Source organism: Ostrea edulis, chromosome 5 (assembly GCF_947568905.1).
Source record: "Ostrea edulis chromosome 5, xbOstEdul1.1, whole genome shotgun sequence".
Classification (NCBI taxonomy): Eukaryota; Metazoa; Mollusca; class Bivalvia; order Ostreida; family Ostreidae; genus Ostrea; species Ostrea edulis.
In genome coordinates, this window is record NC_079168.1 from 51,294,145 (window position 1) to 51,366,233 (window position 72,089).

A 72,089-nucleotide genomic window follows, 5' to 3' on the forward strand; every position below is an offset into this window, starting at 1 on the left:
ATTCGGAAATAATTCCATAAAATAGGTAAAAATATCATATGAGAGTCCAATCCTCAAAACTAGGAATAATGGGTGGATTTCGGTAATATATCAAATGAAAAAAAGGCATTAGGCAAGGTTTTTCTGTTTCAACATTGTTGTTCTTAATTATGGCACTGAGGTATTCTTAACAGGGGCGGATCCAGGAATCGCTGTTAGGGGGCGAATTTTTACGAGGCAGAGGGTCTGGGGCCTTGAGGTCTCCAGTAGGTCCACGGCGAAGCCCTGGCGGTGGCCCATGGGGCGAAGCCCCCGGAAGCTCCTGGATTTTACAGATTTTATGGGGCTTGAAATATGTCTCCTATGTAGACATTTTTACTATTTTCTGCCATTTTTAATAAGGTGAAATTAATAAAATGACGCAAATTTTAAGGTTTCTTGGAAAAAACGTGTAAGTTCTCCCAATAAAAGTAATTCAATAAATCAACAGATTTTGACATTTATTTCTTCTTTTATCGTTTACATTTTTTTTAAACAAGAGACCACGATGTACCTTAATTTTGAAAATTTGAGGGGGCGAGCTGACTGTGTCCCCTTTAATCCGACGCTGTTCTAGCATTAAAAACAAAACAATGAAAAGATACAAAAGTTTTGTTTTAGGCTCACATGGAAAACGGAATTAAAACACTGCGTCCTGCAGACGAATCAAAAATTCCTCTTGCGGACAAAGAGTCTTTGGGGAAAAAAATTGAATAATTTTAATAAAATTTCAAAACTGATTCTTTGATATTGATAAAACTGTTGGAATTTTATTCGCACCATTGAGAGACAAATATCAACCTCTGTATGAATAAGAATGACAAAAGAAGCAATGAAGTATATCTAAGACATGATACAGAAAACTGATGTAAAATTAATTGGAAGAATTATCTAGAACTTCAACTCATGGAAATAAAAAAATCTTACTTTAGTTGGCAAATGAGACTTAACCAGTGCTCTCTTTAATACTTTTTAATAACGCCAAACATCTATGTTTGGTAGAGAGCAGATAAATTTGGACGTAATAAAAACAACAGAAACTATTGGTAAATTTACCATCATAAGTACATTAGCAATATCAGAATTACTGTATAAACCAATGAAGTATATAAAGTTATTTTTCATTTTCGTGTGGTTCAAAATTAACTAAACATATGAAAAGAAAAATTTTAGGCCCTAATTGGAAATTTGAAGATGGCGGTATAGGAGATGTAGACTTCAGGCTATAAAGGCCATGTAGATTTTGTAATAAATCTTCTTGAAACGCCTTTATGATCAGACGAATTTCTATCTCAACCAATATGATAAAGCACTTTTAATGTTTCGAAAAAAGATTTGACTGCCAAAGAAACACAACTGCACATGGTGCGATATACCTATGTAGTTACTGGTTCAATTCTTATTTCATTGGTCCAAACATATTATACAAAATTTTATTACTTAAACTATTTACAACGGCGCATATTCAACGGTAAAAACTACATTTTAGAGTTGAGGGCAATCGAGGAACCCCTGATTGTTTACATGATTTTGTTATTTAACCACAAAACTCTGTACTAGCTATTTAAGAGTTTGACAAAAGCGCGAAATGGCATTTGGAATTCAAAGATAGATACCAACACCCCCCCCCCCCAAAAACCACAGGCTCCACGATTTTTTGGGGAAATTGTATGGATTATGCATCTTATCAGTTTTGTTTTCCACACTAAAAGGGGCGGGTGGATCAAAGGCAGTGTGGGCCCAGACGTTATGTTAGTTACATATACACCATCCAGGAATGTTCGTTCTTGAAAAAACCCCAGAGAGAGAGAGCCGGAGAGAGAGAGAGAGAGGGGGGGGTACCTGGTATTCAGTTACGCAGCTCAGCCAGTCCACGGAATGTCATCCCTGTCAACATCCGTCAGTCCAAATCACCTATAAGTACATGTAGTGCTTTTACAACAACAACAACAACAATAATAATAATAACAATAATAATAATAATAATAACAATGCAGTTAAAACATTTTTCATACATTGTCATTTTCGCCAATATAATTCAATTCTATTTATTTGTCAATTTTTATATATGAAATTAATCTATCTTTTTGTTTGGTTTAATCAATCAGTTAAAAAATACATTTTTCATTCTTTGGTATTTAGTAATTACTTGTTCTTTCTTCATTTATAAAACTATATTTTATCTTTTTGTTTTGTTTTTAGTCTAAAAATTATATTGTTTGTACGGTGATGTTTATTTTGGACACGCAAAAAAAATTACCAGACAAAAATCATTATGTCAAGCGATCGACTTATTACCTCGAGCGGTCGATATAATTACTACGATGGCATGTGCATTTACAATTTGATGGACTGATTAACAGCCCGAAGACTTCACAAATTATTTTATATGTGGACTGATAATTTGTGATGCCTCCCAGCTAAACAGTCTATTCAATAGATTTATTAACCAGAAAAACCTGAAAGTATAAGTTTGGGGCACTTCCTATCCTATCATCTTACGAATATATTGTATAGTGTTTGCAAAAATTTCAATTTATTAGTGTCTCATACAAGCTTCCATACAAAGAATGGGAAGTAATTCGTAGAAAATTCGAGAAGACATGGCTGACATAAACAAGAAGAAGGTATGAATTCAGAAATGTGCGAATCTTGTCATGAATGTTTTGATTACCGGGAAGATATGTCTAACGGTCAAAGAATGTACACCATTAGGATTTATTGTTTGGAAGAACGTGTGAAAGTTTTCGCACCGGCCTCAAAAATATCGCACGTGTCTTTTCACCGATCCCGAAGTTATTTTGGATTTATAATTCGTTCAACGATGTTAATCAATTAATTTATCAATTGCAATATAGATGCATTGTTTAATTTGTCCGACTAGACCTTCAATCAGGGACAGGAATTTGCTTGGGATTTTCATTTTCGGAATTCAAAGAGAGAGAGAGAAAGGGGGGGGGGGGTTAATCTCAGGGAGATTCGTCGAGGCTGGTTTGGACTGACGCCTCCAAAGAGGCGTCAGTTCAAATATCTAATCTCGAAGAATCTCGCTGAGATTATGTGGGATGTAACTTATTATGTACCTTTTGACTCCTAACTGTTTTAGTGTTGAATCTGTTATCAATGAACTTTTATTTTCTCGTTGAACTTTGTTTTCAATTTACAATATGCCCCTCTGGCCCTGGAAATTTTTAGGCAGAAGCCCTCAAATGTCTAGGAAATGAGGCTTTAAATCAGGAAAAGTTTGAGGAGGCTATAGGACATTACTCTGAAGCAATCAAAGTGGATATTGATAATCATGTGCTGTACAGTAACCGATCAGCAGCACTCACCAAGGCAGGGAAATACCTAGAGGCAATTGGGGATGCAGATAAAGCTATTCATCTAAAGCCAGATTGGTCCAAGGTATGTTCTGTTCATCCAATTTGCAACGTTTTAAGGCAGAAAGGGGAATTAGCATTAAGGATATACGCTACGTTTCTGACATTTTTCAAAAGTTATTTTCCCATCTCCTTGATATAAAGAGTTCTTGTATGATTACCAAATCTTTTATATTGGCCTGGGTAGCTCAGTGATCAGATCACCAGACTTGTAATGTAAGGGTCCCAGGTTTGATACTCAATTGTTCCAAAGATTTTTCTGTCCATCTTTACTAATAGGTCCTCCGTACCCCTTGCTTGTCGTAAGAGGCGACTAAATGGGGCGGTCCTTCGGATGAGACCGCTAAAACCGTGGTCCCGTGTCACAGCAGGTGTGTCACGATAAAGATCCTTCCCTGCTCAATGGCCATAAGCGCCGAGCATAGGCCTAAATTTTGCAGCCCTTCACCGGCAGTGGTGACATCTCCATATGAGTGAAATATTCTCGAGAGGAACGTTAAACAATATTCAATCAATCAATACTAATGCCCATTTATACAATTTTATAAATTTTTACTTGCAACAGCCAAGAGCTATCAAAATATGCTAACTCCAAAACAGACATGGTAATACACCCCAATATTTTTTGTAGAAACAAGATAGAATGCAAGTGAATTGTACATGAAATTTCCCACAAAAATTATATATTATTGAGAAACATCACATATGTCCTTATGTTGTGTCTGAAGTGGCTTGGGTTTAGGGCCTGCCCTTATGCCTCCAGTGGAGGTTATGGGGCAAAGACCACTGGTTGAATTTCTTGTTCAAGTGAAAATAACACAGCTAGGCAGGACTTGCACAACTGTATAAAACAAATGTAAATGTAATGTATTAATGACCAAACATTATAGATATTAACTGATATGATAATAATTTTACACCAAAGATAATAAATTTCTGAAACAGTTGTATATTTTGAATAGATAAATCTATAGAAGTATTAGAAATTTGTTGTCATAATTTCAAACAGTTTTCTGATCATCAATCGTAGATAAATTGATATTTAAACCCCAATGTTATTTTTAGAGCTTTGAAATACTACATATATCCTATATAATTTTTGGACAAGAATCTCTAGTACATAAGACACATACAACATAGCTCTGGATTTATCTCCCCTATATCCATTATTGGAGAGTTCTTTTTGAAAAATTCTTGTAAATTTTCTTGTACTGTTGTTTCAATTTTAGCAAGTACAATCCTGAAATCGTTCCAGCAGTAACTCGAAACTCTACTAATGTAATATTATGTATGAAAAATTTAACTAGGTGCATTATGTTGAGAATTTGTAATTTCTATGCATGGAAAATGTAGAAATAGTGTAAATATAAGTAATTTTGGAATACTTAGGGATGATAAGTTGAATATGGTATGGGGTAATTCTTTCAGACATTACCACATGCTCTAATTAATATTCATGGCTTATTTTTGGGATATTGCTACCATGTTCGAGGAGTGCTCAGACAGTAACAACTTTGTTTTCTAGGGATACTCCAGAAAAGGTGTGGCCTTGTGTAATCTGAGTCGATACGAGGAGGCATTCGAGGTATATTCTGATGGTTTAAAAGTGGATCCCAATAATGAAGCCCTCAAGGAAGGATTTCAAAAGACCAAAGGTTTTTTATCAGGTAAAGCAGTTGATTGTATACTGTAAATCAATTATGTTTCGTTAGACTTTGTTTCTGCAAGGTAGTATCGGGAGATTTATCTGATGCATAAGTTTCAAAAACACTATGTTTTATGTCTGTATTGAAGAGAAAAAAAACAATCATAAGATATCCATGAGCAACTTTGTTTCTCTATGTTTGATTAAAGTTCTCATTAAAAATTTTATGAAGTAATTTACAATAAGCTCTGTCCACTGGGTAAGCGTAGTCCAAGGTTTGAATATTTTTAGCTCAGTTGAGCTGAAGTAATCTATTCTGATCATAATTTGTCCATTGCTTGTCATTATCAGAGTCAGCAACTTTTCACATTAGAACCTCTCAATAACTATTGGTTCAATTTCAACCAAACCTTGCACAAAGTATGCCTGACTGAAGAGGATTCATTTTTGTTGAAATGAAGGGCCATGTATCTTTTCAAGGGGAGATAATATGGAAATGGTAAAAAAAAAAAAAATAGGGTGGGGTGTTTTAAAAAAAGAACCATTGAACAATACCAAAACGACAAGAAAGCTTCCATATATTATGGGGTCATTAGATGTCATAGGAGCTTAATTTTTGTAGGTACTCCTGTCCCATGAATTTTGAACCACAATGAAATAAACTATTTACAATGATTTCTCAATGTACAGAAACCTTTGTTCATGAAATCATCAGGGCCGTAAATTAACCTTCAATTTGGAGGAGGCAGGAAATTAGGCGGGGGTCTGGGGGCCGTCCAGTCCCCCAGACGCTGAGCACATTTTGTGCACACTGAACACGTTTCGTGCAAAATCCTTGATTCTAGGGCCTTCTAAGATGTTACTTGACTAACTCATTCTAAAAGAAAGAGTTGGAATGCTTTTTAAGGGAGGTATCATGTTCTTAGTTATTGGAAACAACATAAATTCTAATGAACTTTAAATTTTAATTTTTTTTGGCTCAAAAGTTGGAGGAGGCAGCTGCCTCCTCCGCCTCCATGTAATTTACGGCCCTGATCATATTTGTAATAAAATGTAAATTCTTACCAATCCAAGAAAATTGGCCCCTTCAAATTTAAATGATTCCACAGTATTAAAATATATATATAAAGTGTTGTAGTTGTAAGACATGGAAGTCTTACTTTGACATGTTCAATGAATCAACACAATCTGTGATGTGCAATGTTGGTGTTATGGTATTTAGGAGTCAATCATATCAAGTTCCAACATGATTTTGCAATAAAAATCTGAATTTGACAACTAAAGCACATCACAAAATGCTACACAAAACAACAGCATTGACATCACAATGCCAGTCCAACCAATGTGTCGAAGGGAACATACCTACATGGCTGTTCCAGCTTGTGGACTGACAAACATGGGGAGTTCTAGGAAATGAGATATAACAATGATACTTTTGAAAAATATGTGCACATAAAAATGGAATGTAAATATGAGTGTTAGAAGTTTATTTTTTGTATTATTGTGCTGATATGCAGTGGTTTGAAGAAAATTTTCTTTGTGGATTATTCAATGTCTGCACACAGGACAATTGATGTAAAAGACAAAAAAAAAAAACACCAAAAAACGAGAAACATGCTTAGATATTTGTTATATGAAGTGTATTAGTAAGTGTTTTTCACTCTAGGTCCTGGGAATAGCCAACCTATACCTAGTCCATTTGCAGTCCCTGATATGATGCAGAAGTTACAAGCAAATCCAAAAACTAGAGAATTTTTGAAACAGCCAGATTATTGTGCTATGATTGAAAAGCTAAAGGGAAACCCAAATGACTTGAAGTAAGTTAAGAGGTTATTTAAGAAATGAATTTCACTTCTGAAAATACATGAGGGCATTCACTGCAACGCTATACGCCATCATACTAAATGAGGCATGTTAGTGCTTCAATAGAAGTATGCTGGCATGAAAGTGTTACTGTTCATACCCTCATGTACAGTAAAATATCTCTATCTCGAAGTCCGAGGGACCTTGAAAAAACTTTGAGATATCCGAGGGTTCGAGATATCCAAAATCGATCTTGGATATTTTTTTTGAAGGAGGATATTTGATGCATAATATGGGATTTGCATTATAAACAACAACCCCGTTGCCGTTTCTTATAGTTTAATACAAGATGATAAATCAATATTGTGGAATTTCAAAGACAAACATTTTGTTTTTTTAAATATATATAAACATCCACTGGAATTCACAATGTGTTTCAAAATTGAGATGATCGTGCCTGTATGCTTACTTTAAGTTTACTGATGTCCAGGCTGGACTGGGATGTAATTATTGCTTTGTAATGAAAGAACCTATCACGTAAGAAAAAAAAAAAGACGGATTTAAAAAAAAAACTTTTAAATGTTTATTAAATAAATTTTCGTGTTTTCTCTGTACTAGTTTTAATGATGAAGCGTGTATTATATGCATTATCGTTATTAAGAGCATTACCTTCAAGCGTACTTCGACGATTTTGTGCGTTTATCTAACCCCCATGTTAATGATAGAGCGTGTGTCATTCAAAACACCATCCCTGGAATCGGGTGTGTTAGTTCATAATTGGCGGTGAACTTTAGCCGTACTGTTGGAAGGCTTCACTAATCACCCAAGCTGTTGAACCATTTATTGCGACCTGGGTCATTAATTATAATTGATGTAGCCGTGGGTGTGAATGTGTGACTTAACGACGCTAGGTATGGTAAGCAGAGCGGAAAATCGACTGCACTTCGAGATAAACCAGGTGAATTTAGGGTATGGGACCTTGAAAATACTTCGACATAAGCGGAGTATTCGAGATTACCGTGTTCGAAATATCAGAAGTTTTTTTAATCATTTATATAGGGGAAACGGCCGGGACTAGCGGTCGATTTTGACTCAAGCGGGGTATTCGAGATAAATCATATTCGAAATACAGATATTTTACTGTATTTTCAAAAATGAAATTGATTTTTTTATATTTACATTTTACTTCCATTTCTATTGGAATATTCCCTGCTGTTAAGATAGTCATGCTATATTTATCAAGATTCATAATTCAACATTGAATTTAGGGATTCATTACGGTTTTGTCAGAATTTTGTACAACACAATACCGAATCCTGGCATCTTGGGACAATGTAAAAACCAGGTCTATTTCATTTAAGTTTGTTAAGATTAATATCCCATCATAAGAAGCGGTGTAACATGATAAACCATGAACGTAAAAACGAGGTTCCAATGTAATTTTATTCGTAGAAGTTGCAGTTATTGAATTGTAGAGAAATGTGAGGAAAATAAGAATGAAACTGATGTCTCTCGTGAATGATGTTGTAGAACACACTGAATGAATACCTATACCACTGAACTGCTCAAGAGTGTAATGGAATACCATAACACTGATATTTCCTGATGATATTATCAAATAATTGATCTTTGTGCATATAAAGGATTGCAGGAAACATAAATGGGACTTTAAAAAAAGGTCAAAGAGAGTAAGATATGTTATTTGAATGATTTATAATTGTTTTTATTTCTTTGTGTAGAGACATGGCAGATCCCAGAATTATTACTACTCTAGGCGTACTCTTGGGTTTTGATATCAGAACACCATCAGCCTTCACGGAGGAATCAAACTCCCATGACATGGACACGGACACACAGCAGCCTCAAACTTTTCCAGGATTTCAAAATGCCTCATTTCCTAGCCCCAATCCCCCAGAAAATTCAACTTCTGAAAGTACAAAGAATGTTAATTCTGAGGTGATGTTACGGGACTGAAGGATCTATGTGTATCATTATGCAAGAGTTAAATGAAGAAAAAATAGCTGTTGTCCATGCACTTCACCTTTCCATTAAATACCATAAAGAACAGGCCGTGGCACTGAAACACTGACACCATTAAAACTTGGCACATTTTTCAACATAAATGTAATAGTGCAATAATAAATTCAACAGCATGTTTTTTGATTTGTTGAACATAAAATTGTAGACAACAACATGTTCAAATCATATTTATGGTGTACACAGATTAATGCGACTAGGCTAGCATGACAAATATTATTACTGTACTGTTAAATACATGTACCTTTACAGTATTTGGGGGAATTTTTTTTTTGTTATACAGAAGAGGGGGTGGAAGAGTTTAACAGTAATTAGTTGTCTGTCAATGAGTGAAAAATACTTGATGGGAGGTAAAACTCCAAACAATCATTTACAATAATTCAAGGGAAAGTGAATGATTTGTGGTAATTAAATAACTGACAGGGAAAAAATAGTGATTTTAGGTACTTTAATGATTCACAGGGAAAAAATAGTGATTTTAGGTACTTTAATGATTCACAGAGAAAAGAGAAAATTTCATTTGTTTCATTTTTAGGCGCTGGAAGAAAAAGAAAAGGGTAATGCAGCCTACAAGAAGAAAGAGTTTGATTCGGCTCTGTCCCATTACTCTGCAGCCGTTGAACTTGACCCTACAAACATTACATTCCGCAATAACAGATCAGGTCAGTACGGAGTAGTATGCAGCAATATTTATGGCCCTACATCAAAGATTTATTTACCGTATACACTCGCCTATAAGTCAGATTTTTGGGAGTTAAGAATTGGTCCAAAACTCCATATCTGACTTGAAGGCGAGTCCTAAGAAGATTAGCATTTTTCTGGACAGCATAATGCATAGTATTTTTGAACTTCGTACTCCGACGATTATCATGATTAACGTTGACTGGACATATTATATTATTCATGTATTCTAAGATTATATGCATAAAGGACAAGTATTTACATATTTTAATGCATTTCACAAAATATTATTTGAAACAGAGGTGAAAACATTAGAGCATTGATTTGAAATTGTCAGCTGATTCTTGAAAAAAGTTAAACTGACTTAAAAGCAGGTCAATGGCAAATCACTCCAAAATAGCCTACAAAATATACAGCCGACTTATAGGTGAACCGACCTATAGGCGAGTATACATGGTATTCCTTCTGTTGCACTTTGTCTGCAACTCTAACTTGATCATACAAGTTAGAGTCCTCATCTTGATGAAATGAAAGGCCAATGTAAAAATTATATAAAATGACAAAAGTTCAAGACTATATTGGTATAGACTATATTCAGAACATGGTATGGCATGGTATGTATAAGTAAAGCCAGATTTAGATGAAAATTGAAAAAAGTATTGATAATTCTAAACTTGCAGAGAATGTTTTAATTGAAATTATCAAATACCATTGTGAGTTTCATCATCACTTTCTTGCAGCGGTATATTTTGAACAAGAAAACTTTGATAAATGCATAGAAGAATGTGAAAAGGCTGTGGAAGTTGGACGTGAAAATCGAGCAGACTACACACTAATAGCAAAGTAAGATTTCTTTTCTTTTTTTTTTGCATGAAAGAGGTAATTTTTTATGATCATAGATGGTAGTGGAAAAATGTTGAAGAGTCATATCAATACAATATCGCATTCCTTACTAGGCCGAAATAAAGAGGCACTACAGCTCATTTTCCACATTTTAATGAAGTGTTTTTTAAAACACATATTGATAAAATGATAAAAATCATATCAATACTGACTATTTTGAACAATTTGGATGCATCAATTTGCACTCAACTGTACTTTGAAGATCGTCGAGTATCCAAAGATTTCTTCATGCTGACTCGGACTTTTGAATGCTTATATGCATCATGTGATTTTGAATGACAGCAAAGGTGTTGTGTAGAAAATTATTTAAATACCCCCTCAAGGGGGTCTACATTCACCATTCAAGTATGAGATTATTCCCTGCCCCTTATAATAAGTAATTATAAATGATTATTTCAACAGAAACCCTTCCATGTTCCTGTTGACCAATGTTTTTACAAATAACATGTGTCCTGTTCAGATAAACATAACACTTGCTTTTAAAGCAATGTCTTCGCTGCTAGTCCCAATGGCAGATTTAGAGGGGGCCAGGACCCCCTCCCTTTTTTCGCCACAAATTGTGAGTAAAACTCTGGATTTTGCACCCAAAATGGCTGATCGCTTTGGTTATTGATTTAACTTTCACATCGCCCTTTCAGAAATCCTAGATCCGCCACTGAGTCTTACATGCTTTTCTCCTAGCTCTTTATTTCCAATGGTCATACTGATCCCAAAGTAAATTTTAGTTCACATATGAGTTTTATATCATTCTATTTTTACCTCTTTTCTCACAGAATCTGTCAAAATTCTGGATCTATCCACTACACTTTCTCTCTCTTGATGACATACTGCTCTGTTTACTGTCTATGTGCATGCATCTAAAGACTGAAAGGAGGAGACTCTATATTTTTTGTACAGGCCATCAAAAGTATTAATTTTTACGTTAAAATGAGAATTTTTAACTTTAGATAAGTGTTCATATATTCAACTATGCAACAAATATTGAAAAAGTGCGGGGGAAATTGTCATTTCATGATTTTTGCGCAAAACAAGCTGTAGTGTCTCTTTAAGATACCTGTTGCAATCGATCTGCATCCGTCGTTGTCAGTCGTAATTGAACATTTTTAACTTCTTGATAGCTACCCTTCCAATTCTTTTCAAATTTGGTATGAAGCATCTTTGGGACAAGGAGTACATAAATAGGAAATTTCAGGACTCCTGCACCCCTAGTTGGGGCAAGAACTCCCAAATAATTACCAATTTTCAAAATTCTTCTCAAGAACCACACATCTATATAAAAAAAATTAAATGCAAAGTCAAGTAAAACAGGAAATATCTACCAGAATTGTAAATTTCATGATCCCCAGGGTTGAGGTTCTGACTCCAGGGCAGAGCCAAACGTAGTATATAGTGTTTATGTGTAAAATAATTAGATACCATCTCCTTTTATGCTATTAATACATGATTGAAGCTAAATAGATACCATATTTAGAAGGAGCATGTAGCCTTTTGTTAAAATTGTAAATTTCATTATCCCAGGGGTAGGGGTATTGGCTCCAGGGTGGGGCTGAAATGGTTATAGTGATTAAATGCCATACAATTCTTTTCAAATTTTGTATGATATATTTTTGGGACAAGGGGGACATAAATTGTATATTTCGGGACTCCTGAAACTTTGGAGTCTTAGAGATAGAACAAAAACTGCCAAAAATTGACAAATTTTCAAAAATCTTTTCTAAAACCACACACTTTGTAAGAAAAACTAAATGCATAGTCATGTCAAGCAAGAAGGCCTCTACCAAAATTGTATCTTCACATCTTGTTTTATACTGCAGCTGAATATTAGAATTTAGCTTTAACAGAAATGCAGAACAGGAATATTATTATAGATTTCATAGCATTTGGGGCTAGTGATACTTTTAACTAATGTTCAGGTGACTGATAAGGCCTGTGGGCCTCTTGTTCATTTTCCCCTTTAAACTGCCCCAATTAAAAACATTTCATGTCTCTTTCTTTCAAGAATTTTTTTTTTACCAAAGTACAGAGCAATACCAATATTCAATGTTTTATACATTCGATTATCTTCAAAAATTCACTGAAAATATAAAAGTTATGTGAAACATGCTAGAAATTGTAAAATGTCACTATTAGCATTTTTGGCCAAACAATAAAACATTTTTGCTACCTATGTGCCTATAGTTCAAACTAGTGAATCGCAAATGGGAAGTAATAAGCTATGGATTGTAGCTAAACAACCCGTAATAACCTCAGCATCCACAAATTTCAAAATATTGATGTAAGACCAAGTCTATATAATCTATATATTAATAAATATTTTGCTTATTATGTTCGGGAACCATAAAGGCAAATAATATGTTTCTCTTGTAAAATACAATTTGGTACATTTGGCTTTATCAACATTCTCTGTATTGTATATAACGGAGTTGACATTAAGTCGTGACATCGTATGCATAATATTGCAATGCGTTTGGCTCTTCTGTTTCCATTTCGTTACTATGGCAATATTTTCTGTACAATATGAAACTCAGTATTTTCTTTACTTTGATTGATCATGAATGAAAGCAATATTTACTCATTTTATATGATACAACATCTTCACAAGTCAAGGGTTATTGATTCGTTACCTCGCACTAACCCTTGACATCAGTCGCTATATAAAAGGTGGGCACATTAGACCATTACGCAATTTACTATAAATAAAACATCCAATGAAATCACTGCATCTTGTTATGGTGTACATGGATACAAATGATGCGATCTCATACTGCTGTATTGATAAATACGCGCAATTGTAATATTCACACCACTAATTACATTTATTGATAGTAGATCAAGTTTGGAAACCTTTTTGCTTAAGACAATATTGCTTAAACGATTGAAATAGCCATAACTGTAGGTATCAATACACGTGTTTTTATTTGAATCTCTCATTTTGTGTTGTTATAAATAGAACCGCATTCTCATTGGTTCCCACTCTTTTGTGGAAACAATCAGACTGAGCTCAACTTTTATATAGCCACTGATGTCAAGGGTTAGTGCGAGGTAACGAATCAATAACCCTTGACTTGTGAAGATGGTGATACAAGTTGGGACAATTTAGACTTTTATAAACTGCTTCATGTAAAAGGGTCATTTTGTTTTATATATGGGTTACCTCCTCTGTTTAAATAGGATGCCATTTCTTTTAATGAAATTCAGTGGTGAGCAGTTCTGTTCTTCATAGAATATTATTTGTAATGGCTATACAGATAAGATAAGATAAGTTTGTTCCAATTTTGGGCCCAGAGGGCATAACAGTAAGACAGTTTATAAAGAAGGAAATTCAAAAAAGAAAGAAAGTTTACAACATTAACTACAGGTTACATAGACTGCAAACTGCATGTGGATACATATATCAGTACATCTCTTTACCATGGACTTTTTGAAAATTCATGTTGTAATAAAATCTTTGCTGCACCTTTAGTCATGAAAAGTTAGTTATGCCCTTTGACACAAATACCAATTTTGATGAGAAGTATTTTATCAAAGTATTGTCACCTGTGACAGAATCTCTTGATCATTTTGAATGATAAATCCTTCAGTATGATACATATGTACCAGGATTTTCGTGATCTGCTGTATCATTGATGAAATATAATTTGTTGGCTCAGTTATATGGGTTGTGTACCTTAATTATTAAGATAAAGGACAATTTTAAACTGATTTGTTTCATTTTGTGACTTGTTTCATTTTGTGACTTGCAATCTGTTCTGAACTTTTTATAGAGCACTAGCAAGAATTGGTAAGGCATACCTGAAGAAGGAGGATGAAGAAAATGCTCTTCGCTACTTCAATAAGTCTCTTTCAGAACACCGGACACCAGAAATTTCTAAACTAATTGTAGAAGTAAGTATTTTAATGAAGTACATCGAGTTGAGGAACAATAACAAGTTTATTAAAGAAGTGTAATATAATCCTATCCTTTTGTGGTAATAAACTTAACCATTGTCTTTGTTTTCTAACTATGGATTGTATCATTATTTTGTAGATGTAATCTGTATGACAAGTCCTCTCTAACAGTGACCCAGCTTATGACCTTTTGACGAAGACATTGAACATTATATCACATCCTAAAATTTTAATATTGCCTATTATTTTTTTAGTAATTTAAAGAGAGGTGGCTTTCTTGCACTGTATAAACAAGGCCTTTTCATTGGTACAAGCAATAGGGTACTATAAACTGTGTTCTACATGGGCAGTAGTTTTTGACAACTAGACACTTTTTGTGAAATAATAGTTGTTGGGAATGACTGTTCTCTGTGGTGTGTTTTTCTTTTCTGCTTTTCAAATAGGAGTGGGGGGTGTTGCATATTGTTTCTGTTTGTCAACACTATCCTCAGCTATATCACTTTTGGACCATAAGGAAAGAGGTTTCATATGTATACTGGGGTATGTTGAATGGATTGCCTATTTATATAATGGGGTATGTTGAAACCATAGCACTAGGGTTCAACAAACTTTGCACACTTGTTCCCATGGTGAGCTGTTGATTTTCAAGGCCAGATGTATAAATACTGGATGGATATGTTTAATATATTTATAATATCACCTTGGATTTGTCAGCTTTTTGATAAGTGAATGTGACTTTACATATGCTCCTTTTGTTGGTGTACTTTTATTATATGACTGTCTTTTGATGAGCCGTATTAGGGTTTAGGCTTGTCCATCCATCCGTCTGTTCGTTTTTTTTCTTGTCCGGGCCTTATCTTTCACACTATGAGACCTATCATATGCATCTTGGGGGAAGGTGTGTTGAGAACCAAGAATGGTTCACTGTGGCCTCTTGGAATTTTATGCCTATACATACTGAAATTGTGTCGGATCCTATCTTTTACACTGTGAGGCCTAAGGCCATAAAACTTGGTCAGTTAATGCATTGGTGGGGGTTGAGAATCAAAAATCGGTCACTGTGGCCATGTGGAAGTTTATGGTTATACATACTCAAATCATATGCAAAATAGGGGCCAACATAACATCTGTCAAGACTCAAGGCAGAACAACAATGTAAAATATATATGCATATTAGACTGAATACTCTTAAATCCCATTTTTGTGTGTGTATTTTTTTTGTATTATTTATTAATAAATCAACTGACATCTACAAAAAAATATTCAAGGTCAAGATTACATCTCATCCCTTGGTCTAAAAAAATCTGTTCTGTTAATTGATAATAGGCCTCAACCTCCAATATCTGACTGTCATTTCCTTCAAAAGCTGAATAGCTACCAGTTGTCATGAATCTGCTGTTTTGCCTTGAGAATTGTTTACATTGTTATTTACATCAGAAGTTGTTTTCTATGCATCCTAGTGAGGACGCTGCGATCCTAGGGAGATACTGCCAATAAAAATAAATGTATAAGGTTGACAATCACAAATCAACAATCTCTCTGCTTTATGTCTATGGTTTGATAAACACTTGTCTGAAATTATTGCCTCTAGGGTCATAGGTGTTACTAAAAATAGATTTGTGGTGTGTTTTTTTATGCCCCCGAGATCTAAAGGGGGGGGGGGGCATATTGTTTTTGTCCTGTCCGTCATTCAGTAATTCTGTCTGAAACTTTAACCTTGCTAATAACTTTTGAACAGTAAGTAATAGAGCTTTGATATTTCACATGAGTATTCCTTGTGACAAGACCTTTCTGTTGGTCCTAAACCTTTCGACCTTGACATTTGACCTACTTTTTAAAAAATTAACATTGGTCATAACCAATAATGGTAAATATTAGAGCTTTCATATTGCATATGAGCATTTCTTGTGACAAGATCTCTCTACTGGTACCAAGATATTTGTCCTTGTGACCTTAGCCGTCTTTGGAATTGGCCATTATCGGGGGCATTTGTGTTTCACAAACACATCTTATTAAATTATTATTTTTTGGTTAAGCAGAAGGATCTGTTTTTAGAGAAACAAATGTGATGGGTTTTTTTTTCTTGAGCAGAAGGATCTGTAGGAGATGTTTAAGATCCCTGGTCAATTGTTTATCCCCATTTGTTTTACAGATAGACAAGAGAATGAAGGAGAAAGAACGCCTGGCTTACATAAATCCAGAGGTAGCACTGGAGGAAAAGAATAAAGGAAATGCTTTTTTCCAGGGAGGTAAATGTTTGAATTATGTAACAAATTTATGACTCAACATTGTCAAGTGAAAGTCAGACCTTTTAATTTGTGATCTAATAGAATATAGCTAGAAATAGGAACCAAAAATGACATGGTCTACAATAGGTATGAATAACCACCGAGCACACTTTTTTGTCGTTGACGGATCTAGGAATTTTATACAGTAGATTTATTTTTAGAAAAACTCCAACTGAATCACAAACACACTCAAAATTAACTGACTGCAAAAATGACCAGATTTCCAGTAATAATAACCTGAATATCTTGTGCTCATCTTGTGGGAAATACTAAAATATAAAGAAATCAAAGTCAATGTTTTTATACCCCCCGAACGAAGTTCAAGGGGGGGGGGGGGGTATATGGGAATCACTCTGTCTGTCTGCAGATTCGTGTCCAGGCCATAACTTCTTTGTTCTTTGACTTAGCATACCATATTTGACACACAGGTGGATCACCATGAGACGATGTTTCGAGTACCTTCATGACCTCTATATGACCTTGACCTCAAGGTCAAAATTAAAGGTTTTTACAATGGATTTGTGTAAGGACCATGACTTTTTTGTTCTTTGACATAGGCATACCATATTTGACACATGAGTGTATCACCATGAGACGATGTGTCGGGTACCTTCATGACCTCTATATGACCTTGAGCTTTGACCAAAAGGTCAAAATTGATTATAGGGTTTTGACATGGTCATACCATAAGATATGGGTGTATCACTATGAGACTATGTTTCATGTACATTCATGACCTTTTTATGACCTTGACCTTTGATCTCAAGGTCAAAATTATAGGTTTATGCCATGGATTTGTGTTTGGACTATATCTTCCATTTTCTTCTACAAAGGCATACCATATTTTTACACTCAGGAAAGAGGTAATTTATACCTATTAACAACACCCTTTGGGAGATTGGGGTAAGCGGGGGTATTCTTAGTGAGCATTGTTCACAGTACCTCTTGTTCTTGTTGAATCGGCCAATTATTTCTTTAACAGCAAAAGTAATCTATGCTTGTACATTAACTTGAATGCTTCGTTATTCAAATTAACTGGCAAAGTCGATGAAACGTTACAGTTGTTAATAATAATGGTTTCTTCGGTGTCTTAATGTGCCGCACGACACTTGCAGGACATACAATGTAACATCACAAAATTTCATTGTGATTTAGTATGATTCAAAGCTTTTCAAAGCTAATACCTATAAATTCTTTGAAGAGAATAATGACTATGTTATAAAGGTGATTTACAGTGTACAGATAAACAATATTTTTCATTTGAACAGGAAAATACCCTGAGGCCAAGAAACATTATGATGAAGCAATCAAGCGAAACCCAGATGATGCTAAACTTTACAGCAATAGAGCAGCTTGCTACACAAAATTAATGGAGTTCAACCTAGCTTTGGCAGACTGTGACAAATGTATAGCACTGGATCCAAAATTTAGTAAGTTTTTCTCTTCTGTAAAGAGAGGGCTAAGATTTTGAAAGAAAAATATACATTACATGTATCGTGGAAGCTGAAGACAGGTATGCCTCTAATGGTCTAAAAGAAATGTTACTTTTTGGAGTGATCAGAATGCTAAAATGGAACAGGAACTAAAATAAGTTGTCTCCTGGTTGCCAACGACACCTGTTGTTTCCTCAGTACTACTAAATTCCATAATATGGTCGCCCTAGTTACAACCAAGATTTCAAGGACTACATAGATCTCAAATACTAGTTTTCATTTGTATCACGTCGGTATCAAATAAGATGTTTTTCAATTCCAAATTCTCCAGGATTGACATCAAAGGTTGTCTGATTGCCCAGGGCAAGTGAAAGCTCAGTTCTTTACAGAACTAGCAGAAACCTTTTTCTATTAAGTTGTACAGTATCTTATTCTGTACATAAGTCATTCAGATGTACAATTTATCTTATTCATGTTTGTGAGAGAATGATTAGTATTTTAGTTTAATTAGTAGGAAAATCACTCAGAATGAACATGATAAAAGAAAAGGCAATGTTGAGAATAAAAAGAAATGTGAATTTACAAGAAAACATGAGTTTCCTGCGGCGTTACAATCAGGGTTTAATTGACACTAACAAAAGTATGGTTTGTACCTTGTGGCAGAAATGCGGTGATTTCACTTGCATTTTGTCTTTACTTACCAGTAATACAGCATACCGAATTTATAGCATCCCTGTACATATTTTATTGAGTTACTGAATAAAAATAGACTTGAGCCTAAAATGTTTGGACAACAAAGTTTTTCATTTGGACAAGTAAAAGTTTGAGTTTACTTTCCAAAAGGGCAACTGAAACAGAAATGTCTATCCCTAATTCTCTGCTGTTTCTGTATTTGAAAACTTATGCATCAATTCCATAATCTTCTCCCTTTATAGGTTCTAGCACTACCAGTACTTTACTTATAATTGCTCATAAGAAAAAGCAAACAAATATTCAATTCTGAATGGAAAACAAATAGAATGTGGCTCGCTTGATAATTTGTTTTCATCTCAATTCATCCCAAAAAGTTGTAACATTGACATGAAATATATATACATATATATTTTAGGGGGGGGGAGCTCTGAAATTTATGTTATATTTTATGAACAACCAAATATCATTCCTTGCTCCTAGAATTTTAAAGTTGGGGGCCTGGGTTGCTACCACATGAAAACAGTTCATTTTAGTCCCCTGTGGAGAAATCAACGTTTGGTTGGCAATGGAGGCTTCCTGCAAATTAACATGAATGTTAATTACTCATGTATAATAAGGAATTTTCAGCATTCTCTAGTCTAGAGGCTGTGTTGCTACTTTTTGAAGTCTTCAGAATGTAGCTCCTAATTAGCCTAGTGTCCTCCATTGTAGAGTGATTGATCCTACAGTCAGCGCACTGCATGCGTGGTGTCCTGTTAATTCTTAATTACTAGATAGAAAGTGTTAACATTACAAAGTTAAGCAGTGAGTCTTTATAGTAGATTCATTTGGTGTGAAATTTTGCTTCAGTTCTAGCAAACAATGAAATGTTTAATTACCTGATTTATCAAGATAGTATTTATATATTAAGCATGTGATTTATTATATATCCTCTTTTAAACTATGGTTTGTTAAACAGTAAAAGGTTATCTCAGAAAAGGAAGTATTCTACTGGCAATGAAGGAACCAACCAAAGCTGTATTTGCCTATCAGAAAGCGATGGAGATTGATTCAAAGTCAGAGGTAGGTGTATACAGGTGCTCTTCAGCTATTGATACTCATGACCCTGGTATGAAGACCCTGACTTGAAAGTTCAGGGGAGGATTTGGGTTTGTCTGTTGCATGCCTGTCATCTGTTCATGGGGAGGGGTGTGTATATATAAAGAAGCTTTGGATGCACTGACTGGAAACCAAGGTTTCCAAGGACCAGAGAATGTAACCACCAACCATGGTTGATAGTGGGATTGTTCAGCAGGGTTGTGATCACTTCTCCTCAAAGTTTGTCTGTCTGTAAACTCCTCACATTTTCAACTTAAAGGCCCAATTTTAAGTTGACACCCCCAAATTGTAAGCTGCCTGCCAATCAAACATTTAACAATAGATCTCAGGTGGAGTGACATCTGCAGACACTGTGGTCTGGGGCTACCCCAGAGAGGTGTTTTGATAACAATAACAGCCAGTATCTACAGGCATTCTTTAGATCTTGAGGAAACCCAGTATACCTGAGTTTTGATAGCAATGACCTGTCCACAACTGCTACTTTCTTGTAATTCAATTGTTTTTAAAAAGGCCCCTGAACAATGCAATTTCAATATAATTGTAATTTTCCCCTCTATATACCTGTACATGTATTATAAAGTACACAATCAGAAATCAAACAATAATTTGCACAATAATTTCTAAAACTTGTAACCTATTGAAATAATTTATGTCATCAATTTATGATACCTTTATAACAGAAATTATTCATTGAGTCAATGACAGAGAGAGAGAAAGAGGGGGTGCACATGTAGAATGTGTGTCAGGTACCCTTAGGAATACAACCATTATTCAAACACTATGACCACAGAAACTCTGCAGAGGTCCCTGAAACAGGTCCTGTGTATATCAAAACTATAAAAAAGCATGGACAGGTAGATTTCTACCATGTTCTGTCTCTGTGTATTACTTTGAGTGCCATGGAATATAGCAATTAACTCCTTGGTAGACCCTGGCCACTCCAGGTAAATAACATCTGTTTAGATTAGGCTCCGCCTACATTTTCACTGACCCTACGGTCATGAGATGGGTCTTTAAGAACTTTTGGGCCAATTTATACTAAACTTGGCACAGAGTATCCTTGGATGAATAGGATCCATATTTATTCAAATGAAGGACCATGTCCTCTTTCAAGGGGAGACAATTAGGAAAAATATGAAAAGAATGGTGTATTATGAATCTTTGTTTCAAGAACCAATAAGTCAGAGAAGCCAATACATGAAAGCACAAATACAGAATTTTAAAAAAAAAAAACTCTTCTCAAGAATCACAGTGATACAAGTTGATAAAATTGATAAGCAAGCATCCTCAATTAGCAGACATTCAAGTTTATTCACATTACACTTTCATAGGCTCACAAAAAGAAATTTTACATAGGAATATGTTTCAATTCTTTAAAACATCAAAATTCGTATGCAATAATCCCCATGCAGTATGGATTCAGGTTCACTGTGATTCTTAGGGCCAGGATGGAGCTACAGTAGGTGCTGAAGTTTTACATTGCAATACATAGGGCTATTCTTTTAAAATTATTCTTTTCAAGAATCATGAATGTACAATTAGTAAAATTACTGTACAAGTAGTGATGGGAATCGGCAAGAATTTCATAATCGATGATTGGAACACCACTATGTACAAGCATTCTCATATTGTAAATTTGTTTACACCATGATCCCTGGGACTGAGCATGACCACAATAAGGTATTACGTAGGAAACTAGGAATCATTCCAGGACTACTCTCACTCACTAGATTTGGAGGCTGCCAGAATACATGAATAGCCAACATAATATTTGATTTGGGCTAGAACGCAATTTTTATCTCTCTCTCTCTCTCTCTTCCCCCCCCCCCCCCCCCCCCCAAAAAAAAAGAGGGCTTGTTTGTTCCTAAGGAATAGATATCCCCTATTCATTTTGAGGTCAAGGTTCAAACTGAACATAACAAGACATTGTTTGTTCACTATCTTGAGTACTGTTTGCTTGACAGACAGTGAATTTTGTACACTGTTTGCAGCTCTTGCGAAATCATAGAGAGGGTGTATCAATCATAAAATTTCACATTTATCCTTATGATATATTATTACTCATTCATAAGAACATCAAATTGCATAATTCTAGATCAAATGTGTCAAAATAATTTTGATATGATTCTGGATTGAAACATCAATGGAGTAAACAAAAACATGGTGATGTTGTTATTTTTGTTGGAGAGGCTGAAACAAATAACGGGTATTCTCAGATAGAGAAGCAGACAATTGCTAAACATCCCATTTCATCTATTTGACAAGTATGTATTAAGATTTCTATGAAAAATGAGAACAAAGTTGGGGTAAAGAGATGGGCAGATGAGAATTGCATGTACTATCAAATGAATGTGAATCAACAACTAAAAGAATACCGTGGAAGCATTAGATTTTGTAGGGGCTCAATTCTTGTGGTGACTCCTTTCCCACGAGTTTTAAACCACAACAAAATACACAAATTATGTTGTGTTTTAATGTACAGAAAACATATCCACAAAATTAAATCCCATTGAAAATATAAAATCCCAACAATCCACATAAATTGAGAGGTCTAGATAACAGTGTTGAATATTTGACAGCATAATGATTTTTCTTCCTTTCCATTAGGAGGCTCAAAAGGGATATCGTGATGCCATGATGGCCGAAGGGAATGACCCCGAGGCGGTGAGACGTCGAGCCATGGGAGATCCAGAAGTTCAGGCCATTCTAAATGACCCTGCCATGCGTATGATCCTAGAACAAATGCAGAAAGATCCAAATGCAGTCAGAGAGTGAGTGTATCTATTTCTTGACTTCATTGATTAACGACAAACCAACTGTTAACTCCTTCTCCTTTAACCTTCATGGGTTGATAATTATACCCTGCAAACAAATTTTGTGTGTGTGTGGGGGATGGTATACAGGAATTACCTTGTCCATCTGACTGTACGTAGACATAATTTGTTCACTAGCATCTTTATCACTAATGAACAGATATGATTAAAACTTTATGTACATGTATATCTTATATGAATAATGAAATTAAGCACCTGCTATTTTCATTGAAATTTTATAACATGAATTCAAGGAAATCAGAAATTATTTTTTCCATTTTGAGGGGGATCTTATTATTGTCCAGCGTATATCCTATTAGACCTAAGTTGCGCACCTGTCATTTTTATTGAGATTCTTTAACATTGTTACAGTAGGAAGATATTTTTATTTTACAGGTGTGTTTTTTTCAACTTTATGGTCTAATGGACTTTTCTGATAGATTTTGTAACGATATATTCCTTTATAGAAACTACTTCATAAGTTTAGGAGAGGGTACAATGGAATTCTCAGTCTAGTTGTCTGTCTGTCTGCCCATCTGTCTGTGGATATGATTTTGTTAATAAAAGATGTTATTCACTGACTCATGTACTGTATGTTGAATACACAAAATAATATTCAAAAGTTATATTAAGCATATCTGAAATATTCCGAGTAATGCTCTACTGCATAATATATAGCCTTGCATTTACATTAATTGCTCTCAAGAAGTCTTCTTTATGACAAAAGGATGTTTTATTCTCTAATGAACACAAATTCACTATTTCCCACCATCCAATGTGGGGCCTGAAGGGGGGAGGGGGGTATTAGTCCCATTAGGACAGTTCTAGTTCCCACAGAAATGTACAGCTGCAAGTGCAGACTTGGTCTCTTCCACTGTTGGTTTTTTAGTCCCCTACCGACGAAGTCAAGGGGACTTTAGGTTTACGCTCCGTCTGTCTGTCCGTCCGTCAGTCCAGTTTTCCGCACTTTTTTTCTCTGTTCTTGCAGATATTTATTTTATATTTGGTATGTGGCTTTTCCATAAAAAGTTACAGATCAAGTTCGAACTTTGTCTAGGTCCGTTGATTTTTCACCTAGTTATGGCCCTTGGACTTAGAAAAATAACATGAATAATCAGTTTTCCAGACTTTTTTTGGTTGTGTTTGCAGATATTCATTTGATATTTGGTACATTGCTTTGTCATAACAAGTTACAGATCATGTTTGAATTTTGTCTCAGTCCGTTGATTTTTCAGTTAGTTTTGGCCCTTGGACTTAGAAAAATAGCATGAATTATCAGTTTTCCGCACTTTTTTGGGTTGTGCTTGCAGATATTCATTTGATATTAGGTACATTGCTTTGCCATAACAAGTTACAGATCAAGTTTGAATTTCATCTTGGTCTGTTGATTTTCCATTAAGTTATGGCCCTTGGATGTGGAAAAATAGCATGAATTGTTAGTTTACATCCAAGTTTCTTATCTCTGTAGATAAGAATTAAGAATACTACACTCATTAAAACTTCTAGCATAGTAATACTACAATATAGCTAAATTATTCATGATAATCTATATGTCACAGTTTATTGACTTGGTTAAAGACCTAAACCTAATTATAAATGTCTTTTTTCTTGGTCGCGTCTCTACTCGAATAGTAGTTGATTTCCAACCATTCCTATCCTGGTTCCCCAATTTTCCCTTTTACCATAACCTACATAATGAACTTTGAATATTGTTGTGGTACAGTGATTTTTGCAACTGGTAGGGGACTATGTATTGCCATGCAATACTCTCAGAATGCTTGTTTTTTCCCCTTTTGTTGTTGAAAATGAGTTCATTTGCAGTAATGTTAGATTTCACTTGCAGTTATAGTAGATTTCACTTCAAGCAGTTTCATTTGCTGTGTCTCAGGACTAAGATTCTTTTTCGACTTGTTACTGTGAATTTAACTGGGGTAGGGGTGGAATTCAAATATGTGGATGCATTGTAGCATTCTATATTTTTGTGTTTTTTAAAAAAAGTATTTATTTGGCCAATTAAAAAAAGGGCCCGCCCCAATTTTTTTTTATTTTCGAAATTATTATTTCAAACAAATATGCTTCCCAGTGACATGAGTAAATGATTACAGTCACAGAATGTTGGTTTTATATCTTCTACCAAGGATTCTTTGAAAATTAAGTTGATTAACACTTTGTGTGATGCCTTTTGTCATTATTTTTTTTTCTCGGGGGAAATAAAAATTTTAAATCCTCCCACCTGCCCCATATTTTTTTCCGACTCCAAATGATAATTTACTAATTAAGTTGAATTGGCCGTATATAGAATCACGAATTTTACAAATTGATACAGGATACCAGTGTTCTAAAGTTTAATTTCATTTTTTTTCAAGGCATTTGAAGAATCCACAAATTGCTGCAAAGATTGAGAAACTCTTGGAGTGTGGCATCATTGCTATCCGTTGATACACGACTGCTGGCATTGCAATGGTAGTACATACTACTCGCAAGGAAAATAATGGCAAAGTTCCAATGACATGCATCAGATTATCAAAGTGATAAATTGTGAGAAAGAGGACCAATTGGATCATTTGTTTTTTCATTTATGTTTTTAGTGTATAATTGATGTACAAAAAGCAAGATCCTATGAAGTATGTAAAACTTGATATTTCAATTAAATATCAAATTAGACTTATTTGGCCTCTAACTTTGAACAACATCACATGCACTAGCAATGGAAGAAAACTATGAAACACAATTTATACATGAAATACCGAGTTTTGAGAGGTTTTAAAATCTTTAATTCTGGTGATTATGTTGTATCTGTACTACAATTATATTTGACAAGTCATTTAGAAAGTATATTTCTACAAAAACATTTAAAAATGTGTATGCAATGAATGACCCTTTGATAAATGTCTTCTACTAGAATATTTCCTAATTTGTAACTGGTGAAAATAAAAAAAAAAATTATGAAAATGTATTTCAAACATCATTACAAGTAGTAAATGTATTCAAACGTGAAGAATTATAATATTAGATTAGTTCTTGTCCTAGTATGGTAAATCATCTATATTAAAATCATAAAGGATCATGGTTCAAATTTTGTGAAAAAATCTCAAGCGTGATCAAACTAGACATGCACTGTACACAAAACATTTGTCACACAAGTCCAGGTGATGACAGAGTTCCTCATTTACAAGAACCACACCATGACCCAGTGTCCTCCTCGTTAGATGTACACTGTCTGTCGTTTGCTAAACACTTCCCCATTTCATTGTAAACGGGAGTAACGATAAATATGATTTTGGATAACAAGGATGATTAAAATATGATCAAGTATGAGTCTGCATTGTTAGAAATGGGAAATGGCACGTTGATCTGTACAAAATACACTTGAGGACAGTGGTTACTCGAAACATTACAAGAATTTGTGAAATCGTTATTGTAGCCAAAATACAAGCCTATCATGAAGTTTCCCCATAAGTGGGATCTTCATATTTAAACATGAAACCACCCACAATTCCTTCGTAGATTTCCATGGATATTATAGTTCTTGTATTGATGATTGGTTTACATCATGGAAAAAACCTATGATATAGACAGAGATATTTATCCTCCGGATGATTGTTTCTTCACATATTTTTGTGTGTGTATCCATTGATCATAAAGTCCCTTGAGAAGTCTTTCCATACAGTCACAGTCCACATATCAAAAATGTTATTGAACGTGAAATAACACGAAAACTTTGCTTATCTGTGTTCACCTCAGAAATCGAAACTGGAAGACAACAGATGTTTATTTTTACAGCTCAGATAAACGTATTATGAGCAGGATTTCGAAATGGTACAGGTGCACGCCTTGATTTGCTTGTATTTCGACTTTCTGGTGTTAGATTGGAAGCTAAAGTATTGGCAGGCGTGAACGTTCTCCCCGGCAAAGCTGCTGTTGACGGCGTGAAAATGAATGGCAGAGGCTCCACCGGAAGAAGGGCCTCGTTTCTTCTGTTGCTTTCACGCGCACTTATCACCTCTGGCAAAAATTTTGGAATGTTTTCTTTCTCGTCTTTACCTCTAGCGGTTCTTCGGCTTGTTGGTATGTTGTCTGCAAAGGCTGTCCAGCCACCCCGAGGTCGCTGTGCACTAGTCTGCGTGGACTTGTCCCTCTCTGGTTGTGTGATTTCTTGAATCAGTTGTGGCAGCTTACTTTCACTTGCTGTTTGAAGATCACTACCTGATCTAGGTTCAGTTCTGTCCCAGCCAGTTACACCAACTGTTGTATGCGACCTACGGATAGAAATGTTGGTACGCTTTGGAGGAGGTCGTGTGGGCAAAGAGGGTGGCGTGTAACACTCGGACACAGTAGGTAGGGACTGGGATACTTCTTGAGACCAGAGTTTTGGTTTATTTGGCTTTTCCGGCGACACATCCATTCTGGTCCCAGATATTGTGAACACATTTCTTCCAGCTGAGTATGCTGTATTTCCTGCAAATGTCCTCTGTCTCTCCAAGCCTCCGGGACGAATGTCGCCGTATGTACGACTCGTAACAATAGGGTGCTTTTTTTCCGGGAAGTTTGTGTTTCTGAACCACTTCATTTGTTCCCTCAAATCAGTATCTGTTGCCAATCTATGGATTCTGAAATTGACGTTACACGTTCGGGCTCTCTGTACTTCAGGCTGAAAACCAACAACAGCAAATACGGGTGTTTCAATCATAGTTATTTTAATATTAGTGGTTTGTCAAATGATGTATATCTCACAAAACTTTTTCGTCCATATTTAAATGGTTAAGTTCCACAACTTCGTGTATCCTGTGGTAATTTTAAATGCAGTCAATTCTGAAATCTAGAACAGAATGCATTGCATAGGCTTTAATCCTAAATAATTCGTCAATCTGCTCTTAATCCTTATTAAAATTCTAGCAAGTCTTTTAATGCACTCGTTTAATAACACTTCTGAATCAAATTGGCAGCTTGGGAAGCAACGGTAATACAATCCATGTGGATATTAAGCCTTCACACAACTTGTACCCGGTAATAAGATCAACCGAAATACGTACATATATAATGTCAATCGGAACATCGCTCGGACTCCTTCGTAAAGTTGAGGCCATGCGATGTCCCGCCGACGAAGCCTCTATGAAAATTGTGAAGTACATGGCCCTTGCAAGTTGCTCGGACTTGGTTCCAGCCCGTATAGTAAAAATGCTAATGTTAGTGAAACAACCAAACTATCTATATGATGTCGAGGATCACGAGTTGGAAAATGTACGGCGTATGGAGCGGGGATTTGGATGCTAGGGTGGGGATTTATGGTTCTTGTAGTACAAACGCGGTGTTTTCTAAAGTCCATACATTACATCATACATCTTATATATATTAATCAGATTACACAACAGAGAGAAATTAGACTTCAGAAATCTTAAAATTACATTCGTGTTGTGTTTAATCTTGATTATATAGCAATCGGATCACATCGCCCTTTTCCGCCGCATGCGAAAACAAAGACTCGGAATTGCGAGGGCTTTTCGATATGTAATGTGTATTGTACGATATCTCACAAGCATTCGACTCAAATGGTGAAATGAACAGGTTTGAAATCTCTGAATCCATTTTTGAAATGTCATGGTACGCTGATTTAGGTAGACCTCTGAGGCACTGACTGATGGCTGAGCTAAGGGCTTGTCGGCACTTGTAACGACGATCAGATAAGAACTTTTTTAAGTTTTGGAAAAAGTCGCATGGGGCTAGAACTGGAGAGCATGGTGGACGTGGGTGTGGCAAGACGGTAACCTTCTCCGACTTCATATAACATCTCAGTAATACCGACCTGTAACACTTTTGCCCTTCGGCACCGGAATTTGTACAGCTATACCATCACATGAGAAGAATATGTAATAAAGAACCCTCTTTGTGCTTAAGGTTCTTTTGGCAACTACGGGCCTTCTACCGTGTTTAGTTAGCCATATTTTGTTTTCAATTTTTCTTACTGGTTCGAACTAGTGAACCCATGTTTCGTCACCAGTAACAATGTTTGCAAATTGTCTTTGATTGAATTAGGGAAACATTTTGAGCAATTGCTTAGCGATTTGTACTCGTGCCCGTTTTTGGTCATCCGTCAATATATGCGGTATTCATCTGGCAGAAATCTTTTGTATTTTCAAAATACGCTTCAAAATGAAATGCGCCCGCGATAGCGATATGCCAACAGCTTTGTCAATATCACGAATCGTGTATCTGTCATCACTTTCAATTATTTCCCTGACTTTTGCATTGCCTGTTACAGGTAGGTCAGATTTTGCTGCATCTTTGACGGACTCTGTGCCAGTCAGAAATTTCTTTCTCCACTTACGAACTGTCTCGTAAGATACCTTATCAGACCCATAAACTTCCCCCAATTCAGTAAAAATCTGCATTACCGAATGACCGAGTTTTGTGTAAACTTTTATATAAGCTCTAATTTCTTCAATATTCTCAACCCGTTTCCCAACCTTAATACCGTTGGAAAGGTATTGAATCATCCACGAAATCGTGCAAAGTGTTATCGCGCTTTGGTACAATACACAGCCCTCCTAAATACAAGACCTGTTCATGATGTTGGAACAACTTTTGACCTGTCAAACTTGAAATTCCTCTGCATCATATAAGATAATTCAAACCTTTCAAAGTGGCACTTTCCTATATCCGGTTGGTTAAGCAACAATCATTATCCTTGCACTCAACCGTGAACGTGTATATCGAACTAAAAACTATAAAACTTGCTTTTGGCGTTATCCAGATCGTTCTCGAACATACTTTTTTCTGTTTTCATTTCGAATGTTGCCAATGTATTTGTTTTTAAAAGCAGCTAATTTTGGTAATTATATACTATTTGATCATTTTGAATCGTCTATAGGATAAATCGCAATATGTCCCATTTCTAACTGGATTTATTTTATGTTTCACTACCCGTTGCGGTAGCTCAGTGGTAGAGCGTTTGCCATAAGTAACAGATTCATCTCTGATATTCAAAATATTGCGTAACTAGTGTATAAATGCAAACCATGAATTCTTCCGAGTCAAAAGAAGATTTTTGCTACATTCATATGCATCATTGAGTAAAGGAAATTCAACCGATGAGTTAAGGAAATTCAACTGATGAGTAAAGGAAATTCAATCGATGAGTAAAGGAAATTCAACCGATGAGTTGTGAAAACCCTGAACATGGGAAGTGCACAAAATGTATATGTAGAGCACAGCTTATATAAGTATTCAATACATACACAAAACATTAATACCTACATTCATGAATCCATGTCCATCTGAAACGGGACTAGTCTGTCTTTTATGAATGTTGGTCACTTACAATGAGTACCGTGGACTTTCATTCGAAATAGAAGTGGGATATTGGCGAGATACGTAAACACTTGAATGTGACGATGCATAGAACATTAGTGGTTCTTGGGGGTTAAACGTTTCTAGGAAATTCTGTCCATTACTTCCACCATAAATATAACACTGCAACTACGTCACTAACTAGCTGCAATAATGTAGCCCTATCCGATTTTTTTTATTCTGACGTTTACGGGATACCCCCCCCCCCCCCAATACACTATTGCAGCTAGTCATTAACAGGCTATTCTGTAGCTGGAAACTCCTGTACGGTAAAGAAGAGCCTTGCGGAGGAAGCACTTCCTTCTCCTAATTAGGAAACGAACGGAAGCTTCAGAATGTCCACAGGCTGTTGAAAATATTAGAATCACTGTAGAGAAAAGGGAAGGGGGTATTGACCATTAAATGCGGATTCCGTCAAAGATGATATTTAGATCTCAGTCCCCTTTCTCTCTTGTAGTTATTCGATATCACCGTGGTCAAGCGACTTCGGGATACAACCATTCCTACACCGATACAATCGTGTTTTTAACGCAGAGTACAACCAACCCTTACGGCAATTTACTATCTCGAGTTATTTAGCCTATCAGGTGACGCAATGAATTCTGGTTTGAATGATATATAGCATAATAAAATTCCTGACAATAATTATTTGCCCAAAGCATTTTTTTTATTGCTGCAGAAAATTTGCAAATATATTCAGTAGTGATATTGTGTTGTTGAACAGTTTGTTATCATACATTAATTAAACACTCTTACAACCATGTCAATCCCTGAAAAGGAAGCAGAACCCATGGACCAGAAAGAGGTGGCAACCGCCCAGAACGAGGATGCGATGGAGTTGAAAGAAGATTTCATGACTCCACAGGAAATTGTAAACATTGTTTCTGCTTTCAAAGAATTGAAGGTAAAACCAAAGGCAGACACCCCTGAGGATTTTTTGCATTGGTTGGGTTCCATGGCTAATACCCCAGGATCTACAGTAAAGAAGGAACCACAAACCTATGCCATGCCTGCGAGCTATCCACTGCCACCACCTTCAAATTTTTATGGGAAACCTACAAATCAGCACTATTACCCAAGAATTTCTACTTTCTCAGGAGATGTCAAAAGTGAATCTACATATGAACTTTGGAAGTATGAAGTGGAATGTCTTATGAATGAATCCTACCATCCTGAAGCCATTCACCATGCTATTAGGAGATCTCTTAAGGGAGAAGCAAGCCATATTATTATGCATTTAGGTCCAGGAGCTTCAGTTTCTATCATTATCAAGAAGTTGGACAGCATATATGGTACAGTGGATGAGAAGGAAGATATTCTATCAGAATTCGACAGTGCTAGACAGAAAGAGAATGAAGGATGTGCTGATTGGAGTTGCAGGTTAGAGGATATTCTGAGTAAAGCTGTGCGTAAAGGACTTGTTCCCAGTGGACAATCTGAAGATATGTTAAGAACTATGTTCTTTAAGGAACTTCGGTCTACTCTAAAGGATATCAGTGGACACCTTAAGGATAAGATGCTTACTTTTGATGAACTGCATTCTGCTGTAAGAAAAGTGGAAATGGAACATCAACCTAAACCTCCCAGAGATATTACCAAGAAACAGGCTACAGCTTAGGTAGCTCAAACAGAGGAAAGCAGTGGCAGGTTTGATAGCTTGTAAGCCAAGATAAATCAACTAACAACTGAGGTGAAAAGTTTGAAGGAACAGAATTATTCCTACAACAGACAGAAGTCTCAGCAGTATGATCAACCTAGACAACTAAATAAGAAAGGACGTAAAGGAGGATCTCAGGGTTACCGTGGTAGTTATTCAGAGTTTGAGGAAGAACAGAGAAGTTACAAGCCAAGTGGACCCATTAAGTGCTTCAAATGTGGTCAAGAGGGACATATAGCTCTTGGTTGTAGAGTAAGGACAGATTTCCAGAGAAAACCTTTAAACTACAAGGAGTCAGCTTCTGGGGACGAGGGGTTGGTCCAAAGAAGGAAAGTCCCAGAAAACAGGAATTAATAGGTCAACCAAATGAGGTGTCAGTGGCTGTTAATGATATACAGTGTAAAGCTCTTTTAGACACTGGAACCACAGTTTCAACAATCAGCAAAGCTTTCTATGACCAACATTTATCGCAGACAGAACTTCACTCTATTTAATTGAAGACACTGTTAGTATAGAGTGTGCTGATGGTCAACTTTTACCATATGTTGGTTTTGTATGTGTTGACTTGACATCATATGGAGTACCAACACTAGAAAAACTTCATGATTGTTTATTGTTGGTTGTACCCAACAGTAATTATAACTCCCATGTACCAGTCTTGATAGGGACCAATATTCTTCAGAGTCTCATGGATGTCTCATTAGAGGAATGTGGCTCTAGATACTTACAGCAGGCTGCAATCCACACGCCGTGGTATTTGGTATTCCGCTGCATAAATGTCAGAGAAAAGGAATTGCAGAAGAATGGTTTTGCTTTAGGACTTGTTAAGAGTGCAGAGGCATCCAGAGTGATTATTCCCCCAAATGGTAAGATGACCATAAATGGTTTTGTGGATAAGAAGATACCATTCCCTAGGATGACTGTGATGTAGCATCAGGCTAGTAGAGCATGTGTGCCAGTTGATGTGGATATTGAAGCGACACTTCATCCCTACAATTATGATGAGCATTAAGTTATACCTGTCACCCTGAGTAAACTGACGACACAGACAATATCCATAGCACCAAGAGGAATCCTATGTGAAATCCAACCAGTTAAGGTGGCTGATACAGATGTATGCAGGGTCAAGGTCAACGGCTCTGGATGATATTCTGTCCAAGATTCATTTTCCTGATGATTTGACCCATGAGGAATCGTGACTGATTTTCAAGATATCTTTTCAGCCGATGTGACAGATATAGGGACAACGGACAAAGTTCAGCATCGGATAGAACTTGCAGATGAAAAACCATTCAAGCAGAAGTATAGGCGTATTCCACCTTCAGCCATAGAAGAAGTCAGGTCACACATCAAGGAACTACTTGCTGCAGGGATTATTCGACCATCTCACTCGCCTTTCTCCTCGAATGTTGTCTTAGTGCGGAAGAGCGATGGATCCTTGAGATTATGCATCGACTACAGACAACTTCATGCAAGGACCATCCGACATAATTATGCCTTACCGAGGACTGAGGAAATTCTGGATTCGTTGGCTGGAAACACATTTTTCAGTGTTTTAGACATGAAATCAGGTTACCATCAAATAGAAACAACAGAAGAACACAAGGAAAGGACAGCATTCACCGTAGGCCCTTTAGGATTCTACGAATTTAACAAGATGAGTTTTGGTCTTGCAAATGCTCCGGCAACTTATCAACGTCTCCAAGAACAATGCTTGGGTGATCTCCATCTTAAAGTTTGTTTCATTTATTTGGATGACCTAATCATTTTTTCTTCGTCGTTTCAGGAGCATCTTGATCGGCTTCAACTAGTTTTTCAACGGATAAGAGATTATGGTCTTAAACTTTCCCCGAAGAAATGTTCTTTCTTTATGAAAAGAGTTAAATATGTGGGACATATTGTTTCTAAGGAAGGAGTTGAACCTGATCCAGACAAGCTTGCCAAGGTAAAGAACTGGCCTACACCAACTAATTCTGAACAAGTTAAACAATTTTGGGATTTGCTGGATATTATCGTAAATTCATCCACAATTTTGCCAAAATAGCCAGACCACTCATTGACGTTATGGCAGTTGGAAAGAAATCAAGAAGCAACGCTAAACCCAAAGTAGGCTCTAGTGGCACTGGGACCAAGAACAACAACATGCTTTTGATGAATTGAGGGACAAGCTTACATCACCCCCTGTGTTGGCCTACCCGGACTTCAGCAAGCCATTTAAGCTTCACACAGATGCGTGCCAAACAGGACTGGGTGCTGTGCTTTACCAGGAGCAAGATGGATTAGACAGGGTGATTGTTTATGCAAGTAGAGGATTGAGCAAATCTGAGAAGAACTACCCCACCCATAAACTAGAGTTTTTGGCTCTCAAGTGGTCAATATATGAAAAGTTTTCGGAATATTTACAGGGTAAACCCTTTACTGTATTTACAGACAATAATCCATTGACTTATGCGCTCAGCACAGCAAAGTTGGATGCCACTGGTCACCGATGGATTTCGGCTCTTGCATCCTATAACTTCAACAAAGTGTATCGACCAGGGAAATCCAATGCTGACGCAGATGGTTTATCACGACTGGATCATGAAACATATGGTGAGGAAATTTCTGGTGACTCGATTAAAGCTATTTGCCAGATCGGACAACCATATGCGGAGACACTTTCCATCAGTGATGCTATTTGCCAGTTTTTACATCCTTTTACTGAACCTGAGGATCATATTGACTTGCAAACCATTCAAGATGCCGATCCCATCATATCTTTTTGGAAACAACAAGTTGAATCGGGTAAGAAACCTAGTAAGGATACACTAAAAACTGATTTTGATCTAATCTATTTCAGGAATTTTCCAAAGCTTTGCATCAGAGATAACATCTTATGGAGAGAGGTCAAAACAGAAGACAGGACCATTCAACAAGCAGTTATCCCTAAGTCATCCATATCAGTTGTATTGGAACAGCTGCACAACAAAATGGGACATTTGGGTAGGGATAAGACTCTTTCACTGGTTCGGCAACGGTTCTATTGGCCTAGAATGCGAACAGATGTCATTTCCTGGATTGAGAATTGTGACAGATGCATTATTTGTCGAAATGCGCATCTGGTGCATCAAAATTGGTACCGTATACGTTTTACATGCACCAAGAGTAAGCAGACTTGCCACACTGCTGATATGGTGAACATTAGAACATCACAACCGCTAGAATTGGTCTGTATGGATTATCTTTCCCTGGAACCATCAAAGGGAGGAGTTCAGAACATTCTCGTGATAACTGATCATTTCACCAAGTACGCAGTAGCAGTTCCCACTCGAAATCAACTTGCCAAAACAACTGCAGACGCCATATTTAACAACGTTATCTTACATTATGGAATTCCAGAAAAACTGCACTCAGATCAAGGTACAAATTTTTGTAACAAGATTATTTTAAAAAGAACTTTGCTTAATTCTAGGAATTTCCAAATCTAGGACAACACCATACCATCCAATGGGGAATGGAAATAGAGATTCAACAGAACTTTATTATCCATGTTAAGGACACTGCAGAATGAACAGAAAGCTGATTGGAAGAGTCACATATCTGCTTTAGTACATGCATATAACTCAACCGCAAACGAAACAAGTTTTTCTCCTTTTCATCTAATGTTTGGTAGGGAACCAAAGTTACCTGTTGATGTCCTGTTTGGAATATCTAGACCTATTGATGAGAACCAGTGAACTACCAAGTACATAACCAAGATGAAGGAGCGATTACAGGAAGCTTACAAACAGGCCCAGAAGGCTACATAGTTCTCCCAGCAACGTCAGAGGGGTAATTATGACCTGAAGGCACGTGCATCCACTTTGAAAGTAGGAGACAGGGTACTGGTGAGGATAGTGGCCTATGACGGAAGATATAAGATTGCGGATAAGTGGGAAGACAATCCTTATGTCATACGAAATCAAGACATTCCTGTCTACAAGGTTAAGCGGGAGGATGGCGAAGGCAAATGTAGAACACTACATAGGAATCTCTTGTTGCCGATAGGATCCAAATTTTCAACGGTTCCACCTCCACCCCCTAAACCTGTGAGGAGAAGGAAAGCAGACAGAAAATCAGAAGTATAACTTCTAATGATACTGTTTCTATTTCTGATTCAGAAAGTGAGTTTTCTTTTGTAGGTCTCCCTACAGTGATTTACGAGAACTCCGTTTAAAGTTCCTCCTGTCGAGATGGTGACGACCAGTCGTCGATAGGAGATGCTCCGGATGTTGATCCAGAGGAGGACGTTCCTCGTCAGGATGATGAGACTGAGGATAAGCATGACGGTGATGATGATGAAGTTAATCATGGTGAAGAAGTTGATCATGGTGACCATGATGATGATGTTCAGCCTTCCATAACTGCAACACCACCAATCCCAGTTCCAAGACGATCAGCAAGGAACAAGATGAAACCCGCTTGGACAAAGGATTTTGTGATGATGAACCAGACAGTGCCTGAGTGGTTGCAGAGAGCAAAGTTCATGAAGGATTGATAGATAAAGGTTCCTTTAAATGGATTAGATTCTTCAGTATACCAGATGGCACTTGTGAACATTGTATCAGCATCACATTGATTTTAACTTGTAAATTAGAAGTACTTTTATGCTGTTTGAATTGTTTACTAAGTATTTGCATTACGGTGAGCAAAAATATCTGGTAATTATTTACTTTTTTAGTATATTTACAACTGTCCAGGTGAATGACGCGGACGTCATTCTGTAACTGGGGGGAGGTTGTAATAGTATTAGGTTTTGATAATCCATTACTGACAAATATGTGTTTTTATATTCATACATATTTAGATCTTAGATCCACCCGTTTATTTACACCACTACACAAAGGTACACTTACAACTTATATACTTTGAGGACCGATCGGAGTGTGGTCATTTTGTATGAAGGGTTTTTATTGGTCAGTGATTGTCAAGTTGCATTTGGTTGGTTTTCTCGGTTCTATAGTTTTACAGCCAGTTTTGAGTATCTGAATATTATTCAGAAGCTAGTTAGACATACATTTGAATAGACGTGATTTTGAGAAAGAGTTAATACTGACAGCAGACTACAAAATCCTTGATTTCTGGTAAGTAACATATTTATACTAATTCCTATTGCTACTAGTTAATTAAAAGTCTATTCTGTATATTTGCAATATAAACTTCCCATTTGCACTTTTACTAAATGACTGAAAGAATGAATGAATGAGTCAAAATTATTCATTATATTGATTAAAGAATTCAGTTATATATATTACTATATTGTAAAGTGATATAAATCAGTTTACATAGATTTAATGCTTGTCAAAAGTATTTGATGACTTTGTTCAAAATGAGCAATTAGATATTTAGTTTAATTTATGAAAGTGATTTTACATTGTACATACATGGTACTTTATTGAATTATAGAGTCAATCCTTAAATCCTGATGATATTGTCCGAGCTGTAAATTCACTGAGGGAAGCTTCTTCCCATAGAAGGGTTTTATTTCGTTAATTACTTTATATCAATATTCACGGAGAAATTATTTTTGCAAAATGACGTATCTTTAGAGTTATCTCCCTTAAATGATAAACGTATCTTGATGGAAATCAGTAAGATTAAATATCGTTTAGGATAGGCTTTGACTGTTAAGTTAGTATTATATCGTTGTTTTATCATATTTCAGGGCTATCTTTAGTAATATACTGTCAAGTCCAATCACTGTGTCCGAATAAATATATATCGAGACCTGAACCCTACAAGCGTTGCGTTATTCTTGTTGGGAGAAACCCTGTTGCACAAATGTTTCTGATATCTACATTTTCATCCATATTTTATAAGGAAGTCAGCCATTATGACGATGTAGAGTACTAAACTAAATACTTAATTTTTTTAAAAATAGATTTAGAATACCTTTATAAATTTTTTGTCACCAAAAAAAAACCAAACCCCAATGTAGGCCGTTTCGGAAACTGACATGACGTCACTGTGACCTAATTCGTAGCTATATAGACAAAACGATCGGCTGTATATTTTTGCGCCGTAGTAGAATAAAGTTCTCGTGTATGTTGCAGGGTATACAACATCCTTGGTCTCAAAATGTTGTTCGAAATACACGCCTCGGCTTTTAAATTTCAAAACATTTCTCGACCACCGAGGCACAGGGGCCAAGCCTGTTTTTAGCCTGAACTTTACGATACCATAAATATTAAATATCTATATTTATGGTATCAGAGTTCAGGCCCAAAACGGGCCGAGTCCCTGTGCACGGAGGTTATCGTACAACATGCATGCATGTATGTGTCATACCTTTCACTTCATTTTTGTGTTGTAGCGTAACAAACATTCCGATCAAGTATTCATCTTATTTGTATGAAGTGGCGATAAGACATACTAAACTCCCCAATGGTATTTTTAAAATAAAATGTAGAATCACATTTTTCTGCAAAATTATTGGTAAATTTCAAACTATTGAATTGGAAGTTTTTAAAAATACTACTTAGCTTTTCAATAAATTTGATCAGTTCCAGTCTCCTCCTATTAAACTTTTCCATTTTCAGCACTAATTTCAACAGTCAGCAAACTCATACAGAAATATCATCAGGTACTGGTATTTATTATTCTCCAAGACAAATTGCATGTATTGATATTAATACAGATTCAGCAGTTTCTATTACAGATTTTTGGATACAAAGAAGCCCCCCCCCCCCCCCCCCTCTCAGAAAATACAACAAGAGTCCAATTTAGACCCAGAATCTCAGTTCAAAACAGAGTACCAGTAATATTTCATTCGTATTCCAAAACAACAGCATGATATGAAGGGAGGAAATAGGAGTTAACAGACAAGTCGAAGGCAGTGTTGTCCTCGCTGTGGGTGTGGAATATGACTTTAACCTTTGTAGGTATTCCTGTGGCTTCATGGAAAGACTCAGTCACCGGCTCTTTTCCAAGGTTAATGGCAACCAGGAACCCTGGAAATCCCTCAGCCTTTCTGGTGTACATCAAGAGATTGCCATCCCTGAAAACATTCATCTGTCCCCACTGGAACGACTCCTTTTCTCGAAGTTTTGCAAGCTCTTTGTACACTTTTAGAGTACTGAAATCATTCCCAACAGCACTTTCAGTCTGAAACACAAAGTATGAAAATATTTAACTTTGACAGTTTCATATTTTGAATCATGATTGATATCAAATATGCTCAAGTTCAATTACAATTTCTTTACCTCAACATTAACTTGCTTAAAATTAAGATTCATTTTAATCCATGGTTCGATATCGGAAAACTCTTTTCCTTCGGAACTCCACTGCATAGGTGTCCTATACTTCTTGGGTTCAGCTAAGGTAGTACTGTCAGTCATTCCTATTTCAGTTCCGTAGTAGTTAAATGGAACTCCTGGCAGTGTGGCTTGCAAAGTCAGCATAACTTTCACTTGTTCTGGCAGGACTTGATTAGCTAAACGACTGGAATCTTTATCACTATACTGAAATTGGAAATGTATTTTCATTAGTTTTCTACGCAGAATTCAGTGTACTCAACTTGTTTCATTTATCATGCATTAGAAACTTGCTAACCATCCATCCAACTCTTTTGGAGTTGACATCCATCAGTTTGGTCTCAATGCGTTCAGCCAGGGATGCCCCATTTTCTGACATTGGGGTGACTCGTACAATGTTAGCACCAGAATCAAAGTACATCTTTGTGGTATTTAAATCATCCTTGGCAGTGACTACAAGGACCTTCTCTCTTCCTGGCTTGGTATTGTAGGAATCCAGTACAGATCTCCAGGCACTCAAAAGCTTCAGGTTCTCTGGGTGGTTCAAGGTCTGGTTGTGCTCAAAGTCATCATAAGCCTGAAATGTCAGATAAATAAGGGAGTTATTTCAATTGGTTGAAAATCATAATCAGCAACATTGGATAATTGTAACCGGTTGACTGATGATCGACAAATAATCACAAATCAGTAACCATTCGTCTTGATTAAGTACAAGATTTTATTCAGATGGGGCAATTTTTGATTGGTGGAAGGACAATGGAATTTACTTTCCAAGACTTGCAGCTGTAGCCAAAAAAATACTGGCTATTCCTGCCTCAGACTAGTCATTTCAAAATAATCCTCAACTTTCAGTTTCACTAAAGGCTTTCCTTTTTGACCAATTTGATTTTCCCACACACATATTGAAAATCCGTGTAATGATAAATTATTAATTCATTTCATTTTTATTAGCAATTTAGATTCTTCAGCTTAAAATATTCTGTGGATATTCTAGTGATGTAATGATCTAGAACAAACCCTGCTTACCATATTAACCTAACATTTTGTGTGTTAAAATGGCTGACAACCACATCTGAGAGGTTATATGATGGAAACAAAAGCTAATATTCGGAATAATAAATGAGAAAAAGAAAGATAATTGTAGTATTTTGCCAATTATAATTAATCATTAAATCTCAAATAGATTGTTGGAAATCGACCACCTTTTTTGACACGATTGACTATAAATTGATCAACAACACATTTCATACATTGAATCTTCATCATTCATCTTTAACATCAATTTCATTGTGCATAAAAACAAAATTTCTTTGCAATTTCTTACATTTCCTGCTTTTCCAGTAATCAGAATGTCATCTCCAAGATTCTCATCCTCATACAGATATTCAGCATTCAGAACATGGAAACCATCCACTCCTTTGTCAAGCCAGAAACGCAAGATACCCTGTGTAGAAAGTCATAATTAATCCATGATTTCTCTCTCTTTCTCTCTATTCTTGATAAATCTAATGAAAGATTGAGCAAAGACCAAATTCATTGTATATACCTCCAGTTCTTTCCTAACATCAGCATTCCAAAGATTAAGGTCAGGTTTGTCACTTTCCAGCTGATGGAGGTAGCATTCTTTCCTGGTGTCATCATATGTCCACGTCCTGCCTCCTTTAACACTCCTCTAACATCAACATCAAATATGACATTAACTTCTTTTACAAATAAAACCACTCTAAAATCACACACAAAAAACACACACACAAAGTGACAAAACTATTTTCATTATTTCCTCTTTTTTACCGACATCAGGATTTTAAAGTATAAAACCTTTTACAGAAAATTGAACACAGCTTTATCATTATCTTAGGCCATTTCAACTTAATTGATAGATTATCATCCCCGCCCGCCCCTCAAAAATCGGCCCACCCGGATTTTTTTATTTTGCGGAACTTGCGATTTCCGGAAAATTTTCCATGTCTGACTCTGGTATTTACACATCTTATTTACATTTCCGGTATAGCAACATGAAGAAAATAGATCGTATGGTTTTCTCAATTTCTTACAGGCATAAATGAAAGGAAGGAATTAATATTCTTCATATCTTGAAGAAGTTTGGTATTTTTCTATGTTTGAAATTAAAGCTTCACCTGGAATTCGTCTGTGAAATAAGCATAGATTGACATCCATCTGGCATTAAATGATGCACTTCTGTTGACAAAAACTTGTTTGTCATTAATATTTTTCTCAGAAAATAATAATTAAAAAATAAAATCCTCCCACCCACCCCATACTTTTTGGTGACCCTGGATGATAATCTACTAATTAAGTTGAATTGGCCTTATGTCAGCAATGTCAATATTTAGCAAAGGTGATCTGCTTATTTGAAAATTACCAATAACTACCTTTTCAGCCAAATATCAAATAAATCTTCCTACTGATTTTTCCACCCTTGTTTCAAAAAGTTGTTGGTCACTAAAGGAAACGAACAGAGAAACTCGATATTTACCCAGTTGTTAGGATAACTTCCACTATTTGGATCACATGCTTCCCAGACATAGAAGTCTTTATAAATGCCTTCCTTCTTCTGACTCTTCATAAACCACTCGTTCTTCTTGCCAGTGTGATTGGGAATAAAGTCCATAATTATGCGCACTGAAACAGATATCAAGTACTAATTGTAACAAAGTAAAAAAAAAACAACAACAACCAAATTTCAGAAGATACAAAATAAAATTTTGCAATATTTACATTTCTGATGTTTCTGTCTTTGATATCTTTTATCAATTATAATGCCATTACCTCATGAATGAAGTTGTAAACAATGTACCTATGAAGCTTGATAAATATAGTATGTGTTCATATTAGATTTGTCCTTTGTATACCATTGAAAAATGATACTATGAACACATGCATGTAAATATTTGAGAACTTAAGATTTTGTGAAGAAACGTTTTCTAGCAAATGGGTAGGATATCTAAAATCTGTCTGGTGAAACATACTTTCCTTTTTCTTGCTGGCTTTACGGAGCTGGTCAAAATCTCCCATTGTCCCGAACAATGTGTCCACTTTCTTATGGTCAACAACAGCATAGTTGTCATCATCATCACTTTCATATATCGAGTTAATGTAGAGGACCTTATTTCCAATCTTCTTCAGATAGTCCAGACGAGCCCCAATACCTGCAAATTTTCAAATTGAATTACAACATCGATATTCCCACCCCATTGCAGCACAGGGTAACGGGGCTTTCACTGTGTTTGATATTTTTATTTCCTATCTAGGCAATGTTATTTAAATATTTTTGCACGTTTAATTTACCAAACACAGTAGCTCAGTGGTAGTGTTTGCTTCGTAACTAAGGAGTCAAAATAATTGATGATCCAATGGTCTGGGGCCAATAAAATTTGGATTTGGGCTAGTGCTTTGTATGGTGCATGTCCCTTGGGGCTGGTTAGTTTAAATACTTCAAAGTTCCTCAATAATCAGACTAGTAAATCTGAGATGTGTCAAAGTTTTAATGCTTGGAAAATAATTATTTCACTTCTGCTTAATTGTACTGTGAATAACACAATGTACATAAATTCACAAATGTTTTTATAAACGAGTTGTCTTAAGCGGAGTATACAATCCTCAGATGATTTTCACTTAAACTTAGAAAATAGTCGGCATCATCTTGACCTTTTTTTGTCCTTTGTGAAAATGTAATGCCACAGGATTGTACCTTTGTGTGAAGTGTAACAGTGTTCTAATTCAGAATTCATGTGGCTTGTACCTTTGAGTGAAGTGTAACAGTGTTCGAAATTAACCATAGACCGAGTCTATGTCAAATGACACTGGTCTATGCCAATTGTAATTGAGATAGACAAAATTGTCTATGCCAATTTTCTAGGTTTTAAAAAGCAATGAGTTATCCCAAAGAACCCCGGCCAGTTGTTGTCTGATAAACATTACGAGGAAAGGAGGATATTGTAATGAAAATGGAAAGAAAATGTTTTCTAAGTACATTAGAAGTAAATAACAATGTTTTGAATTTGTGTTATTTTTTTTTTCAATGTTGTGGTCTACGCCAATATAATACGGTTTGTCATCTTGTTTTGGCATAGATCCGTGGTCTACACCCAAGTTTTAAACCAATTTTGAACAATGGTGTAAAGGAATCATCTGACGATTTCCGATTTACCCCGGGTTAGAATATATGAACAATACTGATCCTACATACATAAATTTTAGTTGCAATTATTAACCTTAATTATATCACTTACATGATACATCTAAATGGATATAATTTGTTTAAAGTGTTTTATGTCTATTGCATTATGTACAGTTAGAATGAAACCATTTATAAAAGATTTTCTTCTTCTTTTTATCAGTATGAACGTTTATGGGCATTAATAATCCACCCAAAAAAGGGGGAAAACATCAAAGCAATACAGGTATCCGAATTTTAATCAGCAAATAGATATAAATAGAAATAAGAGGAAAAGACATTATCAATGTTCATAAATACTTCTACATATAGATAGTTTTTTCTTTTTCTATCTAGTATCTTTATTGATTATAATTCAGATACCTGTGGGCGAAACGTTCCGCACTCCGGCAAAGGATTCGCCCGAGTCTTTCCGAAGTGTCTGTGTTTGCAATTCGGAAAGCCTCGGGAACCAGGCTTGCTCCTTGGGGCAATGGGGGGTAGGGGTGGGGACTGTAAAATTAAGCATTAGGCTAATCCATTCTACATAAACGTGTAATTTACCTTTAATATCTCCTACTCCGTCCCCTTCTTTTGCTGCACCTTCTGGTTTGGGGCTCGAGTCTTGAAAGGATTGTGGGAATATTTCGTACGCTGCCTCTTTGTCGTACCATTTTAGGTCGGGTCGATATGGGCATTTCGGTGCCAGAACAATGATAACAATAGCGGCTACCAACATTGCGAGCCATCCTGCCCAGAAGACGATGAGCAAAATCAGTCGCACTTTTTTCCAGAAAGGGTCGTCGGCATATTGCATCAACTCCTCCTTCCCCAACCCCGTGAAACTCACGTCGTCGCCCGACCCGCATTCTATGGCGACATGTGGATCGATTTCCTTTCCCCCGTTGATAAATTGTGCCTTAGGGTCTAAATCTGGTTCTACTGCGGCATCATTTAATGGCGTCTTCTCTTCGTTATTTGTGTTCACATCTGCCATCTTCCTTCTTTCTTTTTGACCTTGGAAATGTGTTCGTTACTAGTCTGATGCAACCGGATTTGGTGTGGTAATGGATTATTCCATATATTTAGGGTTTCGTAGGCATTGATGTTTATGTTTTTTATGGTCACATATATTTGTATCTCAGAAATTATACAAGCGAATGAGTATTTCAGTAATATCTTATCAAATGAATTGTTTTTACTGATGGAGACGAAATATTTTGGGGATTTATTTATACCGATTAAATGTTAATACCCCATGAATGGAATCGTCCTACATGGGCCTCAAAGGGGGAAAAGAGGGGGAGGGGGACAGAGGGGATTAGTTAATTTGCAACACCTGGATACCTCTTCTACAGGAATAACCCAATGAATTCATATTTCAATATAGCTTATAGGCTACTTTCTTACTGAAAACTCACAAATGACATCTTGGAGGTGGTGACAATGACTATGTTCAAAGACTCTCTCTCTCTCTCTCTCTCTCTCTCTCTCTCTCTCTCTCTCTCTCTCTCTCACACACATGCACACACACACACACACACACACACACACACTGAAATAGGCCTACTGAAGAAAACAATTATAAATGTCAGTATCTAATTGTGATTCAGGTAAAAAGAATAATGATAAGGAATAAAAGAGTGGTTCAATATGCCTATAGACATACACAAAACCAGTTAATTATCAAATGAAATCCCAGGTTCTGGGGGAGATCATATCTCATGTACAGGAGACTGACAAGTATATATATCGCCTTACTGATTGTCCAGCTGTGTTCATTCACATACGGGGGACATTTTTGACACCCATTGTCATGGTATTTACATTTTGACAGCACACCGCATGTACTTAAAAAAAGGGGGGTTTGCGGAGGTTACTAACACACACCCCTATTAAGTTGTACATTTTTACTAAAAATAGTCGTTTTGCCATTCTGTAATCTTCAACACACGGGAGGGAAGGGGATGTACTTTGGGTCGCATCCCCCTTCTGAAAATTTGTCCCTGTACAATGACATGCATGCAATACTTGCATATTTATTTGTATGCACACCCATGGAGCAATTCATACCACATTCTGCATTACTCTCCATAAATGAATAGATATTATTGATTCAATATCAAAAATATCTATTTCATGATACAAAATGTATTCGTATTTACATGCTTGACCCTAACTGAGCCACTTCGTTAGATATACTCAACCGACAAGCAGCCCCATTGTCATCATGCTACAAATCCTTTTTATATAGAAATGTTCAAGCGTTTCAGTAAGTAAGTAAATTTTAATTAAAGTCGGTATTATATATAATCAACAAGTCAACACATGCTCTGTAGAGCTTTGTAACCGACTAACACATATATATCAAAGATAAAAGACACATAGCACGCATGTATACATTTATATACACACACATATCACAGGTGCACAACTTAATTAGACACATGTGACATATAGCACGCATGTATACACAGACATATCACAGATTAACAAAAGAACACACATAAAATAAACATGTACAGATAGGAAGGCATTTATTTCAGATTTAGAGGAAGAAATAAAAACACTACAATCAAGAGTGGATGTACATAAAAATCAACAGTAAAATTCAGACAAACTCTCAATTTTTGTTGCAAATAATGCAAAAAGCACAAACTATTTTAAATAGAAAGCTGGATGAATAGTCATAAGAATTTAATGAACACTGTTAATATGAATATAATTGAAATCAATAAAGATAGTAAATTAAACTAAATATTCAAAAATTCACTCTGCATGCAGAATAAACTAGAAAAAAGAAAGATTTACTAAGCCATGCAAACACACTACATAAAAAGCTGCATAGATAAAAAGAGAAGTTCTAAGCAGCATATAAAGCTAAGTACGCTGAACCTAAGATCTGCATGATTTACAGTTACATGAGGGGCCAGACCAAGTGGAAGAAAAACCATTGATTTGATTTAAGGTGGTAAGATGTCTAGTTTCATCTTGCAAAGAGTTCCAGATCTTAGGAGCACTGTACCTAAAGGATTGCAACCCATACCTGGTTGTCCTGAAACTGGGCACAATGGCAGCATTTGTATATCTAAAACTGTAAGGATCTTTAAGTACAATGATGTCATGAAGAAAGAGAGGGCTGGATTTGTTTACAGTTTTCTATACAAGTTTCTATAGGCAGTGCACGCATACGCCTTACTTTTAAGGTTGGAAGAAGAGATTTTCTGAGGCCATTAATCATATATTGATACATAATCATTATATATGAAACGAAGGGCCCTTTTCTGTAGTTTTTCCATTTTTATGGTATTCTTTTCAGAGCAAAAGTGCCAGGTAAAGTGGCAGTAACTAAAATTTGATAAAACAAAGATTGTGTCTTATTCTTTTCAAAACATTTAGTTACTCAGCTGCCTTCCTACAGATGTCAGCAATATGGGAGTTTAATTGAAAATTTATGGTCTCCCCTAATAGTTTAACCTCCGATTCCCTACGTAGAATAGTTTCTCCTATCTAAATCTTTGCTTCTCTTTCCTACTGAGATTGCCTGGAATTTGTCAGGGTACGTTGCCTTCATTTTGTTGCAATTAATTGATCCAGTTTAAAAGGGATAGGCTATCATTTCCAAAGATGGTCTTTAAAATATCTGCTCTTTTTTTTTTCATGAGCATAAGATACAGTATTGTCATCAGCATAATTATAAATGGAAGAGTCGAAGACAAAGCCGAAAATATCATTTATAAAGATATTAAACAGTATTGGTCCAAGTATCGAGCCCCGAGGGACACCTTTGAAAACTCACGGTTGAAATGAACTAGAAAACTCCCCAATTTTCACATATTGATACCTCTCACCGAGATAACTATCCAGAAGACTTTACAAGGCTTCGTTTCCAAGATCGTAGTGTTTTTAAGTCTTAAGAGAAGCAAATCATGGGGGAGACAGTCGAAAGCCTTGGAGAGATCCATAAGAATGGCGGCTACATACGTATTCTCATGATCCAAAGGTGGACTGAAAGCAGCAGGGAAAAGGCATATTGTAGAATATGGGCCCAAAATATTCAGAAAGCTGTATATGGATAACTCTGGCAAAACACTGTTACTCACTGGTCTATCCTGTATCTATAGACAGCTGTTTTCCTTATGAATAGGACAGACTTGGCTTTCTTTAGTGAATTGGGGAAGACGGTGTTTTCTATGGCCTTATTCATAAGACATGCTTTAAACCATTAGCGTTTAATTAGCTATAGATAGCACAGCTCGTCTTAAAATGATGGTATTATTGCCCTTATATTTGTCAAAAACAGCTTAATTGTTTCGAATTGGGTTCCCCTTCACACCTCTCTATGAAATATTTATTTAGAGATTGCCTTTGAGCTTCTTTGACGTAATTTCAGTCGTGAACAACACAGGCTCTATTGGTGATCGAGCTGTATCAGAGACATGTCTACATAATCACATTTCCATTGTGTGCAACAAATTGTAATGATAGTCATTTCTTCATGAATGCGCTGCAGTTGTGAACAATGTGCGTATGAATCTTGATAAACATACTACGTCTTTTTTAACGGCTGAGAATTCCAACAAAAAATGAAAATTAAAATGTGAATTTAAGGTTTTGAAATACATGAGAGTAAGAACTGCAACTATTCACATACTTCATAAGCTGACGTAAAGCGTTGCAGTTCATTTTAAACCTCATTTATTTTCAGATCTTGTCTCCGTCAATATATCCATTGGTAGTGTGTGCGTGTGTATGAATATTGCATGCAAACTGAACTTGAAACATAATTAAAGTTTCTTGCACGAGATTAATCCCATAAGATTAATCGTATCGTGAATACCGCCCTTTTTATCTGTCAACATGATGATGCGTCTTCAACAGAAAATGTAATTCACATTTACCATGATCTTTCATACATACGATTAAGACATCCTTTACGGAGAGAGAGAGAGAGAGAGAGAGAGTTGTTAGCTAAAGCTATCACTTCTAGTCCTTGGTCGGTGTCGAGTTGAAACAGTATATTAGGTACATGTTTAAATGAGCAAGTGCTGCTGGTGAATGACCTCGGTATCTAATTTGATTGTAAATGAATTTCACTAACATCTCATAACACCAGAAGGTGCAAGAAAACATTGGTTGGGGATATATATTTATCAATATTATTGCAATATACCACCAGCTATATATATATATATATATATATATATGGCATTACATGTACGTATATAAAAAACGTCAAATCAGTTCGTTGTTTCCTCAATTTGTATACGGAGTCCCAGGACTGAGCTGTATTTATAAATGCATTTCACATAAACATGGTAATCTTATATCATTTTTGTCTTGTCCTATATTAACTTTATACTGTAGGATGTAATATATTATTTTTGTACTATATCCACTTTATACTGTAGGATACAACCAGTTTTATTCAAGGTACAATATAATACTAAACCATGTTATTGGGGGGTGTTAGGTGTTACCGTAGATAAAATGGTTTAATTTACGCTTCAGAAAAACGCAAAGTGTAATCACCGATGTCAAACGTCATTTGGATACAACCATTCCTACGCAGGATACAATCATGCTTTTAACGCAGAGTACAACCAACCCCTACGACAATTTACTATGGAGAGTGTAGATGTCCGTGAGGAAGGGATAGAAAGTGGCCCATATATTTCTTTATACAGATAATTCTTAAGAATTATATAGCCTATCAGGTGACGCAATGCAATCACTCAGATCCCATACCACTTGCTAAAACACTTCAACAGTTAGAAAATTTCGTGTAAATTGGTCTCACTCGTTCGTTTTCTTGATTGTTTTTTAGAAAACAGAAAAATCCACCTAGAATTCAATTACATCAGTTAAAAGACAACATCATTACAAATGTATACCATAAACGCCAGGAAGAAAACTTTGCAATTAAGATGATAATTAATGATACATGTAATTAAAATACAATGTATAACAACGGATACAACCATTCTATGAAAGTCTAACACAGAATACAACCATTCCTATTACAATGACAATTTGCAACAAGGCATGTGTTTTTAAAATGTCTTTTGTGATGTCATGTGGCGTTTTCGCTATACTTTTAAAATTTGATATTGGACTTCGTTGTTTATTACAAGATATACGACGTAAATCATAATTGTTCCAAAAGGAAGAAAACTTTCAAAAAGGTTTTAGTACTATGTTCCATGTCACCATTTTCAATAGCATGTAAACCACACGGGCCAAGCTCGTTGTGTTATTATCACAAATCTTATTGTACTATACTGTACTATTTTCACGCAATTAACTAGATGACCTACTCAAGTCCTATGTAACATTGTTTAGAAAACTTCTATGTTCAAAAGGGGCTAAAACTCATAGAAAATCAAAACAGAATTTCTTGCGATAATGCACATGTACATAGTATGTCTATGTCAAATACAAAGTTACATGATATTTTCTTTCAGTGGTTTCAGAGGAGTTGAACTGATAAACTTTCAGTGGTACATTTAATTTTGGCAAATTTCAATTCAAAGGGGCGTAACTCCCAGAAAAAAAATCAAATCAGAATTTCCTGCGAATATGCACCTTTTCAAAGTATGCCCTTATCATTGGATGGTTCTAAGTATTCACAGAAGATAGTGACATTTTTTGCTAATTATTTATACTTAATAAGTTTTTTGTTATTGTATTCATTCATATGCTCTCATAGTTTTTTGTATCGCTCCACTTTATATTTGTATTTCAAGTTGATTTTGTTATGTCTTCATGTTCATCTTTTGAAGAATAATTTTTCAAAGTATGCCCTCATCATTGGTTGGTTCTATGTATTCACAGAAGATTGTGACATTTTTTGCTAATTTTCTATACTTTATAAGTTTTTTGTTATTGTATTCATTCATGTGATCTTATAGTTTTTTGTATCACTCCACTTTATATTTCAAGTTGTATTTGTTATGTCTTCATGTTCATCTTTTGAAGAATAATTAATGCCCCCCCCCCCTCCCCCGTCAGACTCATCTTATCTCATATGCTTTAAATTTGACTGCATCAATATTATGTGTTTACAGGAACAGAGAAAAAGCATTCTAGCATTATGTTTCCTTTCTTTTTTTTGGGGGGGGGGTCTGAAAGTTATTGAAATAAACAAGAGATGTTTGTAAAACACATATGCCCCCCATGGTGCAAAATTGAAAAGGGTTATACACACACCTCATTTAATTGATAGTATTATCATCAATTCAAAATATTGAGCAGACAATATCTTCCTATGTCAAGAGTGAATTGACCATGTGACCTAAAATTCAATAGGGGTCATCTACTCCTTATGCTGTACCAGTGTACCAAGTTTGGTACGTGTCAATCAAGCAAATAATTCTTAAAATATAGGAGACAATATATTACTATGTCCAGTTCAACTATTGACTTTTGACCTCAAAATCAATATGGGTCATCCTCTCCTGAAGATGTACCAGTGTACTAAGTTTGATGTCTGTCAAGTAAAAGGGTTATCAAGATATTGAGTGGACAGTATATTACTATGTCCAGTTTGACCCTTGACCATGTGACCTAAAAATCAATAGGAGTCATCTTCTCCTGAATATTCTGAAGATATTGAGCAGACAGTATATTCCAATGTCCAGGTTGACCCTTGACTTTAAACATGTGACCTCAAAATAAATAGGGATCATCTTCTCCTGAAGATGTACCAGTGTACCAAGTTTGATGTCTGTCAAGCAAAGGGTTCTCAAGATATTGAACGGACAGTATATTCCAATGTCCAGTTTGACCCTTGACCATGTGACCTCAAAATCAACAGGGATCAACTTCTCCTGAAGACGTACCACTGTAACAAGATTGATGTCTGTCAGGCAAAGGGTTCTCAAGATATTGAATGGACAATATATTCCTATGTCCAGTGTGACCCTTGACCATGTGACCTCAAAATCAATAGGGGTCATCTTCTCCTGAAGACGTATCAGTGTACCAAGTTTGATGTCTGTCAAGAAAAGGGTTCTCAATATATTGAACGGACAGTAAATTCCTATGTCCAGTTTGACCCTTGACCATGTGACCTCAAAATCAATAGGGGTCATCTTCTTCTGAAGATGTACTGGTGTACCAAGTTTGATGTCTGTCAAGCAAAGGGTTCTCTAGACACTGAATGGTCAGTATATTCCTATGCCCAGTTTGACTCTTGACCTTTGACCATATGACCTCAAAATCAGTAGGGGTCATCTACTGCTTACGATGTACTAGTGTGCCAAGTTTGATGTCTTTCAAGCAAAGGGTTCTCGAGATATTGAGCGGACATTATATGCCTATGTCCAGAGTAGATTGACCCTTGACCTTTTCACCTGAAAAACTATAGGGTCATCTTCCACTCATAACCAACCCACATATGAATATCATTATCATCAAGTGAATGGTTCTCAAGATATTGAGCGGACAACATGTGGTCTACAGACCGACCGACCGACCGACAGTTGCAAAACAATATGCCCCCTCTTTTTCAAAGGGGGGCATAAAAATAACATCATTATTTCATTACATATGTACATGTATTGTGTTCACAGAAACAGGAGAACACATTCAAACATTGACAGCCAGGTAATCAGTCTTTTTTGTTGTTGTTGTTTATTATTAATAACTTTGAAACTCATCAAAGAATCATAACAATGAATTTTCACAATGTTTTGTTGGTTTCTACTTTTTCCCTTCTTTGCTGCAATTCATTGATGGACAGACAGGTGGGGGGAAATCTGCGATGTTCATCCCTCCGGGTGGTAATACTTGTCTGACATTCATATTTATTCTTGTACATTGTAAATATTGATCAAACAATTCCCAGTTCACACCCTGTCTACTTGTTGCTTTGACTTCACACACTTCTTGAGAGGATATGTCTATTTCCTTCGGACTTTTGTTTTCACAAATGTCTGATGTACTGCTAAAATTGAAGCGGTGTTTGAGGGATTCAAGACTTGCTGGCAGAATACGGGGTACAGCGTGGTACACAAGTCGACAGTCCCCATACATGATGCACACGTCGCCACTGTGTAGAGAGAGACAGACGGGTTTTGTGGCTTTTGTCAATCCACCAAGCAAGAACAGAGCATCCTGACCAAAACTGAAAGAAACATTAATTGCTGATACTGATATCTGTACTACATGTATATAAAGAGACAATCATAGCAAAACTAATCACATATAATCAATAAATCTGTTCAAAAGAGGCCCATGGGCCATAACTCTCACCTGATGTACCCTGTTCATACATACTAGTAGATACTCATACTTTTCACCTCTGTTGTCACTCCAACTCCTGGGCCGTAGTGTGAACAAATTTGACCTACTACATGAGGACACTTGCATATCAATGATTTGTTAAATTTTCTATATAATTGTACAGACATAATCCATCTATACATACCCACAGATTTACCCATTGAGTGGCATATATGCCACATATATGACCCAATGATAGGTTGTATTGATGAACTAGATCATTATAACATTATATGAGGATGTATAAGAAATAAATTTCATTTTTGAAAATATATGAAGGTATGAACTGTGATACTTAATGCTAGTACTTCATGAAGCATTGTAGTTCATGTGCTCATGTATTTTAAAAAATAAATTAAAATTTATTTCTTATATTTACATTCTGCTTTCACTTGGTCAGAATTCCCTTCTGTTAAGATAGATGACTATATTTATCAAGATTTTTAAGTGCATTGTTAACAAATGCAGCACTTTCATGAGTAAATGGCTATCATTAGAATTTGTAAAATATCATTGTCAAAAACATTGTAAATGTAAATAACTGGATACTAATTTTTACGAATTGTAGACTTGTAGTCTTTGAAAAGAAGATTATTAAATATTTTTTCTAATACATTCCTTTGTAAACCTTAAACTCCAAAGTGGCCCCAACCTGATCTCGGGGGCCTTTCATAATTCGAACAAACTTGAATCCACACTATATGAGGATACTTGCATATCACTTTGACATATGGTTTTTAAGATTCGTTCCTATGCAAAACTTTAAACTCCTCTTGTGGTCCCCAACTTCAGCTCTGAACAAACTTGAATTTACACTACATAAGGATACTAGCTTATTAATTTGACAATTTGTAAACATAATGTATTAGAGGTGAAGTACAATCTGATTAAAATCAGATCCTCGATCCGCTCCTTTATTTCTTTTGATTTGTCGCTACTCGAGTAGCGACAAATCAAAAGAAATAAAGGAGCGGATCGAGGATCTGATTTTAATCAGATTGAGGTGAAGTATAAATGTGTGCAACTCTAAACCCCAATTGCTGCCCTGTCCTGACCCCAGGGGAAATGTTTTGAACAAACTTAAATCTTCATTTTATATATAAGAAGCTTCCATGAAAGTTTTGACTTTTCTGGCAGAGTGCTTCTTGAGAGAATTTTTTTTAAAGCACCAAACTTCAATTTCATCATTTCCCAATGATCTCCTTTTGGAATGGCCCTTCATTTGAGTAAACTTTGTGGCAAGGTTTTGAAAATGACCCACTGCTTCTTGAGAGTAAGTTGAAAATAGGAAAATTAACAAAGTACACACAGATGGACAGACTTTGATCAGAAAAACTCACTTCAGCTTTCAGCTAAGGTGAACTTAAAACCGATTCGCACACATTCTCTTTAATACTGCAGCACATTTTACCTAAAAGAAAGAAGAGGAGCATCATGGTCAATTTCTGAGATGTCTTTGTGAGGCCCCATATCTCCAGACATGTGATAGTAGTTCACAATGGCCGTCTCTGCCGAGAAATGGTGGTAACCAATGGTGGAGGCAATGTAGCGACACAGTTCATGCAGATCACAGGGAAAAGAGGACTTCATCTCATCATAGTAGGCCTGCAAATTACAAATATTGCTGAATTCATGATTACACAATCAGAAAAAGTTTAACAGAGTTTGAATTGGAATATTCACTGTAAGCCCATGTCTATAAAGCTGTTGTAACAGTGGCCTAGATGTCTTAACATCCCAAAATCTGTAAGTGCCATTTGTTACCTTCTCCTACCTATGCAGCAAATACAAAGTCTGCAGATTGAACAATATCAAAGCTGTCCTTTCAAACAATTTGACAGTGTGATCTTGACCTTAGATCCCATGACTTGAAATCTGTAAGCCTCTTTTTACGACCATCATTCACTTAAAGGTCATAGGATACAATAGTTTGTGTAACATTAAATTTTATTGTTTGTTCAGAGAAGTCAGTTCATATGTATACAACATACTAGTAAGTAAAACGGTAAATGTATTTTTATGCACAGAGACCATTTTTATGCACAGAGACTAAGAGTATAATAAGAATAATATTGCTTGCTTTTGAAATTAGATTCAGAGCTTCTTGACTTATCTCCCTTTGTGGATAATGTCCATTTACATCCAGAATTTGATGACTACGGGTACAGAATCTTCAGCAAGATGGTTTTAAATTCACAAACACGTCGAAGTTGTGTTCAAGACAATTCACTGACAATCGATTCACAATTGATCCCTGAGCTACAGAAAAATATGGATACAAGAAGGTCTGATGTTCATCCTACCAAATTTGATTTTTTCCCAGCAGATGGGGAAAAACCAAGGAACTAAACAGTTTTCTTCAAACTGCAAACATTAGAGATGTGTTTCTTTTTCTTTACTTTTTCAGGTACTCTGGTACATGTACAATCTACATCTGCATTTTTGGCTTTAACTTATTCAAAGTTAATATAAGTAATGTTCACATACTTGTATATGTGTACAAAGTAAGTAATAAATTTCAATGTATTAGAGCACTCTATTGAGAAAATGTAAAAATAAGCATTAAATGATTTTTGGACAGTTAATGTGCATATAACATGAATTTAAATGTTGGGCATACAATTTATCATAATATACTAAAGCATGTTATTCAATCTGTTTACACACCTTGTCATAATAGGTGTAAAAAATAATTAATGCTAAAGTGAACTTGACCTTTGACCTCAAAATCTGTAGAGGTCTTCCTCTGACCCTTGTCCTGTCCACTTATAGAATGTGTAAATCATAAACACTCCTAACAATATCCAATCTAATTAAAATTAGATGTTAGATCTGCTTGCATACTCATCATGTAGATTATATAGTGGAACTAACATTTAATTTTAATTCAGTTGAGCGTGATGTATTACATAAAGTGTTGATGAATTGACAAACAGTCTGACACAGTGATTACTACAGTGATTCCATATCCATATCTTTGATATGGTGGGACCCAACAAAGCAAGTTATATATAGATACTGTATACAGGGTTATTCTTGCCCCAGATGGTTTCACCCCCATTTCAAATTTACCCAGATACAATTGTGTTAAAAGAGATATAAGACCAAAAATATTTCGTCTAGTCTTAAATTTGCTCACTGACAATGAGGGTGAAGGGGTGAAAATAAAATGGGGGTAAATATTCCCTTGTATACAGTACCATGTACAAATAGTAAAGTTACTTTTTACTTACTCTTGAATTCCATTCATAATTATATCCCATAGTTGCCCATCTAAGCTTCATAATGAGACTGTCTTTACCAGTGATGTTTTTGCTAAAGAAATATAAATGAAATTCAGCAAGAAAAAGTGGATAACAAGAGGCTCACAGGCCTTATTGGTCACCTGAGTATTAGTTAAAGGTATCACTAGCCAGAAGGGCTATGAAATCTATAATAATTTTTCTGTTCAGCATATCTAAGCTAAATTCTAATATTCAGCAGAAGCATAAAACAAGATATGTTCTTAAAACACAAATCTCCTGAAAGTGCCCATACTGATGAAAGATAATACAAGTTATTTTGGACACACCCTAGAGTTGAAACACTTACCCCAGGGATCATGAAATTTATAATTTTGGTACAGGCCTTCAAACTCACTGGTATTAAACTGATGATAGTAACGATCACGTTTACTTATTATACCTATTTGTATTGTTTATCCGTGAATGATATGTACGTAAGAAATATCATACACTAGCAACAATTACGATCAGGTGTTATTTTATCTTTCATACGGCTCATATGAACAGAAAATTCGTCTTTGAAAAAACAGTTAGGATGATAGTAACGAAAGTTCTTACGTTACTATCATCATTAATTCCGTTACTATCATCCTCGCATTAAAAGCTTTACATTGTAACAAGTTTGGCCCAACCCTGGAGTCAGAACCTTTACCCAAAGGATCATGAAATTTACAATGCTCCACATCATCTTACTATATGATTATGCCTTTAGTTTCTTTTACAGATGTTCAGTTGTAAAGAAAATATTATTGAAAACTGGTCATAATTTGACAGTTTTTGCCCTGCCATTAAGAGTCCTGAAATTCACAATTTTAATGTTTTCATTGTCCTTAAGATGCTCTATACCAAATTTGAAGAGAATTGGAAGGGTAGTTGTTAACACACAACAGATGCAAACCAATAGAAATAGGTCCCCAGAGTGAACCCCTGTCCTGGGGGTCATGGAAAACACTTTTATGGTGGAGGGTTTCATGCAGTTCTTCACCATGCATTCAGTGTCCAGTTGATAGTGTAGGAGAAAAGATGAAGATTTTTAAAATTTTCATAATATAACCATTTTGGAACCACCCTGGAGGAAAGAACTCCATCCTGAGGGTGATGAAAATTACTTTGGTAGAGGGTTTCATGCTCTTCGGACTATCGATTTAGTTTTCCTTTAAGATGTGAAAAGGTAGTGAAGATTTTTGAAAATTTTGCAATGTTTTGGAATTTCCCCCAGGTACATGTACAATGATTACAAAAATCACAATCTATATTCATCTTATCCCTATCATGCTTCATATCAAATTTGAAGACAATTAGTCTTGAAGTTAACATTAATTTGTTAACGGACCACACATGATGGGCGGCAACGGATGAAGACCAATGACAATGACGACCTGAGTGACTCAGGTGACCTAAAAATGAACTTTATATGAGATATAAATTATCAAAAGTTTATTTACAAAATTCTTCTAGAAAGTAAAGTTTGCAATGATTATATGAAGTGTTTATGCATCTATTTCAATTAATCTTTTTAAATAACACATACAAATGTTAAATAATAATGCTAGGTCATTTTCATCATGACATGGCCTTCTCCTGATAATTATGATGACAATCATACACAAACAAACAAAAGAGGAGTGTTGTACTCTGCTCATACTTTCTCATGTGGGGCATCAGTTTATTTGGATATTGACCAAAATGAATTGCAAAAAGGAATACACATGCTACATAAGAATCTGTGTTAAAGAGCAAATATGGGCTGGATGACCGTGTTAAATGGAAACAAAACTGATGAGTGGATGAAATTTAAAATTCCTCCACTACACAAAACTTCAGCAAAAGTTGGGTGCAATAAATCACTGTATATACAAATATATATATATAGGTAAAAAATAAAAAAGATACACGAAGATGTTTAGTAAAGCTTTGGCGCTTTCATTTCAAATCTTTCTCTCTATATATATGTATGTATTTTCCCATACTCAGACTGATTCTGGCTGAAGAACCAAATATCATCTATATTGCTCATGTCCACCAAGTTGTCCAAAATAGTCTTGCTAGGCTTATTGGGATAGTCAAGAACACATCGTTCAATCCAATATCTCTGGTTTCCATCCTCAAAAGGATTTTGAATGAAGATGAACCCTACACAATCAAAAATTACCTTCTAGTACATGTAGGCAAGATCATTCTTTTTAAAAATTGCAAGAAATCAAATCATAATGTATAAAGCTGTAGATGTAACAATCCAGTGATTTTTACAAGATCTTTGTTTTATAGAGTGACACATTTACCTGGAAATCCTTTGATTGCATAACTTTTCCACTCTTTCACTGGTTTTAATCCTCTCACTGCAGGATGTTGAGACTCTTGTAAGGATATTTCTTCAACCTGAAATATAAAGTTCATATCCTTTCAAACCACATTTGTGCCATTCCGTCCCATTTCTTTAGTCATAACGTGTAGCTTGCAAAGTCTAAGAAACAAGTGCCTGTATCTCAGACATATATCAACCCATGATGCTGCAATGCATATTCTCTAATTACTGCAGAGAAAACAAATATCTATTTTCAGAAACAGAGACCTTTTAACCCAGAGACAGTCTCAGACTTCCTGCAGAAATAGGTACATTCCCATTTTTTCCCCAGAGAGCTATAGTTCAGCTGCAGCTTATCTCAGACAAGGTTTTCATTCAACCAACTCATGGTGCAAATATGAAATATGCAAGTCAAAACTTCAGCTTTGTCGCTTATGAAAATTACCCCATGTTTCTATACCCTCACAATGTTCGACACTCGTCAGAATTTGGACTCATCATTCGGGCAACCTAGGTACTAATCTCAGGTTGCCCAAATGGGTTTCAGGTTGCCCAAACAAAAAGTCCTTTAAATGTATTTTTATTTAAATTCATTGCATTTCTATATCATTTAATTTTACATGTTACATGCTTTTTCATTGGTTGAAAAATTATTGGAATATCGTATCCAACGAAGAAAAATAAAAAATAAATTGCCGGAACTACTTGTTTTTCACTCTCACCCATCTCCTTCTAATCACTCTTATTCTCTCCAAAACTTCCCATGCTCTCTACCATTGCATTCTCTGAACTTCACTCTGAGTAACATTCACCTTTTCCAACTTCATTCACACTATATTTCAAATGGACAATTTATGTAGGTCTATCATTTTAGATTTTTCTCCTCTCTGTAGTTTACGTAATGTATGTTTGTTGTTCTGGTAAGCCCTTAAATGCCTTAGTGGACCCAAAATTGAAAGAAAACCAAACCAAACACCATTTTGATTCTCAGATTTTTCACTTTGCTTCAACCTAAATTTTAAGTGCTGTTTCTGTCTTTAAAGTATACAATTGTCCTTGTCTTGTGTCCAGAATAGGTAGGTTATATATTTCTTTTACAATTTAAAGTCTGAATGATATTGAGCCCTGAATTAAGTCGGAGATAACGCGGGAATTTTCTCATCTTCATAGATGAGTCACGGACGCCCCTGGGTGAACGATGTCTTAAACAGCCCCCCTTTAATGTTTCCTTTATAGTTTAACATTTTCTTAGATTGTTTAGGCATCAGTAACCCTGTTTCTTTACCTCAACAAGGTTGAGAAAATGCCCACATTCTTTAAGCGGATGTTTGCCCTTGCGTAATAAAATGCAATGAGACATCTCCGGAATTCTTAAAGACAACTTCCATTATGACACCAGACCAAAATACTAACGAAATTTTACCAATTGGATTTATTTCTTTTCACATTATTTTGATTTACATTCATTTTCTAAATATAAACAAATTTTTAATCACAATCCAAATTCGTCACAAGGTCGCCATTTGGGTAAACTAGGCTAACAAACGGGTTGTCAAAAATCATTTTGGGGTGGAAATAACGAAGTGACTAGCATGAATGTCATAATGATATATTTCTGCCTCGTCCTGGTTGAGTTTTCATTAAACTATATAACAATACTCAGCATTACTGCAGACTCTGATTGATATTACTGTCAAGTCAAAGTGAAGACCTAAACTGAGTGCAAGGGGGGAGGGTGGGTTGTTGTTGGACAGAATGTTCTATCGTGAAAATGATAATGTCCCAGACCTGGTTTGAGCATGTCCCAAGACACAGATAGATATCATTCTAACTGGGTGGGGGGGCTGTCACAATATGATTACAAACATTTCTTTAGATCTGTTCACATATTGTGAATGAATCTAAGGGTATGACTTCAAGCTCTCAATAATTTATAATGAATATTTTGTGGGGTTTCTTTTTATTCAGCCTCGTCGAATCTCGCAAAGATTAGCCTTCCACCAGTCACTACTCTGCCACGATTTTGTAACATGCAGCAGTCTGAACACGCTCAACGGTGCTCAACTTGCGTGATTAAGAGAGAGACTCTATCGCATCATTAGAAAAGCGTTAATAGCGAGGCAGTAGAAGTTCCCAACCTATCTACCGTTTGCCCACGCCCGACTGTTTTAAAGTTCTGATTTGTGCTGAAGTATCTATACGTAAATTTTCGGTTGGTCTTTACACCTACGTAGGTAATTTTTACTACATTGTAAAATCTAGTGACGTTTGGTAATGAATCCTGCAAGTAATAGCGAGCGTAGCGAGCCAGCGCAAAGCGCTGGCTCGTACTGCGAGCTCTAATGACTAGAGCGCGGGAAATAATCCGAGCTAAATCTAAACCTCTAACAAGGAAAATTTTTTGACACCAATCCCAGAAGTCCCTTGTCAAAAATGGCTGAGATCTCACAAAGTCACACCTTGGAATATGATTGTGAACTTACGTGAATTATCATCCTAATCTTGTAGCCTTCTAGCTCCAAAATTCAGTGCACCATTAGGCGAAATGTTTAACGAAGTGCAATGTTTATGAAAGGCAGGCTAAGATGAGGTGTGACGTTTTGACGTACGTCACGTTTTGACGTACGTCATAATAAGACTGACAGTGGCGGATCTCAATACGTACTCGTTATTTCCATTTGTAAAAGTCATACTACCGGGACAATATTGAATATACGTACACATTAGGCATACGTAATATGGCATCGAATACAAATTGTGTATAATTGACTGCAAACCACAAATCTGATTAAAATACTAAATTCTCAATAAATTTATTACTCTATGTGTGAGAGAGCACAGGTACTGAATTAATGCTATTTAAAATTTTTTACAAAAAATCGATAAAATTCTTTTTTAGTTTTTATTTTATCTACTTATTTATTTATTTTTTTTGGCCACTGAAAATAATGAGTGCTTGAATTCATTTACTTTTAACATGTTCGGTAATGCAAACCACGATGCCCCCCCCCCCTCATGATAACCTACCATGCCACTTGCTATTAACTACTGAAAAATCATTAATAATTCTAGTTTTGTGAATTAATCTTAAATTTTATTCAATAATTATATATGAATGCTGAAATATTTCATCATTGTGTTACAACTAGGATAATCCTAGGACAATATTATAAAAATTGTTCTAATTTTCTCTTTTGGAACATACCATTGCTACAAAGGGATTATCATATTTTATTTTTTAAAAATTAGATAGGTGCGCATGTGGGGGGTGATCCGCGCATGGTGGTGGTGGTGGGGGGGGGGGGGGGGGGGGGGAGTATTCTCTTTAGAGAAGTCGAGAGGCATAGCCTTCATCGACTTCTCTTCGCAAGCATTCATATTTTGATTCTGGAAAACGTGTAAATGCCGGAGTCGGTGACGGTTTATGCTTCAACCGACGTTTTGACTCAGATGTGCCTGGATTTACGCAATAGACAACTTGTTTTCAAACATTTAGCAGTAATGCACAAAACTGTCACAAGGAAATCAACACTTACTTGCTTTTAATCCATTTTCAACATGCCCGTCCCGGGTTCACGTTAACTGGTCTTGGGAGCTGTCACAATAGGGGACCAGTTAAGAGAAAGCAGGCTGACGTAAACAGAGTTGTGATTTAAACCCGGAACTGGGGCATGTTGAAAATGGATTAAAAGCAAGAAAGTTTTGATTTCCTTGTGACGGTTTTGTGTATTGCTATTACATGTTTGAAAACAAGTTGTCTATTGCATAAATCCAGGTACATCTGAGTCGAAACGTCGGTCGAAGCATAAACCGTCACTGACTCCGGCATTTACACGTTTTCCAGAATCAAAACATGAATGCTTGCGAAGAGAAGTCGATGAAGGCTATGCCTCTCGACTTCTCTAAAGAGAATAGGTGGGGGGGATGCGCGCATATACATGCCCAATAGCTGAATTTATCGATTTATTTTTAAATTATCATTATATTGAAATGCGTTTTATGTTCACAGGCAGTGCTGTTTAAACAGTTCTACAAACTTGAAAGGTTTGGGCATTTTTATCATACAATTAGTAACTTGAAAAAAATGAGAGTAAAAAAAAAAAAGCTACGCTTAGCGCTTAAAAAGTAAAGTAGAGGCAGTCGACTGCTGAGAGCATACAGTTCAGAACAAGTCGTGTATCAAAGATTAAGCAAGTCACAGTGAAGGCAGCAGAAATAAAATGTATATATAGCATGAAAATATTTCAATCACATTCATGTATACACGTTTTAATGATTTATAATATAAAACCCTGGGAGAAAACTAAAACGGGCTATCTGTTTCAGCTACCTAATTTCATTCATGTAATACGTATTTGGCAAATAGATATTGTTTAAATTGAACCTGATCAAAGCATGAACATTACAAAATATGTACATACATGAAGCTGCGCTCGCTCAAACGGTAGCACCGTCAACATATTACTTACTTTGTCCAGATTGGTTTCATAGGTAAAGTCGATCACGTCATTCAGTTCAAGTTGTCTATCTTTCCTCTTATATTTTTTGTATTCTGGTTTGAATAAGTCCTGCTCAACAATATCTGACTCTGTATCATCTTCGTATAGATCCATTTTTATTATATTACCGACTGCCCATCTGCTTCTGACGAAATCGGAAAGTTGGGGATAATGGGCGCTTGACAATTTGAGCCCAAACACATTCGTATCGAGTAAAAGAGTTAACATCTCCAATATATATTTAAATTTTTAATGTTATTGTGTGTAAATCAAATCTTACACATCAAATTTGATGTAATAATCGGGCACTATCATCGATTTTGTCTTTTGAAATCGAATTAAAATTGAAATTCAAGGAACGGGTTACTTGTAACATTGAAAGATAACACTAATTTCAGTAAATGCCGTTTATGAGTCTTGTTTGTTAACTATATCTATAATTTAAAAAAATGGTCTTCCTGAAATATTATGTTTACAGGAAAACATTTTTTTTTCATTATAGATATTAAAAACATCGAGTGCCTATGTTTATATTATAGGGCTTAAATTTTACTATATGCACATGGATCTCTTATTACCTTATCATAGGGGTGCTCTACAAAACTATATAATCTCCAATACACAAACAAAACTCTTGCAACAACTATTCCTGTGACTTTTTACAATGTTGATTGCTATGTTTATGCATTATTAGTGCAGGAAGAGAAATTTTTATTTTATATTTACAAATAATGACGAGGAACACTTAACCATCTTATGTGTTAAATATCTTATATAGTTACAAATATATTGCATGATAAAATCATTTATAGACATTATAATTTAACATATAATAACTGTAATAGGATATTGAACTTATGATTGTAAAACTCAGCATTTGTGCCAATATTGTTTAATCTAATGACACATACACCTCAGCAACTTACTCTTAGCCCAAAATTTGCTGATAGACCAAGGAATAATTAATTTACAAGCAATTTTATTACTTACAACACTTTTAATATAAAGATTAAGAATGCAAGATCTTTTTACATCAAAGGTTCATAACAATTTACAAAATACAACAGCTGTATTAATTGCTTTGATTGATAAATTACATTCTACAAATAAATAAACATAATAATCAGGGCAGATCCAGGATTTTTTTTTTGGCGGAGTGTGGTGGGGGTGGGGTTTTCAAATGAATGACATTTACTAACAAATTAAAAGAAAAATCAAGAAAAGAAGCACAACACCTACAGGTCCTAAATACATGTATCTGCTTTGTTTGTAAACCCTCCCCACTCTTGTATATGAACTTATAAAAAAAAACATGGTAACGCTCAGGAAAATGTATAAATCGCTCCTCTCTCTCTCTCTCTCTCTCTCTCTCTCTCTCTCTCATGTCTTTGCAGCAGTTATTTTCTGAGAGAACTGTAATAACAAGTCATGAAGTTCTTTCGCGGTGTGGATCTGTTGTCTGACAATGGCCTGGTACTGTGGATACTGCATCAACCTCTGTGTGGAGGGAAGCTCCCCTTTCTCATTGGGAATGTTAACACAAGCAGGGTTGAACTTCACTGTGTCAGCATTCAGTTGACTACTCTCTAGGGCAAGTCTCTGTTAAAGATAAAAAACAAAACAAAATAAGCATTTCAACAACTAATCTGTAGAATTTTAACAAAGATGGTCCACATTTGATGATACAGGAAAAAAAATGTAGTCTAAATCTTTCAATAAATATGTAATTTGCTTCATACTGATTTTTTTTAACCACAATTCAAGCTATAAGATTCTTTTTAAAACTTATAAAACCAAAATGCAACTTCCTAAAAAAAAAAAAAAAATTTATTTCAGGTTACAAAGGAAACTTACTGCTATAATTCATCACTAATTCATAGAATACTGGTATTATTTGAAAAAAATGTTTATATTAATTCTATTTAAAATTAACGAATATCATGAACTTACCAAACTAATTTCAACTTGATCACACATAGAATAGAATTCTTCCAATGATTTTTCAAATTTCTGAAGTTGATTCTCTACACTTGACCTAGAAAAGTTAAAAACAAGATATTTTAAGTAGACTACATCTAAAACATTTTTATAGGATGTAAGGAGATATAAGGTACTCAAAATAAAATCCTTTCCTACATTTTTGAAATCCACTTACATTATAACACATGTCATCTGTCATTACAATTATAGTTTTTATACAATATATAATCTCTAGCATATGTTATTATTTTACATTGTTATCATTTTACAATGTATCTCTTAGTTTACTTTTTAAACATAGATAAGCGCTGCAGTGGTCTAGAGGTTAGAGTGTTCACCCCACATGCAGAAGGCCGGGGTTCAAATCCCGGCCGTGACAGACCTAAGTTGTTAAAACAGGTAGTGACAGTTCCATCGCCAAATGCTCAGCATCAGGTATGAACGTCACAGGTCCTCGGAGATGACCTTAAAAACGGATGTCCCGTGTCACAGTAGCTAAGGTGTGGCACGCTATAGAACCCTCACTGCTCAATGGCCGTAAGTGCCGAGCAAAAGCCTAAATTTGAAGCCCTTCATTGGTCTTGGTAACGTCTCCATATGAGTGAAAAATTCTCGAGAGAGACGTTAAACAAGATACAATCAATCAATCATAGATAACTAGTTTTCAGAAATAATGAATTAATAATAGTACATGTAGTACAATGTCCAAATAAAACCAATACTAGTAACCCCACTTAGGGGTTTGGGGGTTTACAATCTACATTACCTTGACCTTTATAAATGACCTTGATCAATGGTCACAATACACAATAACAATATATCAATAACAATGTGGTCAAATACAGTGTAATACTTTCTTCTTTACACAGCTATGATCTGGACAAAGTTTTGTATTTTTTTCTCCTAGAGACCTTGACATGGTAGTCAAAATGACCTTGATCCTTAAACAAATGACACACACACAGATCACAAGCAACCACTGTGACAAATAAGACTAAGGTCTCTATGACAAAGAGTCAAGATAATGACACACCCTCAAGTCATATTAAGCAACTTTTTGTGTCATATATGAACATATATTTGTTACAAAGTTGTGATCTGTATAATACTCTCCCAGTGGACGGTGGCTTTTGACATAATCTAAACTACTTAGGCCAGAGTCATAACATACTCCCTGGACATAATTATGTAACCTTTGTTTCTACTACTAATACTTCTAATTTATAACAGATTGTTTACCAATTTCAGTATTCAGGAGGACATTTGATTTTTCTTGGTGGTGTAAGTTTTAGTCATTCAAGATACGACATAGCTGTGAGCAGTGAAAATATATTTTAAGCATAACTGTATTAGTATTGTGTAAGATCTGTTGTCTTCTTTCATTTGAAAGTTATTTCTTTTTGATTATCATAATTCACTATTACTACCTTTGGGCAAGAAGAAAAGCTCAATGTCTGACAAAAAACTAAATTCATAGAGTTTCATCAAGATCCCCTCCCTTTCCCTTAAAAAACTAAGGTGAAGGTTGATCCTAATCACTTATACTAATAACACAATAGAGTTAATTTGTTTTTTAAAAATTGTGCAATAGATGTCGGACAACGGAAACTTGTGGGAGTTTTTAATCCTCCCTTACCCCAACTACTTGAATTTAGATTTTAATCCAACATCGATCATTTAATCATTAACTATCACAAAGAAAACAACTGAAATAATTTCAAGTCTTCCAGTTGATGTGATATGATCTGAAGCTTTCATGGATACCCTTCTATAATCTTTCATATTTGCCAGGATACAAAAAACAGTTATGACCGGTAGTGCAGTGATTTTTTTTGTTTTTCAAACTACCACCCCTCCTTTTGAATTGGGAAAAATTAGTGACATTTTCCTCAAATTGGGAAAAATCATTCACAGTAAATTAAAATGGTAAAGATGCATAAAATAATCAAATAACAATTTTTTTGTTTGAGGTTTATTTCAGATCTGATTTAAAATCATAAAATAAATCATTATTTAACATTAAATATGTATTGGAAGTCACGAACCTTGTATATATATTATTTACTTTTTCTAAGAAATTATTAATTCACCAGCATTTGTACCCATAATCTTGCAAATATTATATTAATAATCAAGTTTCCAGAATGTCTCTCCTGTTTTGTATTTTTCAGATTTTAGTAAAACCCTATACTGTTGGCCACTTCCTGTTATTAGCCTGACCCTACATATAATGGCGGTCAAACTAAATTGTAAACAATATGGCTTAATGTGCATCTGGAAGCTATATACTTCGCTGCATATCTGCTTATATGGATGCCTCTATTGTTTTACATATTCTTTACAAAACCTTTTGCATGTGCAGTGGTTTGGAGAATAAAACCGAAGAAAAAAAACGTATTTACTCTGTCAGAAATATACGGTAACCCCTTTTTTTTAAATGGCCTAATTTCCCTAGATTTGAAATCTTAAAATAGAGAACATGTATCAGATTGATTAATCCTAGCCTTGTAAGTACTGTTTCTATCTGACCCACAAGGTGCTGACAAACAGACAGACAGATGCAATGCAACATAACATACCATATTATTATGACCAATCTCTGACAGGTATATAAAAACTATTTCTCACAACATTTGAGCTTATGACCTTGACCCTTCGGACCTAAAAATCAACAGGGTCATATCTTAGTTGTATAGATTCTTCATGAGAAGTTTTATTGTTAAAACTCAAAGAGAGAGTTGATAATAGCATACGTAGTATCCTCTAGCTGTTGTGAATTATGATGAAGGCAGGTACCAGCAATTTTCATTAGATTCTGAAAAGAAATAAAACCTGTAAACTAATCATAATAAATAAATGTATGATCACGTCAAAGTAACTGATTGATTTCTGAATAACACATCACTCACACTTGGGTTATGGTTACTCAATGGAGCAAAATTTACATTTATAGGATATGTATGCTTGAAAGAAGATCTTTTAAAAAGATGCATCTCCATAACAGCAAGGTCATGTTAGTCATATTGGTATTAAGGCATCCCTAGGTTGTGTGAATTCAAGTAGTTATATCGCAACTTTTTGGGCTAGGTTTGGGCCACAATATATGGTTAAAAGTTTTCATGGGAATAAAGATTGAAAACAAATCATTTAAAAATTACTGAAGCAGGGCCAAGATGACTCAGGTGAGCAATGTGACCCATGAGCCTCTTGTTGGTATTTGAGACCACAAGATCAAAAAAAAAGGTTGAATCAATCACGATATTAGAAATATTGCTGTCTTAAGACCCCTTTGTTTAATATAAAATGATGAGTTGTAATTAATTTCGAAATATGTTATATTTTCTTTTCTTCAAAATAGGTGCTGTACTTCAGGAAAAGGAGAAGCGTATTTGTTGGAAGTAGGGCTGGGTATCGTTTGGAAAATTTCGATACGATATGCATTGCAATACAGAGAGACGATATGTGATACGTATTGACGATACAATATAAGTAGATTTACACTTAATTTTGAGGATTAAAATGATTAAATAATATAAAAAAAAAAAAATAAAGCTTCACCTATTCTTTTTGTTTCATTTGCATACAGTGTTAGCTTGAATTAATCTATCATAAAACAATTGTGCATGAAATTATTATCTATTTGCTTTTATCAATATTGTTAACATATTTTTTCTCTTCATGAAAACAAGGGCATATTCACACTCTCTGGCTTTAAACAAACCCTAATTGCTGATACAATATCTCCCGCTCTAAGTCTAAGGCAGCAGAGGAAATTATTTTCATGATGAATATTCACAAATGAATTATAACTTTATTTATTTGTTCATATATTTCTTCACACAAAAAGTGCGACTGCAGATCACTTTCGACTCTGATCACTACATACATCATTCATCGATAGATTTCTCGCCATTTTTCTGACAGTAAACTTTATGATGTCATCGCAAATATGTTGCTAAATTACTTGTACCACCAGAGCTTACGACCTCTGTTCAACAAACGTTACACTTTGGTTTTTTCAAGCTACAAATATGTAATATTTGAAAACTAAGACCACGGTATCGTCACCACGAGCACACTTTCGACACGTTTGCGTTGTATGCAGTCATGGAGCAAATGATATTTAAACAGTTCGTTCGTATATTTTCAATTTATTTGTTAACTCGTTCATGAAATCTCGCTGTAAGATACGTTAAAACCACTCTTAATATACCAAACGATACGGGACTCGCTGTATCGGTTATCGTATCGCTCAAAAATATCGATGTATATCGATAATCGATATATTGATCCAGCCCTAGTTGGAAGATGGATAAAGAACAAGAGATGTTTGTAAAACACATATGCCCCCCATGGTGCAAAATTGAAAAGGGTTATACATACACATCAATTAATTGATAGTAGTATCATCAATTCAAAATATTGAGCAGGCAATATCTTCCTATGTCAAGAGTGAATTGACCATGTGACCTAAAAATCAATACGGGTCATCTACTCCTTATGCTGTACCAGTGTACCAAGTTTTGTGTCAATCAAGCAAATAATTCTTAAAATATAGGAGACAGCATATTACTATGTCCAGTTCAACAATTGACTTTTGACCTCAAAATCAATATGGGTCATCTTCTCCTGAAGATGTACCAGTGTACTAAGTTTGATGTCTATCAAGCAAAAGGGTTATCAAGATATTGAGTGGACAGTATATTACTATGTTCAGTTTGACCTTTGACCATGTGACATCAAAATCAATAGGAGTCATCTCCTCCTGAATATACACCACTGTACTAAGTTTGATGTCTGTCAAGCAAAGGGTTCTCAAAATATTGAGTGGACAGTATATTCCAATGTCCAGGTTGACCCTTGACCTTTGACCATGTGACCTCAAAATCAATAGGGGTCATCTTCTCCTGAATATGTACCAGTGTACCAAGTTTGATGTCTGTCAAGCAAAGGGTTCTCAAGATATTGAGCAGACAGTATATCCCAATGTCCAGTTTGACCCTTGACCTTTGATCATATGACCTCAAAATCAATAGGAGTCATCTTCTCCTGAAGATATACCAGTGTACTAAGTTTGATGTCTGTCAAGCAAAGGGTTCTCAAGATATTGAGCGGACATTATATTCTTATGTCCAGTTTGACCCTTGACCATGTGACTTCAAAATCAATAGGGATCATCTTCTCCTGAAGATGTACCAGTGTATGAAGTTTGATGTCTGTCAAGCAAAGGGTTCTCAAGATATTGAGCGGACAGTATATTCTAATGTCCTGTTTGACTCTTGACCTTTGACCATGTGACCTCAAAATCAATAGGAGTCATTTTCTCCTGAAGTTGTACCAGTGTACCAAGTTTGATGTCTGTCAAGCAAAGGGTTCTCAAGATATTGAACGGACAGTATATTCCTATGTCCAGTTTGACCCTTGACCATGTGCCCTCAAAATCAATAGGGGTCATTTTCTTCTGAAGATGTACTGGTGTGCCAAGTTTGATGTCTGTAAAGCAAAGGGTTCTCTAGACATTGAATGGTCAGTATATTCCTATGCCCAGTTTGACCCTTGACCTTTGAGCATATGACCTCAAAATCAATAGGGGTCATCTACTCCTTAGGATGTACCAGTGTGCTAAGTTTGATGTTTTTCAAGCAAAGGGTTCTCAAGATATTGAGCGGACATTATATGCCTATGTCCAGAGTACATTGACCCTTGACCTTTGAACCTGTAAAACACTAGGGGTCCTCTTCTACTCATAACCAACCCACATATGAAATATCATTATCATCAAGTGAATGGTTCTCAAGATATTGAGCGGACAACACATGGTCTACAGACCGACCGACAGTTGCAAAACAATATGCCCCCTCTTTTTCAAAGGGGGGCATAAAAATTGGAGCATGCACTAGACTTCTTTAAATCCTGTTTTTCATCAGGTACACAATAATTATCAACAATGCCAAATTATGTCTTCATCAAATAGATAAGATTAACAAGTTCCATTCATTGAAATAACTTGCAGTGCACTGTGAAAAAATACATTTCATGATTTAATACCCAATGTAAAATAAATTTTTAATAGCAACTAACATAATTTATAGGAAATATCTGTTTCAATCAATAGGTATTTTTGACATTGTGCAAAAAAAATTTTATATTTTAAAAGCAATTAATGTCTCTGATCCATAATCCAGAAATTTGACCACATGGTATACTGAAGTAAATGGCAAAAATATTTTCAGGTAACATCATTTAGTACAAAAGAAATGCGCCTTCGCAGTAGACAACTTATAACCTTTCCACAAGTAATGAAGACTGTCTGCCATTTAACCATTGTACAAATTACTTTACCAGTCCTGCTGCGAAGAAACTGATTTCTTCCTCTTTCAAGGGCCATGTTATTTAGGATCTTAACTACTTGTTCTGCATCACAAGCTTATAAGACTTGACAATCTGGCTGCAGATGGAACTGCATGGTTTGAAATCCTCATAGGAATTCTGAGAAACATGGAGACCTTTAAACTAGATAATGACAAGATTTCCCAGTTCGAGGAGTACAAGAAAAATTTACTTGCAGCAAAATTGTACCTAAAGACAGACTTCAAAGCTTACCTCAAGCATGAATGTAGAATAATTTCAGAGATGTAGAAATGCAGGTTCATTGAGAATTATATGGTGATATAATTGCATTATATTCTGATTTCAGTGTATATGCATAGTACAAATTGAAATTTAATAAGTTTTGCTTGGGAAAACTTGATGCTATGACTAAGTGATATGATTAAACTCAATGTCTTCAATGGGTCTGACGTATCAGTAAGAATCATGATTCATATGTGAAATGTGAAAAGTTTGCTGATGAAAGAAAATCTTTTTGTGGTGCTATAGAAAAAACAGTTAAAAATTTTACTAAACTCAATGATGAAATTCATTTACATACTATGTTCTGAAGAGCCATCCATTCTAAATATAACTGGAAAATTTATTTTGAACAATATATGACACTATATTTGTATATAACTATGTGTTCTGTAATCACTTCTTTCTTTACTTGTATATGTATATGTACATTATTTGTATGTATTTTCATGCTGCCCCTTGAGGGCCCTTGATTGGAAATAAATATAGTTAGTTAGTTATATGGTGTCGATATATTTCAATTATACTCTCATTTGAGTCATTGTCAGAGGATAAAGATCAGGGCTGGGTTACTGTCTTCAAACTGCCAAGATAACTGTTTAAGGAGGAAGGTATGTTGTGGTCAGTCGGGTTCGACAGCCGGTGCCAGATAGCTCAGTTGATAGAAAATTATAGCATACTTGATTCTAACGATCCGGCGAACTGGGGTTAATCGGCTATGACTGGCGACACACTTGATTGTGAGTCAGAATTGTGTATGCATCACGTTGGGTAAGCCGATAGAGCCGGAAATTTTTTATAGTAGTATCGAGAGTGCTTATTCTAAAACAAAATGTTATTAATTTTAACACTGGTGAAATAAATATGATTTGTAAATTTTATATGTTGGTCATTTCTATGCCGAATAATGTTTATACAATATAAAGTCACTAATTTCATTATGTACTGTAGCCGGGTCACTTGATTCTTAGAGT

The 72,089-nt window shown here is 35.5% G+C and overlaps 4 protein-coding genes and 1 long non-coding RNA gene across 5 annotated transcripts in view; 2 read left to right on the top strand and 3 right to left on the bottom strand.

Annotated features, from left to right (window-relative positions):
- The first annotated feature begins 2,504 nt into the window (after window positions 1-2,504).
- LOC125650170 (stress-induced-phosphoprotein 1-like) lies at window positions 2,505-25,348 on the top strand. Its single transcript, XM_048878198.2, has 13 exons — window positions 2,505-2,645; window positions 3,214-3,423; window positions 4,924-5,065; window positions 6,710-6,860; window positions 8,586-8,802; window positions 9,419-9,545; window positions 10,305-10,407; window positions 14,232-14,352; window positions 16,508-16,604; window positions 17,912-18,073; window positions 19,728-19,831; window positions 22,475-22,638; window positions 25,047-25,348. The coding sequence occupies exons 1-13, from the start codon at window positions 2,622-2,624 to the stop codon at window positions 25,117-25,119; spliced, it is 1,695 nt and encodes a 564-aa protein (XP_048734155.1). The 5' UTR covers window positions 2,505-2,621; the 3' UTR covers window positions 25,120-25,348.
- A 9,400-nt stretch (window positions 25,349-34,748) lies between these two features.
- Window positions 34,749-37,435, top strand: LOC130054567 (uncharacterized). Its single transcript, XR_008802861.1, has 2 exons — window positions 34,749-35,083; window positions 35,845-37,435. It is a non-coding gene; the product is annotated as an uncharacterized LOC130054567 (long non-coding RNA).
- An 841-nt stretch (window positions 37,436-38,276) lies between these two features.
- LOC125650694 (neutral and basic amino acid transport protein rBAT-like) lies at window positions 38,277-44,207 on the bottom strand. Its single transcript, XM_048879172.2, has 8 exons — window positions 43,697-44,207; window positions 41,946-42,125; window positions 41,453-41,598; window positions 40,502-40,627; window positions 40,280-40,399; window positions 39,254-39,532; window positions 38,905-39,162; window positions 38,277-38,806 (listed from the first exon to the last, which is right to left on the bottom strand). The coding sequence occupies exons 1-8, from the start codon at window positions 44,127-44,129 to the stop codon at window positions 38,468-38,470; spliced, it is 1,881 nt and encodes a 626-aa protein (XP_048735129.1). The 5' UTR covers window positions 44,130-44,207; the 3' UTR covers window positions 38,277-38,467.
- A 7,464-nt stretch (window positions 44,208-51,671) lies between these two features.
- On the bottom strand, window positions 51,672-62,688 carry LOC125651807 (nucleic acid dioxygenase ALKBH1-like). Its single transcript, XM_048880586.2, has 6 exons — window positions 62,476-62,688; window positions 57,984-58,080; window positions 57,672-57,834; window positions 55,651-55,732; window positions 53,829-54,022; window positions 51,672-52,259 (listed from the first exon to the last, which is right to left on the bottom strand). Exons 1-6 carry the CDS (start codon window positions 62,617-62,619, stop codon window positions 51,836-51,838), a joined length of 1,104 nt encoding a protein of 367 aa, XP_048736543.2. The 5' UTR covers window positions 62,620-62,688; the 3' UTR covers window positions 51,672-51,835.
- A 779-nt stretch (window positions 62,689-63,467) lies between these two features.
- LOC125651487 (mediator of RNA polymerase II transcription subunit 29-like) overlaps window positions 63,468-72,089 on the bottom strand; it is an 8,994-nt gene continuing 372 nt past the window's right edge. The window contains exons 2-4 of the mRNA XM_048880108.2: window positions 67,239-67,300; window positions 64,456-64,540; window positions 63,468-64,104 (exon numbers count right to left, since the gene is read on the bottom strand). Of these exons, the coding sequence (XP_048736065.1) occupies window positions 63,886-64,104; window positions 64,456-64,540; window positions 67,239-67,300 (366 nt within the window). The 3' untranslated portion in view covers window positions 63,468-63,885. The remainder of the gene's footprint in view (window positions 64,105-64,455; window positions 64,541-67,238; window positions 67,301-72,089) is intronic.

What these genes read in the sequence shown, in the direction of transcription:
- LOC125650170 (XM_048878198.2), top strand. Translation starts at nt 2,622, where the DNA reads ATGGCTGACATAAACAAGAAGAAG. An exon ending in ATTCCGCAATAACAGATCAG is followed by an intron (nt 9,546 to 10,304) that starts GTCAGTACGGAG and finishes ACTTTCTTGCAG; the next exon opens with CGGTATATTTTGAACAAGAA. An exon ending in AGCACTGGATCCAAAATTTA is followed by an intron (nt 18,074 to 19,727) that starts GTAAGTTTTTCT and finishes TTTGTTAAACAG; the next exon opens with TAAAAGGTTATCTCAGAAAA.
- LOC125650694 (XM_048879172.2), bottom strand. Translation starts at nt 44,129, where the DNA reads ATGGCAGATGTGAACACAAATAACGAAGAGAAGACGCCATTAAATGAT. An exon ending in GAAGTTATCCTAACAACTGG is followed by an intron (nt 40,628 to 41,452) that starts GTAAATATCGAG and finishes TGTTGATGTTAG; the next exon opens with AGGAGTGTTAAAGGAGGCAG. An exon ending in CCAAAAGAGTTGGATGGATG is followed by an intron (nt 39,163 to 39,253) that starts GTTAGCAAGTTT and finishes TTCCAATTTCAG; the next exon opens with TATAGTGATAAAGATTCCAG.
- LOC125651807 (XM_048880586.2), bottom strand. Translation starts at nt 62,619, where the DNA reads ATGGATCTATACGAAGATGATACAGAGTCAGATATTGTTGAGCAGGAC. An exon ending in TTCAGCCAGAATCAGTCTGA is followed by an intron (nt 55,733 to 57,671) that starts GTATGGGAAAAT and finishes ATATTTCTTTAG; the next exon opens with CAAAAACATCACTGGTAAAG. An exon ending in ATTATGAATGGAATTCAAGA is followed by an intron (nt 54,023 to 55,650) that starts GTAAGTAAAAAG and finishes TGTAATTTGCAG; the next exon opens with GCCTACTATGATGAGATGAA.